This window comes from Suncus etruscus, chromosome 15 (genome assembly GCF_024139225.1).
Source record: "Suncus etruscus isolate mSunEtr1 chromosome 15, mSunEtr1.pri.cur, whole genome shotgun sequence".
Classification (NCBI taxonomy): domain Eukaryota; kingdom Metazoa; phylum Chordata; class Mammalia; order Eulipotyphla; family Soricidae; genus Suncus; species Suncus etruscus.
Window position 1 is genome coordinate 32,496,316 of NC_064862.1, and position 70,686 is coordinate 32,567,001.

Sequence of the window (70,686 nt, forward strand, 5' to 3'; positions counted from 1 at the left end):
GGGTTACTCCTGGCTCTGTGCTCAGAAATCACTCCTGGGAGGCTCAGGGGACCATCTGAGCTGCCAGGGATCAAACCTGGATTGACCATGTGTAAGGCAAATGCTCATTGTGCTATTGCTCTGGCCCCTTTAAAGTTTGATTAATAAAGCAGGAAAGCTTTAGCCATAGAGCATAAATACACCCACAGAGCATCATTTCAGTTCTTGACAACCTTGAAAGAAACCTCCAGGTCCCCTATTTGCTCCTACCCAGAACTAATTGGTCAAAAACCCAGAACTATAGCACTTAAGAAATAGCTAATGTCTGTTTTACTTTTTCATTCTGATCTATTCTAACAAAACAACTCCAATAAAATAGAAGAAGGTACTACTGAAATTCAAGGAAATGGCAAAAGCTATATACATGTAAGCAAGAAAAAGCCAATGAAGATAGAGAAGGAAAAAAAAAAAAACCCTGGCAAATTCACCAGTTGCGGGGAATGTCCGGAAACAAGTTTAAATAGAATTATAGTTATAATCTTCACTGGATAATAGAAATTGGATAATTGAAAATCTAGACATTTGAAGTGCTCACAACCATTAGCTGAACCCAAAGACCCAACTACAGATGCTTGGAACAACAAGCCTTGGTATGCACGCACAATTGAATACTCTGCAGCTGGAAGAAAAGACAAATGCATGCAATTTGCTACTACATAGAAGAAATGAGAGGGGATCACGGTGAGTGAAGTGACAGAAGGAGAGCCAAACACAGAATGATGTCCCTTGTACATGGGATTTAAAGATACACAGTAAGGGGACAACAAGTGGTCAAAGACAATAGAACTGAGGCTGGAGCGAAGGCACAGAGGTAGGGTGTTTGCCTTGCATGAGGCTGACCCAGGATGGACCTTGGTTGGATCCTTGGCATCCCTGAGTGTCCCCAGGTGTGGCCCAACAATCAAAACATAAAGAAAGAAAGAAAGAAAGAAAGAAAGAAAGAAAGAAAGAAAGAAAGAAAGAAAGAAAGAAAGAAAGAAAGAAAGAAAGAAAGAAAGAAAGAAAGAAAGAAAGAAAGAAAGAAAGAAAGAAAGAAAGAAAGAAAGAAAGAAAAGAAAGAAAGAAAGAAAGAAAAGAAAGAAAGAAAGAAAGAAAGAAAGAAAGAAAGAAAGAAAGAAAGAAAGAAAGAAAGAAAGAAAGAAGGAAGGACAGAAAGAAAGAAAGAAAGAAAGAAAGAAAGAAAGAAAAAGAAGAAAAGGAAGAGGAGGAAGAAGAAAAAGAAGAAGAAGAAGAAGAAAAAGAAGAAGAAGAAGAAGAAGAAGAAGAAGAAGAAGAAGAAGAAGAAGAAGAAGAAGAAGAAGAAGAAGAAGAAGAAGAAGAAGAAGAAGAAGGTGTTAGAGCCACTAAAAGTGGAGGAGGAGGAGGAGGAGGAGGCGGGGGTGGGAAAGAAAACAATTTTAATCTTAGCCCATATTTTGTACTACTTCCTGCCGGACATTGTCAACCTTCTAAACACCTGCAGACCAGCTTCTTAAAGCCTTGAGACAGGTACCAGTTCATTAGCTGGAGAGATAAATCAACTGTCTCCCACAAATTAAAAAAATGAGGGGGCCAGAGAGATAGCACAGCGGTAGGGTGTTTGCCTTGCAGTAGGGTGTTTGCCTTGCAGGCGGCTGCCCAGGCTGACCTTGGTTCGATCCCCGGCATCTCATATGGTCCCCCAAAGCTAGGAGCAATTTCTGAGTGCATAGCCAAGAGCCAAGAGCATAGCCAAGATGCTCAGAGGTTTCTGAGCATCACTGGGTGTGACCCCAAAACAAAACAAAACAAAACAAAACAAAACAAAACAAAGACAACAGAACCAAAGAGCTGATCTACAGAACTGAGCTTGGGGTGGAGACAGTAGGGATGGTGGAATGAGAGGGACCTTTTAGGATCTTGATGGAGGGAAGTGGGTCCCCTTGGGGGGTTGTGTGGTGTTGAAATGATAAATGCATGAAACTATCATTGACTGTGTTGCAATCACAGTACTTCAGGAGAGACCGAAACAAAACAGCTATAAGCTGTAATTCTTTTGTTTGCTTTGGGCCACACCTGACATACTTAGAGGTCACTCTGGGCTCTCTGCTAGTGGTTGACCCTGCGGCTGCCCCATCCAAAGATGGCTGAGCCATCTCACATGCCTACTCACTGGCACTGTAATGGATCTGTAATTTATAGGTCTAACTCCAAGCATCAGTCGGAGCTATTCCCCACACATGTTTGCCCTGATTTGGGGCAGAGGTGAGGCTCTGACTTGTTCTTGTCCCTAGTTGTTTCTCCATTGTTTTTTCCCATGGTCTCGGGAATTTAAGCAAAATCATTCTGACCCATTTCTCATCTCTGAACTTCCATCTCCAAACCCCAGGTGGAGGTTTAGCTCCTAGTTCCTTCGCAACCTGAGCCCAGTCTTTCTGCATCTCATCCCTCTTCCCTCTCACAGCTGTGAGTTTCTTCAGATGATCATTTCTACCTCAGACTGCCACCTCAACCCTCCTCCTTCTATGCCCACTCAAACACCATCTCATCTGGGAACATGCCAGAACCTCCAAGAGCTACTAGAACATTCTCTTCTGGAAGTCTGACTTGGTTCAGGATCTAGACCCTCGATACACACAGCTAAGGTTCAAACCCTGGCTCTAGCTCTTACCAGTCAGTGGAGACAGGAGGACTAGGGGGAGCACAGCACAAATGGGGCTGACAGTTAAGTGGGGGGTGAGTGAGCCCAACCCAGTAATGGTTAAAGAAAAAGATTCTCTGGAAGAGAGCATTGAACTAGAGGTTCAGGGAGGTGAGATACTCCAGCATTGGTGGAAGAAGGTGAAGGGAGCATATTTATGTCAGGGGAAATAGTATGAGCGAAGGTCCTGAGGTCTAAAGGTCCTCAGTAGCAAGTGGCGTTAAATGGCTCCATACACAGCTGATGGTCTATGGCTGGAGAAGGACCACATATCCTTGATTTTATAGGATAAAAGAGATAGAAATCAATTTTTTATTTTATTTTTTATTTTTGGAGCCACATCTGGCTGTGCTCAAGGATTATTCATGACATTTCTCAGGGGATCAGATATGGTACCAGGGATCAAAATTACCATGACTGCTTGCAAAACAAGCACCTCATCTATTGTACTATCTCTTCATCTGGCCCAATTCTTTAAAAAAATAAATTGGGGAGCGGAGCAATAACACAGCATGTAGGATGTTTGCTTTGCACATTGTTGACCCAGGTTTGATCCCCAGCATCCCATATGGTTCCCTGAACAGGCCAGGAGCATTTTCTGAGCTTAGAACCAGAGTAACCCCTGAGCACCACCAGGTGTGCCCCCCCAAAAAAAAGAAAATAAAACTTTACTTATTGAGGGGGCAGAGCAATAGTATAGTAGGGAAAGCTTGCCTTGCATGGGGCTGACCCAGGTTTAATCCCTAGTATCTTAGATGGAGCCATCCCTGAGTGGAGAGTCAGGAGTAAGATCTGAGCACAGCCAGGTATGTCCCTAAACAAAAACAAACAACTAATCAAATAACCACCCCCAATCTCATTAAAGTCATATTGACTTCTAACATTATACGTGCATTTCTGTTTGTTTGGTTCTGTTTGTTTGGTTGAGTTTGTTTGTTTAGTTAATGAGACCAGGCAAACACCCATTGTGCTATCTCTCCTACGCTCTCATTATATAAGTTTTCAGATATACAGCTTTGAAGTTTATGTAATAGTTTACAGTAGTGTTCAAGATTCACATTGGAAACATTGCTTAGTTGGCAATAGAGATCACCACCAGCTTGCAAAGAATTGGTACCAACACACGTAAAAAGCAAGATGTGTCATGTCTAAATTTGGAAATAATTTCTCAATCATTAAGCATATTAGTACATGTTGAAATAATAGTATTTTGGTAACACTACATTAAAGAAAATTTATTAGTAGCTTTCTTGGGCTTGGGGACAATACCTGGTTCTGTATCATTGTATCTGGGATCATCAGGTGGTGCTCAGGGGACTAAACATAAGTGTTGAGAATCTAGCACAGACAGGGTACATGCAATACAAGTGCCCTACCCACTGTACTATCTCTCTGGCCCTACGAGGATCACCTGACACAGTCAAGAAAGTTGCCCCCAAATACCGTGAAGTGGCTGGGTAACCCTGTCACCACAGGGCTTGAGCAGCCCCATATCCACCTTTACTCACATTGAACCGCTGGCTAGGTTGACCTAGAATTCCCAGGAGGGGTGTTCCAGGCCTCCTGAGTATGACTTGAGGGACCCAAAAGACATTATTATTTAAGTTTTTTATGTCACTACTAGCGAATTCAGTTATTTGTGTGACTCCCATTATTTGTGTATTTGACAGTGGTGAGCTAATATTTACGTAGCCCTTAAAACAGGGCCTGGCTGTAAGTGTTGTTCAAATAAAGGATTCTCTTTGCAAGTGACTTTTACCTGTGGCATTTTAAAAGTACGACTTTGCTAAGCCTCAAAGATGGGGAAAAGTGAGGAACTGATTCTTCTTTCTGACCCTTCTTTTACTGGATAGATTTTGCTTACATTCTAGAAGCCTATGTTGTACCTTTCCCAAATTGTGTGTATGTGTGTGGTGGGTTTTTTTTTTTTGTTTTGTTTTTGTTTTTTGTTTTGGTTTTGGTTTTAGGGTCACACCCAGCAGTGCTCAGGGGTTACTCCTGGCTGTCTGCTCAGAAATAGCTCCTGGCAGGCACGGGGGACCATATGGGACACCGGGATTCAAACCAACCACCTTAGGTCCTGGATTGGCTGTTTGCAAGGCAAACACCTCTGTGCTATCTCTCCCGGCCCGGTTTTTTTTTTTTTTTTTAAAGAGGGTTGGTTATAAATATTTCATGAAGCACATTAAATACCACGGATGTTTCCTAAGAAATAAAAAAGTTTCTAAATTATCTTCTACTAGTTCACAAACAACTTAAAGCTGAAAGCACTTTCAGTTCAATCAGATTGGGGACTTGAGGGGAGATGGCAGGGTTGGGGGAAGTGATTGAGTCAAACATAAATTATACAGAACCATCTGGGCTCCTGAGAATTAAACTTGGGTCTGCTGCATCAAATTACCTACTATCTCTCCAACCTGGGCATATATTCTTTTTTGGGGGGAGGCACATCTGGCAGTACTCAGGGGTTACTCTTGTCTCTGCACTCAGAAATTACTACTGGCAGGCTCAGGGCACCACATGGGATGCCAAGGATTGAAACCAGGTCAGCCATATGCAAAGCAAATGCCCTATCTGCTATGCTATCACTCAGACTCCAATGGCATATATTCTATTTTTTTGGCATATATTCTTTTAAAAGATAGCATTTCACCCTCAAGAAGCTAAAGAGAGAGAGAGAGAGAGAGAGAGAGAGAGAGAGAGAGTAGAGACAGAGACAGAGAGAGTCAGAGACTTAGCAATTCTTCCTGAAAGGTTTATCCAAAGAATAAAAAATGTTAACACAGAATGTTATGCCCACCCTAATGTATTTTACAGCATTGTATACAATGGCTAAATTATGAAAACAAGTGAACAGATATATATAATTATACAAGTATACAGAAGATGGAGTGCATTTATGTAACTATTTAAAAAAAATCTGAGGACCCAGAAAGATAGTATAGCAGTGAAGGTGCTTGTCTTGTATAAGACTAACTCCAGTTGGATTCTTAGTTGGATCCTTAGTACTGCAACTGGTCCATTGTGCACCACCACGAGTGATCCCTGAGCACAGGACAAAAAGTCCCTTTTTGGATTATTTTATTCATATAAATATATATCACTTATATATATTTATTTATTTATTTATTTATTTATTTTGGTTTTTAGGCCACACCTGGCGTTGCTCAGGGGTTACTCCTGGCTATCTGCTCAGAAATAGCTCCTGGCAGGCACGGGGGACCATATGGGACACCGGGATTCGAACCAACCACCTTTGGTCCTGGATCGGCTGCTTGCAAGGCAAATGCCACTGTGCTATCTCTCTGGGCCCCACTTATATATTTATAAGTATATATTTATATATACCTTATTTATATATATTTCACTCATGTATATATATGAAGAGCATTCAAAATTCTTAAAAGACAAATTGTTAAACACTAATAATAAAACATAAGTTATGGAGCCGGAGCAGTGGCATAAGCGGTAGGACGTTTGCCTTGCACACGTTAACCTAGGACAGACCGTAGTTCGATCCCCTGGCATCCCATATGGTCCCCCAAGCCAGGAGAGGTTTCTGAGCGCCTAGCCAGGAGTAACCCCTGGGCGTCACTGGGTATGGCCCAAAAACTAAAAATAAATAAATAAAAAACATAACAGAACAAAACATAACTTAATTGAGAAGGAGATGGGGGACTCCAGAGAGATAACTCAAATGTCTGAGCACAGGGGCTGGAGAGATGATAGCATGGAGGTAAGGCATTTGCCTTGCGTGCAGAAGGATGATGGTTCGAATCCTGGCATCCCATATGGTTCCCCAAGCCTGCCAGGGGCGATTTCTGAGTGTGGAGCCAGGAGTGGCCCCTGAGAGCTGCCGGCTGTGACCCAAAAACAAACAAACAAACAAAAGTCTGAGCACACACTTTACACACTTTACATGAACCCAAAGTTCAGTCCCTGGCACTGCATTGTCCCCTGAATACTAACAGAATCCCTGAGTACCACTGAGTATGCCCAAACACCCTCCAATGACTTTTTTGTTTGTTTTTTGGGCTACACTCAGTGGTGCTCAGGGTCACTCCCGGTCATGCTTGGGGACCATAGGGATGAGGGGAATCAAACCCAGGTCTGCTGCGTGCAAGGCAAGGCATTACATGCTGTACTACTACTCTGTCCCTCCATATACTGTTTCCAGGAGGTACTACCCCAAAAAATGCACTGAGAATAGTACCTGAGCACTACCAGTTTGGCCCCATAACCAAATAGAATTAATTTAAAAATAAATTAAAATATAAACATGAAAGGATGTTTTAAATTTTTTTAATTATAAAAAGGTCCAAAGAGGGCCCGGAGAGATAGCACAGCGGCGTTTGCCTTGCAAGCAGCCGATCCAGGACCAAAGGTGGTTGGTTCGAATCCCGGTGTCCCACATGGTCCCCCGTGCCTGCCAGGAGCTATTTCTGAGCAGACAGCCAGGAGTAACCCCTGAGCACCGCCGGGTGTGCCCCCCCCAAAAAAAAAAAACTAAAAAAAAAAAAAACATATGTTGGGACCAGAGCGATAGCACAGAGGTAGGTCATTTGCCTTGCACAAAGCATATCTAGGACAGACTGCGGTTCGATCCCCCGGCATCCCATATGGTTCCCCAAGCCAGAAGTGACTTCTGGGCCCGGAGATATAGCACAGGGGTGTTTGCCTTGCAAGCAGCCGATCCAGGACCAAAGGTGGTTGGTTCAAATCCCCGTGTCCCACATGGTCCCCCGTGCCTGCCAGGAGCTATTTCTGAGCAGACAGCCAGGAGTAACCCCTGAGCAACGCCGGGTGTGGCCCAAAAACAAAAACAAACAAACAAAAAGTCCAAAGAAACAGGTGGGATGTATTTAATCAAACATTCTACATTTTTGCAATACGAATCAAAAATATGATGGCAACATATTCAGTAGAAGAAATGAACCAATAACTGTTTCTATTGTTGAATCTTTGGAATTGGCATTTTATACTCACAGCTCTTCTGCATTTTTTCTTAATTTCTTTCTTTTTTTATTTTTTCTGCTCAGGTAGTGCTCAGGGCTTATTATTGGATCTGAGTTCAGAGAGCACTTCTGGCTGGTTCAGGGAACCATGGTGGTGCTGGGAATAGAACCCATGTTGGCTGCATGCTAGGCAAGTGCCCTACCTGCTGTATTCTCTCCAGCTCCTCATCTGCCTTTGTGACAGTGACAGGCCACATGCTCAGTGCTCAACAGCCACCCCCTGGGTCAGTGCCCCTAGACTGGTCAGTGCAAGACTTCAGTTTATTTCCATGGAAAGGCAGAGGGAAAGGCTCCAGTGGCCATATGCATTCTCTTCTCCCACTGGTGTCTCTCTAGAAGTCCAAGCCTGGCCCATTTGCTTTTGACCACTTACTCTGGGGCCTTCTGCCTGCCCTGGACGTAGTCCTAGAAGCCTGTGTAGCCCCTACCATCTCCCCAACCCTAGGTCACCCCACCTACAGCTCCTCTCACACCTGGCCTGGAAACTGTGACTCTTTCTCAGAACCTCACCTACCTGGCCTCTGCACCACTTGTTGTTCAGTTGCCAGCTTCAACCATTATGAAGTAACATGTCTAACAGCCGACACTGACAGTGTGTATGTATGAGATCAGGTCCACCCAGAACAGTAGTCTTATCTAATCCTCCCCACCATCTTGAAGGCTGGCAGCATCTTGCTCAGAAAGTCTGGCCTATCAGCTAGGGAGCACTGGTGGGGTACAGCCTAGGTTCAGCATGCTGCAAGGCTTGGGGACCACCCAGGACAAGGCCGGGCTTCTAACAGGCACCTGGATTCTCCTCCGTGTAGTTGCTGAAGCTTTCACGTCATTTGCAATCCCCCCCTGCCCTCACCCCTTCAGGTACCAGGGGACAGTCTCTGCTTTGCCTCCAAGTTAGATTGCATGCTTGGGGAACCCACTTGATGGCGTCAATCTCCCTGCCCTGGATAGGGTGCGTCTTGAAAACCTGGGACAAATCCCCTGAGGGAAGGAGAGAAGAGGGCTGGCCGGGCAGGGGTGAGGCGGGGCGGGGCGGGGCCTAGCACTTCGGGCGGGCTCCCAGGACTAACCTGTCCCGCAAAAGCAGCCGCAGGGAACCGGGCAGTGGACCGGCAGACGAGCGTCCTGTACTCCTGTGCCCACTGAGCCAGCGGCCACTATGAGCGGCCGAGTGGGGGATCTGAGCCCCCAGCAAGAGGAGGCACTGGCCAGGGTGAGCGGTTTGGCGGTTGGGGAGATTTGGGAAGGGGCCAGGCATTCACTGTCCTGGTACAGCAGGGAAAAGTCCTCTCTGTAAGACCCAGGTGCTAGCGCCCCTCTTCAGAGCCGGCTGAGGACAGGGCACGGACTGATGGGTTCCTCTGGCCACACTTGGGCCCCCAGTTAGCAGTGCAGGTGTGGTGTTTCCAGCTCTATGCTTGCTTGGTAGCTCAGCATGGCAGTGCAGCTTGGTTCCTGGTCAGGCTGGAGGTAGGCTCTGGTTAACCCTGGCAGACCGGCTCCCAACCCTGTGCTGGGATTGCAACATGAGTTTGTTTGGCTTCTCTTTTTTGGCTTGGAACACTCCCCAGGGCCTGGACCTTTCCCCAATGTGTGCTGGTTAAAGGGAAAGAGAGGCTTTGGGTGATGCGAGATGATCCTTCAACTCTACCCAAGATGGCACAAGGTCGAGGAAGGATGCCTGTCTCCAGGTTTAGGTGCCACTGAGTTCAGATGGTTTGCAGGTGGCCTGGGGCCAAGAAAACAGTGACGGGGATTGGGTTGAACTGCAGTGGAGCGAGTAGAGTCCTGGGTTGCACATAACACTGCTGCTGTGAAGGCAGTTTGGGACTCACATAAGGACTTTGAGTCTTTTTTTTTTTTTTTTTTTTTTGGGTCACATCCAGCAGCGCTCAGGGGTTACTCCTGGCTCTACGCTCAGAAATCGCCCCTGGCAGGCACGGGGGACCATATGGGATGCCGAGATTCGAACCACCGTCCTTCTGCATGCACTTTGAGTCTTTCGAGGGAGAAATAAAGACACGGGGAGGTGGAGAAGAGCCCTTGAAGGAGGAGAAGGAGAGTACCACAGTGAAAGAGACAGCAAGACCTATGGATCCCAGACGCTAGGATCCCACCTATTAGGAGGAACTGGATGCTGGTTCTAGGGTGAATTGTATGAAGTTTGCAGCCAAAGCCCTACAGACAATGCATAAGAGGTTTTTTGTTTTTGTTTTTGCTTTTTTTTTTTTTTTTCTTCCACTGGAGCCATTGTACAGCAGGTAGAACACTTGCCTGACACTTGACCAGCCTGTCTTCTGTTCCTGGCACCTCATAAGGTCCCCTGAGCACTGCCAGGAATGATTTCTGGCTGCAGACCCAAGAATATGTCCTGAGCATTGCCAGGTGTGGTTCCAAAACAAAAGTAGTTTATTCTCATTCCGCCTACCCAGATGATTTAAGAGAAACTAAGCCTGGGGGCATGGAGTAAGAGGGGGCTTCTGGACATCACAGTGCCCAGGGTTCTGGGATCTGTTCCCACCAGAGACCACCAGGCCACCCTTTGGTGCCTGAGCCCTTTGAGATGCCCTGAGCCATGTGACTCTGGGGTTTGAACCTGGCTTGGGTACAAGCACCCTAACTGCTGTGTTGCCCCTACAACCTGTGGCTTGCTCTTTTTACTTGCCTAAGTTTGACTCCTATGTCCCAAACTGGGGGTGACCTTGAGAATGAAAGGTGCCTGACTACTCCTGGCCTTACTGCTTCCTCCCTCTACTCCATGCCCCCCTCACATCAGTTTCCTCTTCTAAGAAGCAAGGAGATGAGGCCAGAGAGGTAGCATGGAGGCAGGGCATTTGCCTTGCATGCAGAAGGATGATGATTTGAATCCTGGCATCCCATATGGTCCCCGAGCCTGCCAGGAGCGATTTCTGAGCTTAGAGCCAGGAGTAACCCCTGCGCGCTGCCAGGTGTGACCCAAATAAACCAAACCAAACAAACAAAAACAAAACAGGTAAGAAGCAAGATTACCTTAGTCCACCTGGCTTTGGAGCCCACCTTGTGGTCCAAAGGAAAGACCCCAGTATTCTTTTTTGGGGGGTGCACACCCAGCGGTACTCAGAAGATACTCGTGGCTCTGTGCTCAGAAATCACTCCTGGCAGGCTCAGGGGACCAAATGGGATGCTAGGGATCGAACCTGGGTCCGTCTTGGGTCAGCAACATGCAAGGCAAATGCCTTACCAATGTGCTAATGCTCCAGCCCCAGACCTCAGGATTCTTGCAGGACTGAGGGATGGGGGTGGGATGCTGTCCTTTGCTCTCCCAGAAACTGCCTCAGGAGCCCAGAGGCTGCATGGGACTGGAGATTATTGACCAGGCCGCTGTGCTATGTGACTTGTTCAGACTGGGGGTGTGTCATTTTCATCGCATGAGCAATACACAAAGGCATTTTCTTTTAATAGTAGCCACAGAGCTAATAGGAACTTGGGGCATGGATGGCCCAGTCTCCTGCAGCTCTGTTGGCGTCTGTTTTTAATCCCAAATTTGGACTCATAGGAGACCAGAGCCATCGTACAGGGGGCAGAGCACTTGCTTTGTACATGGCCAATCTGGATTCGATCTCTGGCATCCCATATGGTTCCCTGAGCACTGCCAGAAATGATCCGAGTGCAAGGCCAGTAGTAAGCCCAGAGCACTGCCAGGTGTGGTTCCAAAACAAATAAACAAAACCCCTAAATTTGGATTCACAGTCTGCTTTGCACACCCAGCCTTGCTTTTAGCCCCACCAGTCTTGGTGGAGTCCTCTCTTGACCTCCCAAGCCACCTTCTTCAACCTGAGTCCCTATGGCTTATCAGTCCTTCCTCCAGCCTCTTGTGTGCTCAGGCAAGTAGCCCTTTCCTTCCACACTGGTCCCTCCTTGCATACCTTGACATTGATGGTTTCTATGAAGACCCCACTGGCTAAGGCTCCAAGCAGCCATGGTAGCTTGCCATACCAGCTACCCCATTTATCTGGGACCTGCTACAGATTAGGCCTGATGCTCTTTCTTACCTGTACAAACTATTTTGGCTCAGAAATAACATTATTCCCACTTCACAGATGAGGAAACTGAGACCCAGAAAGGTCTTATCATTTGCTTCCAAATCAAGACCCTCAAGATACAGTATCAGCTCCACCCTCCAAATCTCCATCATCACCAGGCTATCCTGTTGGTCCCCAGCACTCTGGGCTCAAGAATTTACCAAGACCAAGTGTTGCTCAGACTTGAGCACTGTTGGGAGGCTCCTTCCCCTACTACTCCCTATTAAGGATGCAGTACAGGGGCAATATTCCTAAATGTCCTGTTTTTCAAAGCCATCTTTGTTAAAAGAGGAATGGCAGAGCCCCACTTCAGACATATAGAATATGGATTTTAGAGTCAGAAGACCCAGAAATTTGGTGGGATTTTGTTTGTTTGGAGGACATACTTGGTGATACTCAGGGCTTATTCCTGACTCTATGCTCAGGGATCATTTCTGGAAGAGCTGGGGGATATGTGATACCCAGGAAGGAACCCAGATTGTCCATGTTACAAGGGCCATGTTGGATCTACCCACTGTACTTCAGTATGGTCCCCAAGTGGCACCAGCAGCACTGAGATGGGAATGGTTGGGAATGGGTTCTGGGTGCCTGGGGTCCTGGGACCCCTCTAATGATCACATTCCTTCTCTAGTTCCGGGAGAACCTTCAGGATGTGCTACCCAAGCTGCCCAACACCGATGACTACTTCCTGTTGCGCTGGCTTCGAGGTGAGGCCCCCCTGAGTTGAGTTGAGGACAGGGAAAGGGCTGGGAGGTTGTCTCCAAAAACAGGGGGGAGACATAGAGTGTCAGTATAGCAAAGGGTCAATAACACGAGCTCTGGAATCAGCTTGGAGCTACTACCTTTGCTCTCCCAAATAACACAATTGAGTTGGTTGTCACTAATAAATATCTGCTGCAGGGTCTCTCTCTCTCTCTGTGTCTCTCTCTGTCTCTGTCTCTCTGTCTCTCTGTCTCTCTGTCTGTCTGTCTGTCTGTCTGTCTGTCTGTCTGTCTCTCTCTCTCTCTCTCCCTCCCTCCCTCCCTGGAAGACAGGGCTGTGTCCTGTCTGGAGGTGTCCCTAGGGGACACTGGGCTGGAGGAGACTGGCATGAAGCAAGTGACTAGTAAAAGTGGATTTTTGTTTGTTTGTTTCAGGGGTCCTCAAACTTTTTAAACAGGGGGCCAGTTCACTGTCCCTCAGACCATTGGAGGGTCTGACTATAGTAAAAACAAAACTTATGAACGAATTCTTATGCACACTGCATATATCTTATTTTGCAATGAAGAAACAAAACAGATACAAATACAATATGTGGCCCGAGGGCCATAGTTTGAGGACCACTGGTTTGTTTGTTTGTTTTTGGCCACACTTGGCAGGGCTCAGGTGTTACTCCTGGCTCTGTGCTCAGAAATCGCTCTTGGCAGGCTTAGGAGACCATCTGGGATGCCGGGGACTGAACTCGGGTCTGTTTTGGGTCGTCTGTGTGCAAGGCAAACGCCCTATTGCTGAGCTATATCACTCTGGCCCCATATGAATGGATTTAATCAAAAGTAGAGAATGAGAGTCCTCCAGGAATTGCTGCTGCAGAATAAAAGACTAATGGAAACCACCCCAGAGCTTAGGGGAAAATCCAATTTCAATTCAGCATACCCCACGAAAGGAAGTTTGAACTTTGGGCCGGGAAAAATGTCAGAAACGAGGGTGGAGGGGGCAGGACACAAATGCTGACATAGGAGGCCCAGGAGAGAGCTCAAAGGGCTGGAGCACACACCTGGCAAGCACGGGGCTACAAATTCAATCCCTGGCACCATGTGACCTCCCAAATAACCCTGTCTACAGTCTCTCCAGCACTGATGGGAAATTCCCCCACAGCTGAAAAATGTGCTGCCTGGGTCTGGAGAGATAGTGCAGCAGATAGGGCATTTGTCTGCATGTAGCCAACCTGGGTTCCATCCCTGGCACATATATGATCCCCTGAGCACAACCAGGAATGGTCCCTGAGCAGAGCCAGGAATATGTCCTCAATACCACTGGGTGTGGCCCCCAAACAAAACATTGAATTCTGGTCTCAGAACCACGTGATTGGATCTCAGCTCTCTAGAGTGAGAGCAGAGGGTCATTGATGGTCAATGGCAGTCTCCCAGCCTCACTCTGCTCTTCTGTATAATGGATCAATATTGACCCCTACCTTCCAGATGCTGTGAGTGAGATGTGAGGTATGAGGGTGTACAGTACCTGCACAGAAGAGGCTTTCCTTTCTCTTCTCTTTTGGTTGGTCATTCATTTGATGCTCATGTCTTATTTTTACAACAATTCACATTTATAAAAAAAAATAGTATGAAGATAATGCAGAAAGTTTCTGGGGTCTTCTCACCAGATTTCACCTAACATTAATGTTAATTGATGTTCGTTTAATTAATTAAAATATTTTTGAACCACTGTGAGGTACAGAGTTGCAAAGTTGTTCATGAGTGAGTTTGAGTCAACAGTGTCTGAGCACCCATCTCTTCATCAGTGCCCACTTCCTTCCACCAGTGGGCCCATTTTCCTTCCCACCTCCTAGCCTACCCCTATGACAGACACTTTTCCTTTTCCTTTTTCTCTTTTTCCTTTTTCTCTTTTAGGCAAGTGGTTTGCAATTATGTTACTGAAAGGGTATCATGCATGTCACTACTTCCTTCCAGCACTCAGTTTTGTTTTTTTTTTTTTGGGGGGGGGGAGTCACACCCGGCAGTGCTCAGGGGCTACTCCTGGCTCTATGCTCAGAAATCTCTCCTGGCAGGAGGGACCATATGGGATGCTGGGATTCGAACCACCACCGTCCTTCTGCATGCAGGCAAACGCTCTACCTCCATGCGATCTCTCTGGCCCCAGCACTCAGTTCTTGTCCAGAGTGATCACTCAGCCCTATTATTGTCATAGTGGTCCCTTTTTTGACCTAACCACCATCCCAACCATTGTGGCAAGTTTTCTACAAAGGAAACTCTCTTTGACTATTATTCTTCTAAAATGTTTCTTTAAATGCTGCAAATGAGTGTAACCATTTTTTTAAATTTTTGTTTTGTTTTGAGTTTGTTTTGAGACCACACCTAGTGGTGCTCAGGGGTTACTCCTGGCTCTGCTCTCGGGAATTATTTTTGGTAGGCTCAGGAGAACTATATAGAATTCTAGGATCAAATACAGGTTAGCCACTTGCAAAGCAAACACTCTCCCTGCTGTACTATTGCTCTGGCCCCAGAGTGTGATCATTCTGGTATGGTATGGTTTGTTATAAATAACAATCAGATCTGATACATATCTATTCAGTAAAATCCTTGTCTTTTTTTCACTGTTGTGCGGACCACTCCTGGAGTGCTTGGAGGACCACGCTAGACTTAGAGTCAAACCCAGGACACTGTACATGCAAAACTCAGACCCTTCTGACAGTTTTTGTAAAAGAAATAAGCATTTTCACAGACAAAAATTAAATCTTTAAGAAAAAATAAATCGGGGCCCGGAGAGATAGCACAGCGGCATTTGCCTTGCAAGCAGCCGATCCAGGACCAAAGGTGGTTGGTTCGAATCCCGGTGTCCCATATGGTCCCCCGTGCCTGCCAGGAGCTATTTCTGAGCAGAAAGCCAGGAGTAACCCCTGAGCACCGCCAGGTGTGACCCAAAAACAAAAAAAACAAAAAATAAGAAAAAATAAATCTTCAGGGGCAGGAGTGATGGCACTAGAGGTAAGGCGCCTACTTTGCAAGTGCTAGCCTAGGACGGACCTTGGTTTGATCCCCTGGTGTCCCATATGATCCCCCCAGCCAGGAGCGATTTCTGAGCTCATAGCCAGGAGTAACTTCTGAGCGTCAACAGGTGTGTCCCAAAAAACAAACAAATGAACAAAAACAAAACAAAACGAAAGGAAAATATAAATCTTCAAATCAAGCAGTTTAAACTTTGTAAATTTGTAAACCTTCAAATCAAACAGTTTCAATACAGTGATTTTTTTCAGATTAAGTTTTTAATCTAATCACCATGAGATATAGTTACAAAATTGTTCATGAACAAGTTTCATCATACAGTGTCCAGCTTCCTTCATCAGTGCACATTTCCCACCACCCATGTTCCCAGCAGCATTTATAGCTTTTCTTTACCCTTTTGCTCTTAGACACTGTGGTTTGTGTTCTTGTTATTGAAGGGGTATCATGCTTATCACTTTATCTCCTTTCAACACCCAGTTCTTGTCCAGAGGGATCATTTCCAAGTTTCATTGTCATAGTGGTCCTTTCTCTGCCCTAACTGCACTTCCGCTCTTTGTGGCAAGCTTCCTACCATGGTCCCCTCCGCCTGGCCTTCGTCTCTATTGTTTCTGGATATTACTACTATACTATCTTTTTTTATATCCCACAAATGAGTATGATCATTCTATGTCTATTCTTTTTCTCTGACTCATTTCACGCAGCATAATATTCTCCATATACATCCATGTATAGCAAATTTCATGACTTAATTTTTTCATTCATTCTTTTCCTTCTTTCCTTCTTTCCTTCCTTCCTTCCTTCCTTCCCTCCCTCCCTCCCTCCCTCCCTTCCTTCCTTCCCTCCCTCCCTCCTTTCTCTCTCTCTTTCTTTCTTTCTTTCTTTCTTTCTTTCTTTCTTTCTTTCTTTCTTTCTTTCTTTCTTTCTTTCTTTCTTTCTTTCTTTCTTTCTTTCTTTCTTTCTTTCTTTCTTTCTTGGGATTTTGGGTCACACCTAGCAGTGCTCAGGGGTCACTCTTAGCTCTGCACTCAGAAATCACTTTTGGCAGACTTGAGGGACCATATGGGATGTTGAAAATTGAACCACCATTTGTCCTAAGTTGGCTTCATGCAAGGCAAACACCTTACTGCTGCGTTATCTCTCCGGCCCTCACTTAATTTTTTTTTCTAACAACTTTGTAGCATTCCACTATGTACATGTATCATAGTTTCTTTATTCACTCATCTTTTCTCTGGCCCTTGGGTCACTTCCAGATTCTGGCTACTGTGAATTGTAGTGCAAAGAACATAGGCGTGCAGGAGGCTTTTCTGAATTACGTTTTTGGGTCCTTAGGGTATATTCTCAGGAGTGGTATTGCTGGGTCATATAGGAGCTTAATTTCTAGTATTTTGAGGGATGTCCATATTGTTTTTAAAAATTGTTGTACCTCAAAACTAAGACCCTTCTGATTACAGGTGTATTTTTTTGAAGTTTTAATGCCAAATCTTGCTTATAAAGACTGTTTAAGTTATTTTAGAGTACATGAAAGAGTAGCAATTGTCTTATGAGGCTTAGATAAGTTAGATTCCAATGCAAGAGAGGACATTAAAAGGAATAAAATCTAGACTGGTTTCATTTGTGAAGGTGGATATAAATAAAATATTAACGGGACTGGAGAGATAGCACAGCAGTTTGCCTTGCAAGCAGCCGATGCAGGACCTAAGGTGGTTGGTTCGAATCCCGGTGTCCCATCTGGTCCCCCATGCCTGCCAGGAGCTATTTCTGAGCAGATAGCCAGGAGTAACCCCTGAGCATGGGGTGTGGCCCCAAAAATAAATAAAATATTAAAATATTAATTATAATATTTAAACACTATAATTTAATTAGTTATATTTTAAAATAAAATATAAACTAACAGAATTCAACAGAGTATTACAATTATTGCAATTGTATGTGAGTACTTTGATATTAGGGAATCTATCCATGTTGGTGATTTGTTTGTTTTGTTTTTTTAAAATTAATATCTTTATTTAAACACCTTGATTACAAATATGATTGTGGTTGGGTTTCAGTCATGTAAAGAATACCTCCATACCTACCAGTGCTCTATGCTTAGTCCTGGCTCTGTGCTAAGGAATAATTCCTGGATGCCTCAGGTGCTTCCTGTGGTGCCAGGGATCAAAGCTGAATCAGCTGTGTACAAGAAAAGTGCCTGATCTGCTATACTCTCTCTGGACCCTTTCCATGTCACTAAATGTATTAATAGAGCTTAAAGTGAAAAAAAAATAGGGGTTGAGTTTGAGGTTCAGTAGTAAAGCACATGAATTAAATGCATGAGATCTTGACTTGAAGAAGGAGAAGAAGAAAGTTTTTGGCCTGGAAATGGGTATGTAAAACAAACAAACAAAATTTTGACCAATGTTAGAAATTGAAGAGAATTTTTTTAGTTAGGTAATAGTATACAGAAAATTTTTTTTACGATAAATGTTACGCCTAAGGAAAAATTTTAGATGCACTTGAAAATATAATTAAATCGGGCCCGGAGAGATAGCACAGAGGTGTTTGCCTTGCAAGCAGCCAATCCAGGACCAAAGGTGGTCAGTTCGAATCCCGGTGTCCCATATGGTCTCCCGTGCCTGCCAGGAGCTATTTCTGAGCAGACAGCCAGGAGTAACCCCTAAGCACAGCCAGGTGTGACCCCTCCCCCCAAAAAAATATATATATAATTAAATCAAAGAAGGATGGCATCAATTGAGAATTGCTTCAATGTAGAACAAGAGACTTCTGCCAATGATATATGTAAAGAAAATATAATCCAAAACAGGGTTGGTAAAATAGGTTTGGAGTACATACCTTGCATTTGAAGGTTTCAACTTGGAGGACTGTTCCCTCTCCAGCACTGCTGGGTATGGCTCTGGCTCTAGTGTCAAACTCCGAGGCCAGTGCAGCTGGGCTGTCACTAGGGATGACCCTTCCCCCCTAAGCCCTTAAACTTTTCTTGGAAGTGTCCCCAAATAATCAAGCAGTGACAGATTAGAAGAAAGCCACAAATAAAGTACAATAGGGAGGGTACTTGTCTTGTAACAGCCAACCTGGGTTCTCTCCCCAGTACCCCATATGGTTCCCCAACCCCCACCAGGAGTGCTTCCTGAGTACAGAACAAGGAGTAAGCCTTGACCACAGTTGGGTGTGGTAAAAAAACAAACAGATATTCTGGAAGAAAGAAAACTAACAGAATCAATAGGGAAAACTCTAGAATTAGTGAGAAAATTTAACCTTTATTCCAGATACAAAAAAAATCAATAGTACTTTCCTATGTAGTGACTTCCAGCTGAATTTTGCAATGAAAAATCAGATGTCATGGAAAACAGCAACAAAATTCATAACATACAAAGAAAGTTAATTTAGAACATGCAATATCTATGCAACACAAAAGTCCACGGTCACCAGTCAAATATGATAAATTAAATTAAAGCTTTTAATCTTCAGGCCAGAGATTGTACAGCAGGCTTGCATGCAGCTGATCCAGGCTCAGTCCCCAGCACCACATATAACCAGAGCATGCCAGGTATTAAACTCTGACCATTGCTGGGTAGGGCCCCAAAACAAACAGGAAGACTTGTTTATTTGTTTACTTGTTTGAAGGACCACAATTGGCAATGCTGAGGGATTACTCCTGGTTCAACACTCAGGAATCACTCCAGGTGGGTTAGGGGGGGCAATATAGGATGCCCAGAAAGTGTCCTACCTACTGTACTATTGCTCCTTCCCTAAACAAACAAACAAAAATGTTCTCTAGTTGCATATTAAGTTCTCAGTGACCCCAAACACTCTGGCAGCTCATACTTGGGACAAATATGTCACCCTAGAAAATCCTATGAATAACAATAATATTTAGGATGCTTTTACTAAGTATAGAATATGGAGAAAATTTGGGAGGGTGAACCTGATGGCCTCCCTTCAACGATTCACAAATGACAAAAGTTCACTGCCAAAACACTTAACATGTTGCTGGAGAGACAGCATAGCAGGTAGGAAGTTTTCCATGCACAAAGCTGACCTGGATGCAGTCCTTGGCACTACATATAGTCCCTCCACTCCGAGCAATGTCAGGAATGATTGCCAAACACAGAGTCAGGAAATATCCCTGACCACAGCTAGGCGTGCCCTCCCCCTACCCCAAATATCAAACCCTCCGTCATTTACCAGTGCTGGTCTTTGTGGTTATTTTCTGGAAGTGGTTTATAATTCTAGTGCAATATCAGTCCCTTCCATGTGTAATTACATCTCTGAACCTGGACCAAAGGTTCTTTATTGGATGTTTCCTCGGTGAACTTAGCTAGAGAATAATGGCCAGGGCATTTCTGAACCAGAGCATCAGGTTTTCAATTAAACTGAGTGTTTTGGTTTGGTTTGGGGGGCAGTACTCAGGGTGTGTTCTACTGGATCTGTGCTCAGGGATCACTCCTGGTGGGCTCAGAGACCATATGGAATGGTGAGGATTGACTCCTGGTCAGCTGTGAGCAAGGCAAGTATCTTACTGTCTTATCACTCAGGTCCCTAGAGTGATTTTTTCTTTAACATAAATAATTACCACAATAGATATTTTTGGGGGGAGAGAAGAGTTACAGGCAGCTGTGTTCAGAGCTTAGTCCTGGTTTTGCACTCTCAGGAATCACTCCTGGCAGGCTTTGGGGATCATATAGGATGCTGGGGATCAAACCTGAGTCAGCTTCGTGCAAGGCAAGAACTCTACCAGCTGTATTCTTGCTCCAGCCCCCAATAATTATCATTTTAAAAGAACTTTCTATGATCCAGGCAGTGTGCCAAGCACTTTATAAATATGATTTAATGCCAACCGTTTTTACATTGGGGAAAATATTGTTTTCACTTAACAAATAACTAAAAAGAAACAAACAAATAAACAACCAGTAGAAGTAAAAAAATTATCTAAGGGAGGGCCAGGGATGTGACTCAGAAGTAGAGCAACTGTGTTACGCAAATATGTGAGCCTTGGGCTCAATCCTTGGCACCAAATAATAAAAAAGAAACAAAAAAATTTGGGGCTGGAGAGGAAACTCCTTGGTGAAGCACTTGCCTTGCATGTTTGAGACTCTGTATTCAGTCCCCAATACCCCCACACACTCGGAAAAAAAAATTCTACAAAAACTAAATTTAGAGAAGAAAAGTGATTTGTTTGAGGTTGCTCAGAAAACAGAACTAGAATTAAAGTTTAAATTTGTCTAATGAGCTGAAGCTGTCAGTCTGTCTGTTAGAAAAGACCTGGAAGGGGCCGGAGCAATGGTGAAGTGGTAGGGCATTTGCCTTGCACACGGCTGACCTAGGACAGACAGCATTCGACCCCCCTGCATCCCATATGGTCCCCCAAGCCAGGATCAATTTCTGAGAGCATAGCCAGGAGTAACCCTGAGCGCCCCTAGGTGTGGTCCAAAAAAACAAAACAAAACAAAACAAAAAGGCCTGGAAAAAGAAGGACATTTGTAACCAGTAGTCACAGGACACACTATTATTGTTTTTGTTGTTGTTTTTGGTTTGAGGACACACCCAGCAGTGCTCAGGGCTTATTCCTGGCTCTGTGCTCAGGGAAAACTCCTGGCAGACTCAGAAGACCATATTGGGATGCCAGGGATCAAATCCAGGTTGGCCAAATACAAGGTAAACACCCTACCTGCTGCACTATTGCTCTGGGACATAAAAAATATTTTAATAAAATTTTAATTGAATCACCATGAGATACACAATTCAAAGTTGTTCATGACGCTTCACTGGTGCACATTTCTTACTATCTATATCTCTAGTTTTCTTTCCCCTGCCCTGCCTTTTTATTTTTCTTCTCTCTCTCTTTCTTTCTCTCTCCTCTCTCCTCTCTCTTCTCTCTCTCTCTTTCTCTCTCTCCCTTCTCCTCTCCCTCTCTTTCTCTCTCTCCCTTCCCCTCTCCCTCTCTCCTTCTCTCCCTCTTTCCTTCTCTCCCTCTTTCCTTCTCTCCTCTCCTGCTCTCCTTTTTTACCTTTTAGACACCAGTTTGCAGTATTGTTACTGATGGGGTACTATGCAAATCACTTTACCTCCTTTCAGCACCTGGTTCTTGTCCAGAGTGATCGTTTCTAACTTTCATTATCATAGTGGTCCCTTCTCTGCCCTAACTGCACTCATGGCAACCTTCATACCTCCTGGCCCTCATCTCTATTGTCTTTGGATATTATTACCATACTATTTTCTTTTTTTAAATCTATATCCCACAAATGAGTACAATCATTCTATGTCTGTCCTTCTCTCTCTGACTTACTTCACTCAGTTATTCATGAATGTTTTTCTCTCTATTCCTCCTCTCCTTCCTTGCCACACCCAGCTGTGCTCATGTTTACTCTGGCTCTGTGCTCAGGGCTCACTCCTACTGGGGCTCAGGGGACCATATGGAATACTTTGGATTGAACCTAAACTGGTTGCATGTAAGGCAAGAGCCCTATCCATTGTACTGTCTTTCTGGCCTCCAGGGATGTATTTTCTTTCTTTTAAAAAACAAACAAACAAACAAACAAACATTATTTATTTATTTAGGTTTTTGGGACACACACACAATTGCACTCAGGGGTTACCCCTGGCTCTGTGCTCATGAAACGCTCCTGGCTGGCTCTAGGGACCATGTAGAATGCTAGGAATCAAACCCAGGCCCATTCTGGGTTGGCCTTGTACAAGGCAAATGTCCTACGACTATGCTATGGCTCTGGCCCCTCAGGAATGTATTTCTTTTTTTTTGTGTTTGTTTGTTTTTTTGGGCCACACCCAGTGACGCTCAGGGTTTACTCCTGGCTATGAGCTCAGAAATCATATTACTCCTGGCTTGGGAGACCATATGGGATGCCAGGGGAACGAACCTTGGTCTGTCCTAGGCTAGCACGGGCAAAGCAGACAACTTACCCCTTGCGGCACCGCTCTGACCCTAGGAATATATTACTTAATTTACAAGCATAGAGGGAATTCTTCAATGCAAATTTGATTTTATTTTTAATTTGGTTTCTTTTTGGGGGGTCACACCATATGTGGTGGAACCTAGGTTAGATGTTTCAAAGCAAACAGCCTGCTACTGTACTATCACTCCTGCCCTCTGTGCATTGCATTACAGACTATTATAGCTATACCAAGGAAAAGAGACCCCTGCCCACACTTCAAACAGGTTGACTTCAAGCATGTTAACATGAGAGCAGGGCTCACCAAAGGAGACATGTTTGGGAGACACAGTATAACCATGGAGTGCATTCAGGGTGTCTTTGAGATGGTCAGAGTCTTGTTCTGTAACTTTGGTAACCTGGAAACAGATGCCAGATGTGTTTGTGCTCTTTTTGTTTGGTTTTGGTTTGGTTTTGGGCCATACCCGGTGATGCTCAGAGGTTACTCCTGGCTAGGCCCTCAGAAATCACTCCTGGCTTGGGGGACCATATGGGATGCTGGGAGATTGAACCATAGTCCGTCCTAGGCTAGTGTGTGTAAGGTAGATGCCTTACCACCTCTCTGGCCCCATATTCTTGTTCTTGAGGTGGTCCAGACTCTGCTTTTCAAAATAAATATTTTGAAATTTCTGTGTCTGTACTTTCTGCCTGCTGCCTGAGATGCCCCAACAGATAATCTCTGAAACATATTTTGCCTTTGTTCTGGACCCAGTACTGGAACATGAGCTCACTGGGTCCACTAACATAAAATATCAGTTTTGGGCTGGAGCAACAGAATGTAGGGCATTACTTTGACATAGCATAACTTGACCAGCCTGGGTTTGATCCCTAGCATCCCATATGGTCCCCAGAGCCTCACCAGGAGTAATTTCTGAGCACAGAGCCAGGATGATTTCCTGAGTTTATATTTATATAAAACATATATGGGTTTTATACACACATATATCAGTATTTCTCAAGGCATGTTGATTGTATTTTCATTAGCTCCTGGTGGGAATTTTCACAATAACTATATTGCATAAAGTATAATTTTTGGCATTCTGGCCCAATGTAACAGAACTTGTGAATCTTTAGAACTCAGCCTACCATGGTGGGTTAGGGGTGGAGTCTCAAGGGAGAATTCTGAGACAATGGTGGAGGGAAATGGACACTTATGGGGGTAGTGTTGAAATGTTGTATGTATGAAACAACAGCATTGTCAATCATGGTGACTACAACTTTTAAAGAAAAGGCTGGGGACTGAAGTCAGAGGTCAGCCCTCCATCTCCTAGGTTCTAGAACCTAAAACAACGCTTTCAACCCTACTTATCTACAAGTCAGTAGAAAGGAATACATTCTAAATTTGTGTTAAAATTTAAAACTAGGGGCCAGAGAGATAGCATGGAGGTAGGGTGTTTGCTTTGCATGCAGAAGGAATGTGGTTCGAATCCCGGCATCCCATATGGTCCCCCGAGCCTGCCAGGAGTGATTTCTGAGCCCACATAGAGCCAGGAGTAACCTCTGAACACTGCCGGGTGTGACCCAAAAACCAAAAAATAAATGTTTTTTAAAACTAAACAGGGACTGGAGAACTAGTACAGTGTTTAAGGCAATTGACTTAGCATGACTAACCCCTGTTTGATCCTTGGTACTATATATAGTTCCCTGAATCCCACCAGGAGTGATCTCTAAGTACAGAGCCGGAGTAAACCCTATAGACTGCCAGGAGTGGCCCAAATCATACCCTAAATATTACTATAGATAATTTTTTCTGCCCTAGTGGTTTCTGAACTATTTATTTTCACTAGAGTTTGCAGGTGTAAAAAGGTTAAAGACATTGCTCTAGAGTTGAAAATTCTTCCATTTTGTTTGTTCTCTCTCTCTCTCTCTCTCTCTCTCTCTCTCTCTCTCTCTCTCTTCTCCTCTCCTCTCCTCTCCCTCTCTCTTCCTCCCTCCCTCAACCCAGAGCCTCATCCTACACTGAACAGGGCCCTAAGCCTTTCACCTTTCTTAAAAATGACCCCAAATAGATCATCAGTGATAGACTAGGAGGAAGAACTAAAATCTCTTGATTCCATTGAATCAATAGTATAACTAGAAACAGAGTTCCACTGAGCAAAAATAAATAGAGCTTGAGGGCCAGGGGACTCAAAGGACTGAGCATGGGCTTTGCATGCTGAGCTCTGGGTCCCCCAGAGCAATGCTGGGAACAGCCATTTGGGCACTGCTAATTCTGGCCTTCCCTAGTCTTGGGGTATCAGGGGGAAATTCCAGCTTGCTCCAAAACCAATCTCTTCTCCCATGGGTTCTTTTCACTCTGCTTGCAGCTCGGAGGTTTGACCTGCAGAAATCTGAGGAAATGATCCGGAAGGTGAGCAAGTCTGAAGAGGGTCCTGCCTTCCCCCCAGGGGACCCGCAAACACCAGCTAAAGTGGGGCACTTTGTCCCATGTTGTGTTCATACTTCTCCTATCCTCCTCAGCTCCCCTTTGGCCTCAGACCTGGGTGTCCCAGGCCTCCATCCCAAGCTCCCCCTTCCTGATCTCCTCTATGAGCTGGAGGTTCTCTGACAGTATCCATGACCTTGGGGCAGCCCTTGAGGCTTGGGGGTGGCTGCCTTCAGTTCCTGCCATGTCTCTCCAGTACATGGAGTTCCGGAAGCAACAGGATCTGGACAACATCTTCTCGTGGCAGCCCCCTGAGGTGAGCCTCGGCAGCCCCCACCCTAGGACCCCACTCCACCCACCCCAGTGGCAGCAGGGGTGCAGCCTGCTGGGTGGGTTGAGCAACCCCTTCCCCTTATAGGTGATCCAGCGGTACGACACCGGGGGTCTGAGTGGCTATGACTTTGAAGGCTGTCCTGTGTGGTTTGACATCATCGGAACTATGGACCCCAGGGGGCTCCTCCAGTCAGCCCCTAAGCAGGAGTTGATCCGAAAGCGCATCAAGGTCTTGGAGATGCTTTTGCATGAATGTGAACTGCAGAGTCAGAAGGTGAGCTCCAGGAATGTGGGGCATGCCGGAAGGGGGGGTCTGGTCTGTCTAAAGGGGGGAGCTCCCAGACTAACTAGAGAGGGAAGAGCCCCAGTGGTACCTACTTCCTATCCCTCAGCACGAGGCCCTGGTGGCATGTAGGATTTCTGTCCTGCACCCCCATTGTTAGCTGCATTACTCCAAGCACAGGTGGCGGGTCCTTTTTCTGGACATTCCTGAGAGATATCTTCGGCACTGACCACACCATTCATGGGTCTCTAGAAGCCACTATAGAGTTATAACAAATAAAGATTGAGTCCTGAGGGCAGTGAGACTTCTAAGACAAGAAGAAGCCACACACCCCTAGGTCTTGTCCACACCCTTCTCTGGAAGTGGGGGGGGGGCAATGGGAGAATGACACCTATGGTACTCAGGGCTTACTTCTGGCTCTATGCTCAAGGATCACTCCTGGCAAGGCTTGGGGGACCATATGGATGTCAGAAAAGAAAGCCAGGCAGGCCTAATGGAAGGCAGATGCCCTACCACTGTGCTGTGGCTCTGGTCCCTCCCTTCCCCTGGATTCTAATAACAAGCTCTTAGCTGGGTGGATTTGCCTGAGCTGAAGAGAACGACCCCAAGGGGGTACTGCTCTGCCACTGTGGAACAATTTGGCTAGTGGGAGTCCCTGTGACATGTCTGGGGCCTGCTAAAGGTGATCTGTGATGAGCGCCAAAGAATGGCAGGAGCGCCTGATTTTAACAGATGTGCCTTGTCAACAAGATGGTTGATACCACAGGATCAAACAACAGCTTCCATCCCATAGATGTACTGATTTGAGATAATGCTGAGGGTGATCGCGATACTCCTACTAGTAATATCAGCTACTATTTCCCAAGGATTAAAAGCTTAAAATGAACCCAGGGCCACACAGCCTGTCAGCCAAGCAGCTGGGGCCCAGACATAAAACCATGCATGTGCTGGCCGAGTGTGAACAAAGCATGAGCCACAAGCGATATTTCCTTCGACTCATGTTCTCTCTCTCTCTCTCTCTCTCTCTCTCTCTCTCTCTCTCTCTCTCTCTCTCTCACACACACACACACACACACACACACACACACACACACACACATAAATGCATATACAAACACAGAACATGTTAAGAAGGTCCCAGGGTTGAGGCCCTGAAGCAAAGTCTCCTCAGGCCCCAAATGGCGCCATCTGTTTGAGAAAGGCTGTGAGCCACTAGAAGTGGCAGCAATAGGAAGGAATGAGGGAGCCTCTTTCTCTCTCTCTGGCTGGAGGTGTGGACTGACCCAAATCTCTGCTCTGCCTGTGCAGCTGGGCAAGAAGATTGAGACGATAATCATGGTGTTTGATATGGAGGGGTTGAGCCTGAGGCACCTGTGGAAGCCGGCAGTGGAAGTCTACCAGCAGGTAGGGTAGGAAGCTAGTTCGAGACTATAGGGAGTCACTGCCTACCCCACTACCCCATCTTCCAGTCCAGGGAGGAGGGGGACAACCCCGTAGGCCCCCACACCACAGAAGCAAAGTTGACCTGGGCCCCACTCCCCAAGGAGAAAGAAGAGCATGGTACTGTGGGCGGGGGTAAACTGTGTGTGTGAACTGTGCAGTGAGAAGATGGAAGGGGCTGGGGCCAAGGGGGCTCTTGGGTTTGTCACAGCAGAGATCACAGCATTCAAGTGTAGTTAGACTGGGAGCTTGGCCTCAACCAGACTTGTCTTGACTACACAGTTTTTTGCCATACTGGAAGCAAATTATCCTGAGACGGTGAAGAACTTAATTGTTATTCGAGGTGAGCCCAAGAGAGAGATCTGGGGAAGGAGGTATGGAATGGGGATGGAGGACCTGGTGGACATACTACTAAATTCAGGACTTCTTGAATATCCTTTGTGAGAATCTGGGTTTTCTTTTGGTTTGCTTTGGGTGATTTATTTTTCTGTTCTTCACAGAGCTAAAAGTTTATTCCTATGCTTTAGGAATATGCTGGCATGTGGCAGCAACGTCAAATAAGTAATGTTTCTAAATATGCACTGTTATTTTTTTTACTTATTTGCGTGTAGAAGGGTAACAGATGGTCCATGGACCATATTGGGGGGGCTCATTTTGAGCCAGAATGGTGCCTGTCTTCCATGGCTGAGGTGGAGGTGGGAATTTAGGAGCCATAGGGCTACAATGCCTGGCCCTGGGATTCAGCCATCTTGTTTCAAATTTCATTGACGCTGTGACATTAGGCAAGCTTAGTTTTTTGGAAACTTTCTTTGGTTCTGGGTCCATACCTAGCAATGTCCAGGGGTTACTACTGGTTCTGCACTTAGGGGTCACTCCTGGCACTGCTCTGGAAACCATATGGGGTGCCAGGGATGGAACCTGGATTGGCAGTGTGTAAGGCAAGCTTCTGACCATTGTACTTGCTCCAGCCTCTGTAACCTTTATGCACAGTTTTAAGCTCCCTGCATCTGTTTCCCTGTTTTGTAAGATGGAAGCCCAGTGGCACCTTCCTATTAAGAAGCGGTGGGGTTAAACAAAACTGTCTATTGCAATGCTATCGCACAGAGCCTGCTCACTGAAGATGCCTGGCAAATGTCAGGTGTTATGTATGTATTGTTTAGCAGGATCTCCATTTTATATTTAATATCACTGAGACTCTGGGCAAGTGACAAGTCAGAGATCATACAATAGGAAGTCACAGAATCTGGATCTGTCCAGCTCCTGAGGAGCCCAGCCCTTGGCTATGACTCCATATCCAGATCTTATCTAGTCCAGCTTTCTGAGGGAGTGCCGTATGTTTCAGCCCCCACGCTGTTCCCTGTGGCCTTCAACTTGGTCAAGTCATTCATGAGTGAGGATACACGAAAGAAAATTCTGATTCTGGGAGGTGAGTGCTTTAGCCTGAGACTATCTCCATGCCTGCCGGGGACGCAGAGACCAAAAGTCAAGGTCCATTTCTCTCCAGCTCATCCTCTCCTCAAAGACACCTTGATCTCATTCTTAGGAGTCTTTGCCCCCTAAAAAGAGGTGTCAGTTCCAGATTATGGTCTGGGTGGCCATTAAAGCTCTTGGGTGCCCTCAGGAATAAGCCTCGGGGACACATCAGGTCTCGTCACTGAGCTGGGCTCTATCTCTGCTCTGTTAAGCCTCACTGAGCCCCTCAGAAAACCCCTCAAATCCCCCCAGGCAACTGGAAGCAGGATTTGACCAAGATCATCAGCCCAGACCAGCTGCCTATGGAGTTTGGGGGGACCATGACAGACCCCGACGGCAACCCCAAGTGTGTGAACAAGGTACAGCATATCCAGAGGTGGGTTGGCGGACTGGCCATCACATGTGTCCGCTCACCTGTCCTCTCCCACAGATCAACTACGGAGGCTTCGTGCCCAAGAGTTACTACCAGCAAAACCAGGTGAAGGTGCAATATGAACACACGGCCACCGTGGGCCGCGGCTCCACCCTGCAGGTGGAGAACGAGATCCTTTTCCCGGGCTGTGTGCTCAGGTAGGCGGCAGCCCTGCCCTGCAACCTGGGGCATAGCTGGGCGGTGCCCAAGCGCTTCCCAGAGACTCTTTGCCCTGTAGGTGGCAGTTTGCGTCTGAGGGGGCGGACATCGGCTTCGGGATTTTCCTGAAGACCAGGTTGAGGGAGCGGCAGCGGGCCGGAGAGATGACGGAGGTGCTGCCCAACCAGCGCTACAATGCCCACCTGGTGCCCGAGGACGGGAGCCTGACCTGCACGGAGCCCGGCGTGTGTAAGTCCATCAGTCTTGTAGAATTTTGTAGAAATTTGTGAAATCCCTGGCCAGAGATGGTGGTGGTGGTGATGGTGGTGAGGCTTGGGTTTAATAGAGAAACAAAGGGGGAAAGATACAAAGCAGGTAGCATCTTATTGATGCTTTATCTCTGCCCTCCCCCCGAAAATTGGCAGGTGCTGCTCTGGTCACTATCCTGCCCCCCCCCCCAGATCCAAGTTTTTCCTTTTATACCTGGCATGACACGGGGCATGCCTAGGGGATGTGCCCAGTGGGGGTATTCATTACAGTGGGGGTATTCAAGGGGCATGTCCAAGTACAAGTGCCATACAGTAACAGAACCCCTATCCGTGGATGTGCACCCCTCCTCAAGTCCATGCCATTGTTGAAACCTACAGAGGGGCCAGGAGACAGTGTGAAGGGGTGGGAAGCAGATATCCTGATGCTGGAGTCCCAGGTTTTATCCTCAGCACCGCGTGGAACTCTGAGCATTGCCAGGAAAAATCTCTTGAACCCTGTGCACTGTCAGGAGGATCCCTTGAGCCTTGAGCTGGGATTAACACACACGGAAGGAAGGAAGGAAGGAAGGAAGGAAGGAAGGAAGGAAGGAAGGAAGGAAGGAAGGAAGGAAGGAAGGAAGGAAGGAAGGAAGGAAGGAAAGAAGGAAGGAAGGAAGGAAGGAAGGAAGGAAGGAAGGAAGGAAGGAAGGAAGGAAGGAAGGAAGGAAGGAAGGGAGGGAGGGAGGGAGGGAGGGAGGGAGAGGGAGGGAGGGAAGAAGGAAGGAAGGAAGGAAGGAAGGAAGGAAGGAAGGAAGGAAGGAAGGAAGGAAAGAAGGAAGAAAGGTAGGAAGGGAGGGAGAGGGAGGGAGGGAAGAAGGAAGGAAGGAAGGAAGGAAGGAGGGAAGGAAGGAAGGAAGGAAGGTAGGAAGGAAGGAAGGAAGGAAGGTAGGAAGGAAGGAAGGTAGGAAGGAAGGAAGGAAGGTAGGAAGGAAGGAAGGAAGGAGGGAAGGAGGGAGGGAGGGAGGAAGGGAGAGAAGGAGGGAGGAAGGGAGGGAGGGAGGGAAGGAGGGAGGGATGAGGGGAGGGAGGGAGATAGTGATAGCAAGGCAGGTAGGGCATTTGACTTGCACGTGGCAGACCAAGGAAGGAAGGAAGGAAGGAAGGAAGGAAGGAAGGAAGGAAGGAAGGAAGGAAGGAAGGAAGGAAGGAAGGAAGGAAGGAAGGAAGGAAGGAAGGAAGAAGGTGATGAAGTAACAGCACAGCAGGCAGTACTCTTGTCTTGCATCTGGCTGACTCAGGTTCAATCCCTGGCATCCCATATGGTCTTCCTAATCCTGCCAGGATAGATTGGCAGATAGCCAGGAGTAATCCCTAAGCACATCTAGGTGTAGCCCCAAAACAAAACAACACAAAACTAGCATGAAAGGGAAAGAGCAAGTCACTGCACCTGTTTCCTCATCTTTGAGATGGAGAGAAAGACACTTTTATATGGGGCTGCTCTGTGCAGTCAGGGTCATGAGAAAGGTCCATGTGTCAGCCTGGCTGAGAGCCCATGTGTGGCTGTTTTTATTCATTTCCTTATTGCGCCATTAAGGAGCTGGCAGCCAGGCAGTGACTGGGGGTAGGGCCGTTTCTGAGGGTCCCTGAAGGGCAAGCATGTGGCCTCACAGACCTCCTCTCGATCCTCGCAGACGTCCTACGCTTTGACAACACCTATAGCCTGATGTTTGCCAAGAAGATCAGCTACACGGTGGAGGTGCTGCTTCCTGACAAGGCCTCTGAGGAGAAGATTCAGAGTTTTGAGGCGAAAACTACAGCCTTGTGAGCACCCCAACCTAATGAGAACCCTGGCTCAGAAGAACCCCAGCCTGTAAGGACTCTGGCCCAGAAGGACTCCGGCACATTGAGGACCCCAGACCAGTGAAGACCACAGCTTTCTATGCCCTCTGCCCTCCCACCAGTCACTGTATCCTTTTGTTGAGGTGGATTGGAACCTCCTGAGTGCTGGTTCAGGCCCCTGGCACCTGAGGAGGAAGGTCCTGCCTATGAAATCATCCCTGACCTTGTTCCTGATAAATACCCCAGCCTGCCCTGGGATTCCCTCACTCCTGGCATTGGGCCACATGCAGGAAGCCTCACTTCAGGCCTGACCCTCCTTCTCAGCTTGTGGGGAGTCAGGGTGGCCCAGAGGCATTTGGGTGGCAGAGGGTAGCCCAGGGTCTCAGTTCTGCCTGGGCCACCTCATGGGCCCAGGGTGGCTCTGCCTCTGCGAAGGCAGGAGAACAGCCATAGCAAATACAAGCATCAGGGCACCAAGACCAAGTCTCAGGGAGCTCCTTCCAGCCCTCCTGCCAGCTGTGAGCCAGCCATACCCACACTGAGCCCTTGCAACATCAGATGGAATGTTCCAGAAGGCAGAATAAGCCCCCTCTCTGGGTGCTCTCTCTATACCCAGACTTGTTTCTTGGAAGCATCAGCTGCTCCTCCAGCCTATCTCTAAAAGAGAGGTCAGCTGACTGGCAGCTTCTGCCTCAGCACTAGGCGACTCAGAAGCCAGCTTCAGGCAACACCCCTGCCTGCCACACTACAGGGGGTTACCAGTACAGCCTTTATCAGACAAGCTGCAGAGTCTGGGGGTGCCGGGCTGCCTCCTCACTTTGCCCCCTCTTGTATGGAGTCACCCAGGGTATCTCCAAACTCCTGGGCTCACTCTGACCCCCTCTCTTTCCTGAGGACTTTTCTGAACCACCAACTTGCACCCAAAGGAGTGTAGAGTCAGACACCCTGACCCGGGGTCCTTCTGCAAAGCAGCAGCCAGACGCTTGCTGCTTGGGCCTTTCCCAAATACAAGTCTCACAAGCACACACACACACACACACACACACACACACACACACACACACACACACACACACACTTTCCCAGATAATGGGAAGTCTTGCACCACCCCTACCCAACCCTGCCCAGTCCTCAGACTCTGTGCTTTATTTTCTCCAGGTTTCTGGATTCCCCCATTGAGATATGGGGCAAGAAAATGACTAGGTGTGGAAAAGTGGGGTGTTCTTGGAGTCTCTGTATCACTTATGCTGCTCTTAAATGCAAATAAATGACATTAAAAGAAAGGAAATGCCAAAAGCTGGTGCCATAGGCACTCCTGCTCCACCATTATTATTATTATTATTATTATTATTATTATTATTATTATTATTATTATTTTGTTCTGGGGCCACACCTAGACCTGCTCGTGCCCAGGGATCACTTCTGGTGGTGTCTGGGGCATCATATATGGTGCCAGGGACCAAACCTGGGCTGACCATATGCAAAGCACATGATTTACTTCTCCTCCCACTCCCTCTTTCCCTCTCCTTCCACAGACTTGAGACAAAACCCACTGAACTGAGGCCAGAGAGATGGCTCAAAGGGTTGGAACCTATGTTTTGCATGCAAGACCCCCAAGTTCAATTCCTACCACTTCACTGTCCTCCAAGTATCAATAGTAGAGAATTCTGAACAATGAACCAAGAGTCTCCCCAGATATGGGGAATGGCCCAAAACCCTAAAAAAGGAGACAGAAAAGATCCCCATCAGCATCACTGTGCTGCTCTGCCTCAGAGTGTGAGGCTTCACTGTACCCCACTCCAGCTGCCCCCACAAACAGCTCTCCAGAAACAATTATATCTGAATTTCTAGGGCACTCAGGGGTCCCCAGGGCCATCTTCCCACTGCCCTTGGCAAGCCTTGGGGTGCAGCCAAGTAGAATGGAGAAGCCATTATACTGTGCTCCCCATTGTCCTGGCATATGCCTCTCTTGCAGATGCCCACTGATCTCAGAATCCAAAGAGTTTGCCCAGAATCTAAAGAGTATGCTGACATGTAGATGGAGCCTGAGTCTCTAATCACAGTTTCTTTTCACTCATTTACACAGTGGGTGGGGGGGAGGGCAGCAAATATGGAAGGGCCAGATGAAAGAACAGGCCCCTGGATGCCAGTGTACTATGCCAGGAGGCCAGCACTTTCTGCAGACACGGTGCCCTACCTGGTTAAGCAAGCACTGTGGGAAGTAGGAGGGGGATGTCCTTTCTCCGGGACTCTTCACACTATCATGAGGAGGGGTGCATACCTGGCACAGGTCAGGGGTTACTCCTGACTCTACACTCAGGAATCACTCCTGGCTCAGGGATGCCAGAGGTCGAACTCGGGTAGGTTGTGCATAATACAAGCGCCCTACCTGTTGGTCTATCACTCTGGACCCTTTCCTCTTTATTTGAGAGGGACACATCAGAGGTGGCCAGGCCTTACTCCTGACTCTGCTCAAGGATCATTTTTTTTTGTTTCATTTTGTTTTGTTTTGGGGCTACACCCGGTGAAGCTCAGGGGTTATTCTTGGCTATGCGCTCAGAAATCACTCCCGGCTTGGGGGATCGTATGGGACACTGGAGGATCGAACCACAGTCTGTCCTAGGCTAACGCAGGCAAGGCAGACACCTTATCCCTTAAGCCACCGCTCCGGCCCCTCAAAGATTATTCTTGATAATAATCAGGGCACCCTATGTGGTGCTGAGAATCAAACCAGGGTTGGCTGCATGCAATGCAAGTGCTTTAACCCCTGTGCTGTGTCTCTAGCCCCATGATAAAAGCAAGCAGATGCAAGGAAGGAGCCCAGGGAGGGGCTACCAGGCTGACATTTGTTTCTTTGTTTATTCATGGTTTGTGAGGGCGGCTCAGTGTCAATCTCTGCTGGCCCTGCCTGGGAATGAACCCCTCTGTGCCAGCAGGAAGGTGGCCTGGTACACAGGAGGCAAATGACCTGTGAGCAAGTGGGCCTATCCTCAAAATGTGTGTGGAGGGGCAGGAACAGAAATCAGGGGTGGAAGAACATCCAGAAAGATCAGATATGCTCTGCCCAAACCCAAGTTCTGAAGGGTGAGCTGAAGGGTACAGAGGGTGTGGGCAAGCAGGCAAGCAGGCAGCCTGGTGCAGGCAAGCCCTCAGCACTCATCAGGCTTCACTGAATGAGGGATCTGGGGCATCTGAGGTCACAGCAAGGCTTCGCAAGGTCTCTTGGGAGATGCTGCTAATGGCTCCCTGATGTTTGCCACTTCTTTGTGAACAACTATGTACACATTCATTGTTTATAAAGATGTTTTATAACGCAGGTTACAAAACCTAGCCTTGTTGTTGGTCAGGAAAGAATGCCAAAACCTTGGCAACAGCCCACAGGTCAAAAACTCTTGCTTAAAAAACAAGGTGGTTGGAAATATCTAGGCCTCATCTGGCCTGAGGCATGGTGGCATGACTTGTTTCCCCCCCACTAGAACCTTTTCTTTATGGAAAGTCCCCAACCCTCCAGGAGTGTTGGGGGGATAAAGATCAGAAAGACTTACTTTTACCCTTGAACCCAGGACCTTGCAAAACTTCAATCCAGTTTCATCCATGTCAACGCTCCCAGGCCAGAGTGAACTTAGCTGTGGAACAGTCTCCACATACCACAGTTTGCATAGCTCATTTACATGTATCCCAAAGCAGGCATCAGCTGTAACCCCATTTTATAGGTCAAGTAATGTGGACAAAGTCCAGCTGTCCAGTGAGCTGAGCTGGCACCTTGGGGAGAGTGGGCCCTGACTCACAGGGGCACGTAGGCAGGTGGGCCTGCCAGAGTGGGGGACACACACAGGACAAGGTGTACTGGGCTTCTTTTGGTGGTGGTGTTAGAAAGGATCCTGGAGGGAATAGTCTGGAGGCTGGTGATAGTTGCTTAGACATTTGTGTCTTTCCTGTGCCAGTGACACTACACCTGGAAGCCAGGCCCTGGTAGAAGCTGAAAGCTTCACCTCCAGTTTTCCTAGGAGAGGAAGACTCAGGGCAGGAAGTGACTTGTGGTAAAGAGAAGAGAAGATGTGAGTCCAGGCAGATCCACCCAGGCCAGGCCAGCCGGAGTGACTGCAGCCCACTCACCCACTGGGTGGCACTTACTGGGCAGCCGGAGTCCAGCGGGCACAGTTCCACATTTAGCCACCAGGAGGCAGGGTCTAGCCATACTTCGGTCCTCAACATCCCCTCACTGGACAGGATGGTGCCAGTCCCCTGCACTGACAGTGGGTGCAGAATGAATATGCCATGTTTTCCAGGCGCTGGCTGTTGGTGGGGTGTTCTGGAGTGGCAGGAGGGCTTGGCCTAATTGGGTCCAGGCTCTGGCTCTACTATTTGCATCTGAACACCTCTGTGCTTCTGTCCCCTCTTACCTGGGTCACTACGGAGTGCAGGACTCACCTTGTCCCTGCCCGCTCTGGTACACACTTCACCTGGACTCACCAATTCACCCACCTCCTTCCTGCCTCCCAGTGTGAGCTTATGCCTTCCCTACACCCAGACCCACACTGAAGACTGGTTCTGGGAGCCCTCAGGCCTCTGAAGCCTCCCCCAGACAGTTCATGGGCAAGTTAAAGTCCATGTCCCAGCCAGAGACACCATTCACTGTATGGCTGTTCCCTCTACCCTCCTTGTCACTCTTCTGCTCCCCAGACAATGGAGAAAACCCCATATAAAAACCTCAGTCCTGGGGCCGGCGAGGTGGCACTAGAGGTAAGGTGTCTGCCTTGCAAGCACTAGCCAAGGAAGGACTGCAGTTCGATCCCCGGTGTCCCATATGGTCCTGCCAAGCCAGGGGCAATTTCTGAGCGCTTAGCCAGGAGTAACCCCTGAGCATCAAACTGGTGTGGCCCGAAAAACCAAACCAAAACAAAACAAAACAAAAAAAACACCTCAGTCCACTTCCTTCAGCCCTGCTGCTATCTTGCGTATCTGCAGGGCAGCATCCGCCATAGCAATCCCCATTTCCCAGGGAGGAAAGTCAGAGGGAGACATGGGCCATTGTTCCCTGGGGCTGCTGACAAGCCTGGAATTCAGAAATTCAAAGCAATGTGCCTCCTCCATCCACCCATGCCAGAGGTCGGGTCAGACCAGGAGCACAGCCAAAGGGTAGCATCTAAACAATAACAGCCACTCAGACGGCTCAGGAGAGTGCAGGATGGGACGGCCCCAGAGCAAGGGATGGGGAATGGGGCAGGATGGCTCACTTAGCTGAGTGCTTATCCCAATAGGAACCATGAAAGCCTTGCACTGTTGACCACTTGCCATATACAAGGGGGTGAGGGAAAAGCACCTCACTGCTCTCTTAGCCTTTCAGTATCCCTATAAGAACTTATTAGGCCTAAATGATAGAAAAAGGAGATTCCTAGGCTGGAGAGATTATAGAGGGGCTCGGGCACTTACTTTCAAAAACTCTCATACCACATCTGGTCCCCCAAGGACTGCCAAGGGTCATTCCTGGGACAAAGCTAGGACTAGCCCTTAAGCACCTTCAGGGAAATTAACCCCCATGTTCCCCCAAAAGGAACCCCCCAAAAAACAGAATCCAAATGATATAGAGCATTTCTGGAGAAACAGGGTTCAAATATGGGGTTCAGACCAGTGTTTCCCAACAATCGAGGTATGATTTTCTCAGGTGAGGAGAATTACTGCTTGGCACCCCCAGACTTGGTGTCTCCCCACAATAGCCTTGGGCACTCCGGGTTCCCCAAGGTTGGCTGTTAAAGCAGAGGCTCGTTTGGCATGAAGCACTTGGAGCCCTCTATGCCCTTCGGGGGCCCCAAGTGTTGTGAGAAGGGCGGTACTACCTTCAGTGAAGGGGGGGCAAAAGCTCTGCTATTGATGTAGTTCTCTGGGGGTTTCCTCTAAGAATTGGGCTCCTCAGTGGCTCCTAGGAGTCCTGGCACAAACACCAGCAGCAGTGCCATCAATGTCACTGCCCTTGTTAGCATACTTTTTATGTTCTTTTTTTTTTTTTTTTGGTTTGAGGACCACACCCAACTGGCTCAGGGTTTATGCCTAGCTCTAATCCTGGCTCTACAATCAAGGATTACTCCTGGTAGAATTCAAGGATCCATATGGGTTGCTGGGGTTTGAACCCAGGTTTGCTGCTTGCAAGGCAAGTGCTGTACAATCTCTCCAACATTTGTTATCAGATTTAAATTTTTATTTTCTCTTCATAAAAGAAAATGAGAGTAAGCAATAAAGAATCCACACCAGTGGAAGGAAGGAAGGAAGGAAGGAAGGAAGGAAGGAAGGAAGGAAGGAAGGAAGGAAGGAAGGAAGGAAGGAAGGAAGGAAGGAAGGAAGGAAGGAAGGAAGGAAGGAATGGAGGGAGGGAGGGAGGGAGGGAGGGAGGGAGGGAGGAAAGAAGGAAGAGAAGAAGGAAGGAAAGAAAAAAGGGATGAAGGGAAGGAGGAAGGAAGGAAGGAAGGAAGGAAGGAAGGAAGGAAGGAAGGAAGGAAGGAAGGAAGGGAGGGAGGGAGGGAGGGAGGGAGGGAGGGAGGGAGGGAGGGAGGGAGGGAGGGAGGAAGGAAGGAAGGAAGGAAGGAAGGAAGGAAGGAAGGAAGGAAGGAAGGAAGGAAGGAAGGAAGGAAGGAAGGAAGGAAGGAAGGAAGGAAGGAAGGAAGGAAGGAAGGAAGGAAGAAAAACGATCAGTGCTGGGGCCGGGCAGTGGCGCTGGAGGTAAGGTTCCTGCCTTGCCTGCGCTAGCCTAGGACGGACCGTGGTTCGATCCCCCGGCGTCCCATATGGTCCCCCAAGAAGCCAGGAGCAACTTCTGAGCGCATAGCCAGGAGTAACCCCTGAGCGTCACAGGGTGTGGCCCAAAAACCGAAAAAAAAAAAAAGAAAAACGATCAGTGCAAACAAATTCAACAAGAGGGTAGAATTCAAGAGTAATACAGAAAATTATGCAGCATTCCACTCCACTAAGAATGAAGGCTCTGAAAGGCGATTTGAAAAACAGTTTTGTTTGCAATAGCTTCAAGAATGAGGAATTCCAGCTTCCAGCCCTGGCACCACAACAAACACAAAGAAGAACAAATGAATGAAATACTTTGGAATAACTTTAGTCACAGAAATATGAGATTGTTACATTGGAAATATTTTTTAGAGAAATTAGAAGAGAACTTAAATAAAAAGACATTTATGTTCATGGAATGAAAACTTAATCTATTTACATGGAAATGCTCCTCAAACTGATCTGTGGATCTCAAGTCATCTACTCAAATTTCAACTCACTCTCCCCATCTTTTTTTTCTGAAATGAATACATTGATTACAAAGTTCATATGTAAGCATGAGGGACTTAAAATAGCTAAAAAACAACAACAACCTTGAATCAAGTTGAGGACTACTATACTTACCTGGCAGGGGAGATACCATAATCATGAAGGTGGTTTTCCCAGGGCGAGGCTTATCCATTGTACTCCAGATGTGCTGACCCCTGCGATTTCCCCAAATGTGGGAAACTCGACTGCATAATTTGTGGTAGTGGGGGACTGCATTCAAGCTCTCACCTGCCCCCCAAAAAAAGTTAAGGACTGGTACTTCCCACTTAAAATTTGTTTTGGGGGGCCATAGGGGCAGTGCTCAGGGCCACCCTCAACTCTGTGCTTGGGGTTGCCCTAGCAGAGCTCATGAGACCAGGTAGTACTGGGGATCAACTTGGGACTCCCACATGCCAAGCATTTGCTTTAGTCTGTTGAGCTACCTTCCCCACCCTGTTTCAATCTTGTTTTTTGTTGTTGTTGGGTATTTTCATTTTTGTTATACTTATACTCCGAGGCTAGTCCTGGCTCTGTGCTCAAGAATTATGCCTGTTGGTGTTCAAGTATTTTTTCCCAAGACCATGTGATGTCAGGGGTCAAATCCAGGCCTTCTGCATGCAAAGTACATGAACTAACTCTGCTCTCTTTCTCTCCACTTTCTGATTACTACAAAAGTGTATCAATCAAAGCAGTGTGATACTGTCATGAAGATAACAAAATAATAAAATTGAGTAGAGCCAGGGGCTGTAGTAATAGTAAAGCAGGTAGGGAGGGCACTTGTCTTGGCATGCAGCTGACCCAGAATCAATTCCTACTACCAGGAATCCATCCCTCGAGCCCTGCCAACCCTGCCAGGAGTGATCTCTGAATGCAGAGCCATGAACAAACCCAGAGTACTGCCAAGTGTGCCCCACCCCAAAAAACTGAGTAGAGAGCCCAGAAATAAACCCTTATATATCTGGTTAAATGATTTTTGACAAAAGCATCGAGACCATTCTATAAGGCACTGGGAAATGAATAAACAGTGCTAGGATAACCACATACAAAAACAATGAACTTGTACATGTACTTAACACTATTTATAAATATTTCACACAGATGAAAGAGCTAAAACTATGAGCCTCTAAGAAGAAAACGTAGATGGAAAGCTTCATGACGTGTATTTGTCAATGATTTCTTGAGCAGGACAACAGAAACCCAGGCAACAAAAGAAACAACAGATAAATAAATTCAATTTATTTGAGAATGTTTGTGAGCTAGGGCCAGGCATGCAGGTTGACAGCAGAGTGCTTGTCCTACAAACAAGAAACTGGGGTTTTGTGCTCCAGCACTGCAAAAACAAACACAGAGACAAACTTTTATACCTCACAAGACAGACACTAGAGAAAATGAAAAGATAACTCACAGGATGGAAGATAATAGTTACAAATTATAGACCTGATGAGTAATGTCCAAAACATATAAATAATTGATAGTTCAATGGTACAAAAGACAAACTATCTGATTTTAAAATGTGCAGTAAGGGAGCCAGAGTGATAGCACAGCAGTAGGGAATTCGCCTTACACATCATCCACCCAGGACAGGCCCGGGTTCAATCCCCGGCATCTCATATGGTCACCCCGAGCTTGCCAGCAGGGATTTCTTTTTTTTTTTTTATTAAATATATTTTTTATTTAAGTAACATGATCACATTTGGGTTACAGTCATAACCAGAACACCCCCCTTCACCAGTGCAACATTAGCCAGCAGGGATTTCTGAGTGCAGAGTCAGGAGTAACCCCTGAGCACCGCTGGGTGTGGCCCAAAAAACAAAAATAAATAAATAAATAAAATGTACAGTAGGAACTGGAGAGATAGTTTAAGATGGCAGGGCAATTGCCTTTCATGCAGTAGATCTAGGTTTTACCCCCAACATTCTATATGATCCCCTGTAAACTACCAGGAGTGATTCCTGAGCACAGAGTCAATAATAAGCACTGAGCACAGTTAAGAGTGGCTTAAAAATAAGCAAACAGGGGCCGGTGAGGTGGCACTAGAGGTAAAGTGCCTGCCTTGCAAGCGCTAGCATAGGACGGACGGCGGTTCGATCCCCTGGCGTCCCATATGGTCCCCCCAATCCAGGGGCAATTTCTGAGCACTTAGCCAGGAGTAACCCCTGAGCATCAAATGGGTGTGGCCTGAAAAAACAAAACAAAAAAAAAAAGCAAATAACTAAGTGTGGCTTAAAAATAAGCAAACAAACTAGGCAGACTAGAAAGAGATCACCAAAGGCTGGAGGATATGCTTTGCATGCAGAAGACCCATGTTTGATTCCAACATTTTTAGTGAGCAACTCCTAGCTCCAAGAGTCCAAGGCAAGAGTTTCCCCCTCAAAATGGGTAGACATTTTTTTTGTTTGTTTTTGGGCCACACTCGGCATTGCTCAGGGGTTACTCCTGTCCGTCTGCTCAGAAATAGCTCCTGGCAGGCATGGGGGACCATATGGGACACCGGGATTCAAACCAACCACCTTTGGTCCTGGATCGGCTGCTTGCAAGGCAAACGCCGCTGTGTTATCTCTCCGGGCCCATGGGTAGACATTTTTTTAAAAAATGTGAACATAAATTTCTCCATGGAAGAAATACAAATGACCAAGCACCTAGAAAATTATCCAACATCTTTCATTATTAAAGAAATGTAATTCCCCTTCTGTTTGTTTTTGTTTGTGGGGGAGGCACATCCAGCATGCTCAGGACTTATTCCTGGCACAGTCCTCCTGGTGACTCCTGGTGAAGCTCAGGGGACCATATGGAGTCCTAGAGACTGAAAACGGGTAGGTTTTGTGCAAGGTAAGCACCCTATCCGCTACACTATCAGTATGGCCGCAAATGTAATTTATTGAAATGTTTTTGTTTGAATCTTGGAGTTCTACCTTTCAGTGCTCAGCCTGTCTCTAGTTCTGTGCTCAGTGGTGACCCCTGGCCAGTGCTTTGGGGGACCATATGCATGTTGAAGATTCAAACCAGGATTAGCTGCATGCAAGTCAAGTACCTTTTCTCTTGCTGGATGTTGTCTCCATCCCAGTACAGATTATACTATAATCCCACAATGAAAACTGGGGGTGTGGCCTAGTGAGAGAGAAAGCTCCTTCCTTGCTTTGTGAAGCTACAGTTTCCATCCACAGCAAAGCCTCCACACCTCTTCGTGTGACCCCAGATCTTCAGCATACCACAACCAAGTGTACAATCTCAGGACACCACAACAAGTGCTCCCCAACACAACTACAAAATCACAATGTATGGCCACTTGACACCCACTAGTCTGGCTGAAATAACAATTAAAAACTGAAAAAGAAAAAAGTAAGTTCTGGAAAAGAAAGCAAGCAGGAGCTTTGTCAACAGTAGAGATGTAAGATGATCACTTTAGCAAACAGCAGCTCCTTGAAATGATTTTCTTATGGGGGCCAGAGAAATAGTACAGTGGGCAGGGTACTTGCTTGCAATGCAACTGACCTGGTTTTGATCTTAGTACCCCAAAATGGGCTCCTAAGCCTGAGCACAGAGCCAGGAGTACCATCAGGTGTGGTTCAAAACCAAAATATTTTTATGGTCCGGCAATTCTGCTTCAAAGATAAACCCCAGAGAATTCAAACTGTGCTGTACAAAAGTTTGGCTACAAAAAAAAATATTAGCCAAGAGGCTAGGAGAGTGGCTAGAGTGACAATATAGTGGGAAGGGCAAAAATTTGCCTTCAATGCCGCCAATCTGGGCTCAATCCCTGGCATCCCGTAGAGTACCCTGAGACAGCCAAAAGTAGTCCCTTAATGTAGGGCCAGGAATGATCTCTGAGCACCACTGGATGTGGCCCAAATCCCTCCCTAACCCCCCAAATAAAAAGAGGCTAGAACAGAGTATAACATCCTATAACTAGGCATACAACTTCAATACCCACCACCTCATAGTCTCCCAAGCATTGCCAGGTACAGCCATGAGCTCCCCCAAATCCCTCCCAGAGCATCCCCAGCACCACAAGGTCTGAGTAAAACCACATCTTCAGGTCCTTGCTCTTAATCATCAGCCCAATTGGCTAAGAATCATAGGGAAGGACTCCCAGGCTTCCTAAGCACTGCTCAGATACCACCCTCCCCCAAATACAGTACCTAAAAAAGTGGAAACGGGCCAAATATTCATTAAGTGATAAACAGGAAAAGAAAATATAGTTGACCCATGCAATGGAATGTGTCTATCAGGATGAATGACTGGGTCTCAAGAGATAGTACGGAGGGCAAGGCTCTTGTCTTCCACACAGCAAAGCAACCCTGGCTTGGTTTCCTGCTTTGTATATGGGTCCCTGACCATGGCCAGGGGTGATTCCTTAGCACAGAACCAGGGAGGGCCCTGAGCACAGTGGCTGCGTCACCCAAACTAAAAGAATAAACCAGCAAACAATGAATGGAGTGATGCCTACTGAAATGGGGTAACCCTGAAGACTTGAGGTACTGAGAGGGAGATGTCAGACCCAAAAAACCACCTGCTCTATGCTGGGCTTTCTGCAGACTCTCCAGAGCAGAGAGTCTAGGAGAAAGATGAGGGATGAGAGTTGCCAGAGGCAGGAAGGAGAATGACATTTGTGGGTATGCAGGGGACAGGTGACAACAGTGTTCTCTAATCAGAGGTGTTGGTTGTCCAAGTTTGCAAATATTCTCAGGCATTTTGTCATCATACCAAGGATTTGGTGGGTTTATGGTACACAAACATGAAGCCTTTCGAATGTTTTTCATTCAAAACACTGCCCAGGGTAAAAGATGGGATGTAAGCTATCTCAGGATGCTTCCCAAACCACCCCTGGAACTCCAGTGACGTGTCCCTAAATTCCTTTCCCAGCTCCTTTTTTCAGGCCACCCCTACTTCACCTTGCTGTGGTTTGAACTCCCTAGCCCCACCCCAACACTAGCTTCTTCCCCCAGACTTCCTGTCACCTGTCAAGGCTCCCCCAACCCAGGGGGGGGGCCCTCTGTACTCATCAAACAGGTTTCTTTAGAACAGCCCATTCGTATTTCCTAGTAACCAAATGTCCAGGAGAGGCTCCAAAGTGTGTCGTTGGGAGCCCAGTCTCCACCCTATGACATTGTTTGCTTGTGTCCTGGTTGTCACCACGGTCCCTGGAAGCTTGGCAACCTGGGAACGAAACACGATCTGATCCAGGGCCTCAGAGCAGGTGTACAGGGAGATGAGGGCTGGGGGGTTCTCCTTTACCAGTCCTTTGTTTGGGGGAGGAAAATGCTTCTGTTGGCCTCAAGACACTGCAGCCCAAGGGGGTGGATCACTGCTTCTAACACAATATGTGAGTCAAGCCATTACTAAGCCATTTATTTCAGTCTCTCATCAGTTGTCCAAGGCATAGCAGAGCTGGGCTGTGGTTTGGGGCCAGGTTCTAAGTACACAGACTTGGTCAAATCTTGATTCACCAAGGACTGGCTAACCTAGAAAGTCTCCTCTCCCTATCTGGCCTTCCCTTTTCATTGGCTGTAAAATGGGCTGACCCTAGGGCCAGGGAGATCCCCCAGGGGTCACAGCAGGCCTAACTGTGGTGTTTGGTCACCAGCACTGCAGACCCAATGAGCCTCATCAGGTGTGGTCCTGGTGGCTCAGAACACCACTGATCTCATGATTCAAAGTCTATCTGGAGTGATCCCAATAAAAATGTAGGGGATATCCCTACTTGCTTGTAAACAGTTGGATAATGATGTAACACTCAGCCCAGAGAAATAATCAATACATAGAAGACTGTGGAACCAGGCAGCACAGTAGGGCTTAATCCAGCTTCATTATCACTGGACTCTCCCCTGATCCCCTGTTTGTGGGGTTTTTTTTCTCCTTATTTTTGTTTTTTGCTTTAATTTTTGAGCTATATCTGGTGGTATTCAGAGCTTACTCCCAACTCTGAGCTCAGGGATCACTCCTGGCAGGGATCAGGGAACTTTGGCCAAGTGCAAAGCAAGTGCCTTTCTCACTGAACTATTTTTCTAGCTCGTCTCTGTGTGGTTTCCACTTCCCCACACTTCTCCTTGGGCCAAGCCACCCTCCATTTAGGATGTTTTCCCCAAGTGCAAAGAAGATAGTTCTACCACCAGGGGTGCACAATTTTCATGTGGAAGGCTCAGAATTTATCCCCAATACAGCAAGATATCTCAAGAGCTACCACTAAATGGCCCCTAAGCATGGAGCTGGAAGTAGACCCTAAGCACCACCAGGTATAGCCAGAAAGTCAAAACCAAAAGTAAACAAGCAAAAAGAAAGTTTGTCCTTCTAGTCCAATCTCACTATACTACATCTTCCCTCAAGGAAAATGCCCCATGTTTCCGTAGGTGGTGAATTCTAGACTGGGTCCTCTCTCAGATTCCAGTGGAGGCTGCTGGAGCAGAGCTTGGGTGCTAGTCTAACTGCACCATAGCTGAGTGATTAACACTGTTTCTTTTATTTTGGGGCATTGGACCACACCTGGTGGCATTTAGGTGTTACTTCTGGCTCTGTGCTCAGGAATTACCCATTTCAGGCTCAGGAGACGACATGGGATACCCCCAGTTGGCCACTTACAAGGCAAAAGCCCTATCTTCTGTGCTACGGCCTTAACCTCCTGATTAACTGTTTGCTGATCTGTATAATGATCAGTCATGATGTGGCCTAGCATGTAGCCCACCACCAACCGGTGCCATTCACACTATAGTAGTCACAATTTATGGGACTCTATTTTATTTTTTGAGTCACACCTGGTGATGCTCAGGGGTTACTCCTGCCTTTGCTCTCAGGAATTATTCCTCGTGATGATTGGGAGACCATATGAGATGATGGGGATCAAACCTGGGTCTATTATGTACAAGGCAAACACCCTACCTACTGTACTATCTCTGTACTATCTCTCCGGCTCCAATATGAGGCTCGCTCTCCTTCTCTCCCTCCTTCCTTCCTTCCTTCCTTCCTTCCTTCCTTCCTTCCTTCCTTCCTTCCTTCCTTCCTTCCTTCCTTCCTTCCTTCCTTCCTTCCTTCCTTCCTTTTTTTTGGGTCATACTCAATGGTGCTCAGGAATTACTCCGGGAACCATATGGAATGTCAGGATTAGAAACACTAGCCATCCTGGATCGGCTTCATGCAAGGCAAATGCCCTACTGCTGTGTTATCTCTCTAGCCCTCAATGCGGGACTCTTTAAAATAAGAATAATCAAATTCAACTCAGTGGAAACCAATTTATCAATATCACCATTTGTTTCAGGTAACCAAATATGCCCAACATGACAGCCCCAGTTCAGAACCTCTCCTTCAGACCTCTTCCTCTCTCCTGGGCAAGTATGTTAGTGCATGTAGGCATGCTTGTACACTCACATCTGTGGAACTAGACACTCTATATCTCTTTGTGGTTTGGTGTTCTGAAAGGCTTCAGCCCTTCTGGAAGGACCCCCAGCCCCTCCTTCTGGCACTTCCTGCCAAACTCTGATGTCCCCAGAAGTGGGGCTTCCCACAGTCAAGGGATTAGGGCGAGAAAGGAGACTGGTGAGAAAGGGATAGGATTAGGAGCTAATGAGAGGGAGTGGAGGAACCTAATCTCCACCTGAGGAGAAGTGGGTGGAGGCAGTAGCCCTAGTTTTGCAGGAGGCAGGAATGTGAAGTGAGGCAGGCTGGGTGTGGAGTGTTACCTAACTGCTCCCAGCCTGCACTGCCCAGTCTTCTGATTCCAACTCTTTCAGGGCCCTGAGTGTGGAAGAGACCCCAAAAGAGCTCCCGAGATCCTTCAGGTGGTAGGGACATAGAGTAGAGGAGTCGTGAGGACCCTGGACAGAGGGGCTTGAGGCAGCTGAGATATTGCAACAAGGTTGGCCCAGACTCCCTCAAGCCTAGAAGAGGTGACCACATGGCCATACTGCGTGCCAGCTGATGTGCTCCTGGCTTCTTTATGGTCCCTGGCAGCTACCTTCTTGGGGCCTCTGAGAGATCAGCTCCTCAAACACGTGCAACCCTCAATCTCTGTGTCGGATCTTTCCCCCAATTGCAGAAGGACTATGCATGTGCCGATAGTTCCACTATAAAAAGAGGCGAGGAACAGTAGTGATAGTACAGTGGGTAGGGCTCTTGCCTTGCACGTGGCCTACTCTGATGCCATCATTGATACCTGTATGGTTCCTCAAGTCCTACCAAGAGCTTACACACTTAGAGAGTGTCAATTATGGCCCAACCCTTTCTTCCAAATAATAAAATAAAATTAAATAAAATATAACAAAGCAAGTGACAGAGGTGCCTTCTTGAAAGGAGAGTCGGGGTACCTGGCAGCATGACAGCTTTGAAGTTTCAGACTCCCTACTTCTCTCACACAGCTGGTGGGCACCCCTCACTGATCAGGTATTGAAATGCCAGCAAACACCCTCAGAACCTGCCTCATTTCTCCTTCCAGGAGCAAGGGATGAGGAATTCAGACAAGACCTCCTTGTATCCTCAGGATCTTAGTGATAGGAAAAGGGTTGTCTAGCCTTTCCCTGTGTTAAAGAATCTTCAGGGCCTGTGTCTCCTAATAAAATCTGAAAGGCATTTATAAAAAATAGTGTGGACTCTGTGGGAGCAGCAGAACTTTGAAAGGGACACTTCTGATTACTGCTTTTCTGGCCCAAATGTTTTCCTTAAACTGTTAGGGCTAAAGATATAGCACAGCACATAAGGCACTCTCATTGCATGCATATGACCTGGGTTTGATCACCAACAACCTACGTAATCCCCCCAAGTCTGCCAGGAATAATTTCTGAGCACTGAACTAGAAATAGTCTAAGAGCATCAGAAGGTGTGGCTCCAAATGTCCCCCCACCTCAAATAAATATTTGTGGAGAGAGGCACATCTGGTTGTGATCAGGACTTAGTGGCCCTGCACTCCTGCACCCATAAGAGGTGACAGGGAATTGAATCTAGGTTGAAGTATGCAAGGCAAGTGCCTTATCTACTGTGCAATCTAGCCTTCCAGTGCCAAACAAGTCTTCTTCTTCTTCTTCCTTTTTTTTTTTTTTTGGGTCATGCCCAATGGCACTCAGGAGTTACCTCTGGCTCTACGCTCAAAATCGCTCCTGGACAGGGCCGGAAAGAGCATGGAGGAGAGTGTTTGCTTTTCATGCAGAAGGATGGTGGTTAGAATCCCAGCATCCCATATGGTCCCCTGAGCCTGCCAGGAGTAACCCCTGAGTGCTGCCTGCCGGGTGTGACCCCCCAAAAAAAAAGATATTGCTCTTGACAGGCCGGGGGATCATATGGGATGCCAGGATTCGAACCACCATCCTTCTGTATGCAAGGCAAACGCCCTACCTCCTTGCTATCTCTCTGGCCCCAAAGCAAGTATTATTAATGCTTGCTGCAGAAGAAGAACATGAGCTACCTCCCTTGGCAAAGTGAATGGATGATTCCTGGATCCAGCCAGGCTCAGACCCCTCTCCTGGCAGAACAGCAGAAAGAGTGACCTTTGGGGATCCCTATGTGAGGGGTTGCTTCAGCAGTGAGATGCAGAGTTGGGACCAGTGGAGAGTGGTTCATACTCTCCTGAAATTGTCTCTTTTGGGGACCCTGGGGGAGTAGAATCCAGAGATGGCTCTGCACTCTGCCTGGACTCCCCCTTGGCCAGTCTCATTCCTCCAGCCTCCTCTGCCTCGAGGCACGGCCTCTTGGGCCTGCCCCCCACCCAGCCCTGTCCTGCAGCCAAACACGAGAGCTCACTTAATCCCAATTATGTAATATGCAATCCAACCGTTGGCCAAGGAGGTGGGGCCTGGACCACTCCCAGGAGCAGGGGCAAAAGACCTGAGCTGGTCAGCACCACAGGCTCGGTTTCGCCTCTGTCCACAGTCCCTGTGCCAGCCTCCTTCCTTCAGCATCATGAGCGGCCGAGTTGGAGACCTGAGTCCTAAGCAAGCAGAGGCTCTGGCCAAGGTGAGAGCTTTTTTTTCCTGGAGGATGCGTAGAGGGTTGACTCCTTAGAACCCCACCTCACTCTGCTGGCTCAACTTGTCCTGGACATGGTCTCTGTTGTCACCTCTCCCAGAGTTTGGCCCTACAGGGCCCAGGACATCAGTGATTTCAGGGCAGGAGCTGAGAAACAATCCCACTTCCAGGCAGTCATGGCACTGCAAGATGGAGCCAGGCTCCTCATTCAGCACCCACATAGGGAACTCTCTCTGGCAGCAGCTCCCGCTTTCTTCCTTCCACATTCCCAGAGGTTACTTCAGTGGTAGTGTCCATGGACTCACTTTGATTCTGTCCCCTTGCTTAAGCCAGCAAGCAGGCCATGTTATCATCCTGGTGGTGAATGGGAAAGAGGAGGCAGAAGTATCAGCTATGTTTGGGGCTGGAGTGATAGTATGCGGGTAAGGTGTTTTCCTTGCATGTGGCCAATCTAGCATCTATCTCCAGCATCCCATAGGTCCCGAGTCTGGCAGGGTGATTCCTGAGTACAAAGTTAGGGGCATTGCTGAATGTGGCTCAAATCATTAATAATAATAACAACAATAATAAGACCCGAGTGATAGTCATAGCGGTTAGGGTTCTTGTCTTGCATATGGCTGACATGTGTTCAATTGTCAGCTTTCCAAATGGTCCCCCAAGTCACCAAGAGTGATGCCTGAATGCAGAGCCAGGAGTAAACCCTGAATACTGCTAGGTGTGGCACAAAGACAAAATACATAAATAAAATTGATTTTTAAATAATAATAATAATAATGTATTAGCCATATTTTTGCAGGAAAATAGGATCCTGAAGTAGGAACTTAGGCAGTCTAAGCTGAAAAGAAGTAAGATTCCATTTGCATTCCAAGCCACTTAGCCCCCACACCCACCTGTAGCCATCATTCCTTCCATCCACTCACCCCATCTTTCTTCTCTTTCTCCCCCTCTTGCCTCTGTCCAGTCCTCCATGTTGAATTTCCTTTATACTTCCACCCAGAGTCATCTTTCCTTCTTCCCATCAGCCCACCCCTCCAGCCAATGGGGGGGGCAGGTCTGGAGAAGGAGGGCGAGAGTGGGCTAGCAGACAATGAACAAGGCTGCCAGGGTTCGAGCAAATGCCCCTTCAGTTGGTGTCTCTCTTCCCAGTTCCGGGAAAATGTCAAGGATGTGCTGCCAGCCCTGCCCAACCCTGATGATTACTTCCTTCTGCGCTGGCTTCGAGGTGAGGACTAAGATGGGGGAGTCCAGAAGAGGGGTGGGGGCAAGGAAGAAGGGTACCACTCAGGTCCCTGGGGCCTTTGTGAGCACCTGTGGCTCAGGAACAAAATCAGCTGCCTTGGCTTCATCCTCCACTTTCCACCTGCCTACAGCTCGCAGTTTTGACCTGCAGAAATCAGAGGCGATGCTTCGAAAGGTGAAGTCCACCCCCTCCCTGCTTCTTCCCTGCCCAGCTCTGGGATGCTGGGAGTCGGGTGGGGTCTGACCTCTCTTCTCCCTTTCAGTACATGGAGTTCAGGAAGACTATGGATATTGACCACATCCTTGACTGGCAGCCACCAGAGGTGAGCCGCAAATCCCATCCCAGCAGGCACAGACATGGTCCCCAAGTTGCCAGGAGGAGCTGCAGGGACCTCGCACAAATGACACAAACCTGAGAGGCCTGTGGCAGCCTTTGGGCCCATGGACATCTCATGTGTAATAATTCTGAATGTTTCCTCCATGCTGAGATCCAGAACTGGATTTAACCACCTTCACAAGCTGGGAGGTAGCTCAGGATGGGAGCATATGCTAAGCCCGTGCAAGGCTCCAAGTTTGATCCCCAGCACACAGGGCACCCAAGCCCAATCTGGGTGTGGTTCTAAAGGTCCTTGGTAACCCAGTCCTGAGCTGCACCATACAGGTCCCAGCACAAAACTATAGGAGCTAGCCTTTTTGGGCCAATGGTCCCTGCAGAGATCACTGCCACCATCCCCTACCCAAGTAAAGACCTTTACCTGCATGCAATCATTAAATTCTGCATCCTCTAAGGTTGGTGCTATTGGCCCAGGTCTCAAATGAGGACATTGAGGTCCTAGTATGGGTGCAGTCGGTTCCTTAAAGTCCCTCAGTGCATAAGAGCAGCTGGGATTTGAACTCAGGGACCTCTAGTCTCAGCTCATTGCTCCTACCATTAGCCTTTGCCTCTGTACCCACACTATTCCTGAAACTTGATCACAGTCTCTGATCCAGTGAGAAAGAAATAGTCCTCCAGGAGCTGGGGAGACCTCCCAACTGTTGATGTCTTAGTCAAATTATGGCCGCCATCTTAATTGTTTAGTACGAGCTCTGGGCTTATCTGGGCACTGCATAGTCCCCTGAGTCCTGTTAGGAGTGATCCCCAAACACTAAGCCCCAACACTGCAGAAGTGGCTCCCAAATAAAAACAATTAATGAATTATATTCATTAAAACAAAAAAATGAAGCAAACAAAAACAAAACAAACAAAAATCAACAACAATCCCATGTAAGGTACCTCTGAGCACTGCCAGGAGTAATCCCTATGCAAAGAACCAGAAGTAAGCCCTGAGCATAACCAGGTGTGATCCACTTTCCATCTAAAAATAAAAAAAGAAAGAAATAGGAAGGCTGCTAGATCGGGCCGGGCGGTGGCGCTGGAGGTAAGGTGCCTGCCTTACCTGCGCTAGCCTTGGACGGACCGTGGTTCGATCCCCCGGTGTCCCATATGGTCCCCCAAGCCAGGAGCGACTTCTGAGTGCATAGCCAGGAGTAACCCCTGAGCGGCACAGGGTGTGGCCCAAAAACCAAAAAAAAAAAAAAAAAAAAGGAAGGCTGCTAGAGAGATTTGCTGAGCAGGTAGCTGTGGCTGTCATACTAGTTTGAATCCCAGGACTGCATATGTCTCCTGGGTTCTACAAGGCATGACCCCTGAGCACCACATGTGACATCCCCTAAAAATAAATTAATTAGGGGCCGGGCGGTGGCGCTAGAGGTAAGGTGCCTGCCTTGCCTGCGCTAGCCTTGGACGGACCGCGGTTCGATCCCCCGGTTTCCCATATGGTCCCCCAAGCCAGGAGCGACTTCTGAGCGCATAGCCAGGAGTAACCCCTGAGCATCACCGGGTGTGGCCCAAAAACCAAAAAAAAAATAAAATAAAATAAATTAATTAGTTAAAAAAAAAACAAAAAGAATTAATGTCTTTGATCCAGACCCAGCTAAGATATGACACTGAAGGTCCCTGCTATGAGAAAGACTCCTCTGCAGGGACCAGCATGATAGCACAGTGGGGAGGACACTTGCCTTGCACGCTGCCAACCTATGTTTGACCCCCGACGTCCCACATGGTTCCTTGAGTCCACCAGGAGTGATTCCTAAACACAGATGCAAGAGTAACCCCTGAGCACTGATGCATATGGCCCCCAAACAAAAAATTCTCCTCAGCGGGCCTCTCAAAACTCTCATCTGCACAATCATGTAGTCTTTCAGGGAAGGTACCGCACATATTCCTCATTCTGGTGGTCTCTGGGGAGGTGTCAAAGGCCAAGTGCCATATGATCTTCACACCCAGGTGATCCAGAAATATATGCCCGGTGGCCTGTGTGGCTATGACCGTGATGGCTGCCCCGTGTGGTACGACATCATTGGGCCACTGGACCCCAAAGGCCTGCTGTTCTCCGTCACCAAACAAGACCTGCTCAAGACCAAGATGCGGGACTGTGAGCGCATCCTGCATGAGTGTGACCTGCAGACTGAGCGGGTAAGACCCAGGGGGCAGGTGTGGGGAAGTGGCTGCCCTAATGGGGCCTGGAGCACACCTATCACCCTCCCCCACCACCACCCACAATCCTGCCCCTTCCTGACTGAGTGGCTTTTGAAAGTCCCCTCCCTCTCAGAATATTTTTCCTTGCCAAACAAACAGATTAATGATTAAATCAAGGTTGCAAAGATCAAAGAAGGCATCACAATAAATAAGACAGATTTCTCTATAATATTCTCTAAACATTGGTTCCTTCTCTCAGGATAACCCCACACCAGTATCCACACACCTATCTCTGCCTCTGACCCCTAATGTAGATGGCACCTTTCCTGAGCCACTCCACCAGGGCCAGGATCTTTTCTTGGGTTCTTATAACTCATGTGGAAATCTGTGATCACTTGGTTGCTTCTTGTTCTCCCTAGCCAGACTATTACTCCTTTTTTTTGGAGGGTTCACACCCGACAATGCTCAGGACTTGCTTCTGGTTCTGCACTCAATGATCACTACTGATGGGGCTCAGGATACTATATGGATCAAATATGGGATCAAATTTGCTGTGAGATCAAACATGGGTTGGTCGTGTACAAAGCAAGTACCCTACTTGCTGTATCCTACCTGCTCAGGACCCAGACTGTAACTTTGAGAACAAGTTGCATCATTGAGACAGAAATATGACATTCTCATGTTTGATAATGAGCTTTGAGGTTGAAACATGACATTCTCATGTTTGATTATGTCAGACACTGAGAAATAGGACATTCTCAGTGTCTGACTCAACATAGATCCTTAAAAGACTCCTCTGGGCAAATTGCACTATGAAAGGATAAATCAACTGGCAGTATGAATGGGTGGAGCAGTGAATTGATGTTTGGGAGGTCAATGGGTGGATTGGTGGATACACAAATGTATATATACACAGATATGTGTATGGACACTGGCTGAGTAGTTAATGAATAATAGATGAGTAAACACATTCACTGCCTTGTCTTTTCTCTCCTGCGGGTCATAGACTAGGTTACTGTCTCCTATGTTCTTAGTCAGCCCATTGATCCATGGAGCTGATCATTGCTCTCATCTATACAGCTAGGAAAGAAGATTGAGACCATTGTGATGATATTTGACTGTGAGGGTCTGGGACTGAAGCACTTCTGGAAGCCTCTGGTGGAAGTGTACCAGGAGGTGAGGCAAAGATTTCTGGGAGCCCCCTGCTTACTTTAATGATCAGTTCAAACATCTGAGACCTTGCTGCTCACTCAGAGTCAAGATTTGCTCAATGTGGGGGACCCCCTCACTGCAACTCAGGAAACCCCAAAGGTTTCCTGAAAGATACTGCATAACTGGTTTCAAGGTCACTCTGTGCAGAGATCAAAGGGGCCAGCTTCTTCCAAGCCTCTCTCAGTGCTGCCACCCCCAGTTCTGAGACAGATCACTTTGCCCTCTCCTTTTTGTGGTTTCCTCGCCTGCAGGATGGGGATGCTGAGTTTACATCCCAAAAAGATATAGGGAAACTTCAGTGCATTGATTACAGATCACTATGCAGATTTCTAGCAAACAATGAGCATTAACCAACAGTAGTCTTCATGACTACTATACTCCTGTTACCTTAGTATTTGTTCTAAAATAATTTATGACTTGTAATTATTAACAGGATGTGGTTGTAAAGACTGAGACTAGAAGAGCCCCTTCCAGGGGCCAGTGGAAGTGATGAAAATAAGGAAAATCCTCCCACTCCATCTAGAACCCTGCAAAGATGATGATGGTAGAATGGGAGATACAAACTCTAATGAGGTCTTTCTTGGTTCTACAGTTCTTTGGTCTCCTTGAGGAAAATTACCCAGAGACCCTGAAGTTTATGCTCATTGTAAAAGGTACGTGGCAAGTATTTCACTTTCTTCTGTCTATTTCTTCATTGCCCCTAAGTGCTAATAGCCCCTTCATCCCAAAGGCATAGGGAGGCAAGTTGGTTGATTGGTTGGTTGGTTGGTTGGTTGGTTGGTTGTCTTCATGCACATCATAGAGTGTATGTAACTCTGTGATGTGCTCTAACTGGAACAGAGAAAAGTTTTAAGTAAATGGTACCTCAGTGGTTGGCCTTACTGTGAGAGGAGGCACTTTCAATCACAGCTCTCCAGGTATACACCCTGGCTCTTCTCACCCACTCTTCTCTCCCCCTCCCCAAACCACCTTTGGCACTGGAAGATAGCCCAGCCCAACCTGGTCTTTCTTATCTACTGCCTTCTAGAGGCCACAGTTGTCTTGTGAGTGTTCATCCTGCTTTCCTTGCTGACTTTTCTCTTCCTTGAACAAAAGCCTCTATTTTTTTTTTTTACTTCTGTCATATCGATAGTCATCCCTGATATATCTGTTACAGAACTGGTACCATATGGGTGGGAATGAGTATTTGAGTGGCTGTTTGGGTGGTTGGATGGATAGAAAGATGAATGTATACTTGATGACTGTTTGGCTGCTTAACTCATTGCTTGGTACAGTTAGTTAACTGGTTGTACTAAGCTAAATGATCATTTGATTGGTTGTCTAGTTGGTTGGTTAGATTGTTAACTTAGTTGACAGAGTGACTGGCATTTGATTTGATTGGCTGAGTGAGTGGCGAGTGGCATATCAACAAATTGGTTACTAGTTTGCTGTTTTCTAGATCTTGATTCATTGGATAAGATAACTCAGATTGTTTGAATAATTGGTTGGTTGGTTATATAAATTTGTGTTGAGTAGAGAGGGGCATTAGTTGCGCAATGTGATAGGTATTACACTAGATCCGATCAGAAGGTTGACAACCTTCTGAAGGTCGACTTATGTGTTGATTGGTTGCTTGATTGTTAGGTAAACAAATTAAGGAATTCGTTTAAATGTGAATTGGTTGATTTATTGACTCTTGATTTGTTGACAGGTTGACAGATATTTATCAGCTAGATGACTAGTTGGTTGAATGGTTTGCCCAGTGCAGACCACTGGAATTTCCCAATGTTATTCATTGTTGAGTATAACTAGTATGAAATAAATAGAATTATAATAGAACATAAAAGAAAATAATGTTATATTTTCTATTTTTCTTGTTGTATATCTCCAGCCACCAAACTGTTTCCTGTGGGCTATAACCTTATGAAGCCCTTCCTGAGTGAGGACACTCGTAGAAAAATTGTAGTGCTGGGAAGTAAGTAGCTCTGATTTTGTCCTCTGATGTCTGTGCATAAATTTTGAAGTGAGGTTTTCCATCATCCCATCAATTTGTCACCCATACAAATGTCACCCAGAGTTAGAAACTACACTTCCCCCAAAATGAGATCCATCTTAGACAACAGGGGTGAGAGTTATCTTTGCCTGTTCTCTTCTTTGGTGACTAATGCCTCCATGCCTTTTTCTTTTAAGGTTAATTGGCTGGTTGGTTGATAATAAACATCTGGGTTTTGACCTCAGTTTCTTTTTTCTTTAATTGTGACTAAAGTGCATAACACAGAATTATTTACAGTACATAGTGACAATGAATGAAGGGCATTCCCACCACCAATGTTGTCCTCCCTCCCCTCCTGTTCCCAGCATGTCTCCCATATCTTCCTCTTTTACCCCCCAGAATACTAGTGTAACTGTTCTCCACTTTACAGCTTGTTGTAGATTGAGTATCTTTTCTGTCATTGACTTTGGGTTTGGTGTTCCAGTCTGATCATTTTTTTTATTTGCACTACATGTTCATATGACTGGTCCTGGTATCATCATTTTCCCCCTTCAATTTATGAGGCTGAATGATTCAAGTTATGCTATTCTGTTGGAGATAAAAAGGTTAAGGAAAAGAGAAGAAAAATTTGGTATCAACTACTAAAAAAAAAATCACCAAATAATATCCACGAGAATGAAAGGGAAGGAAAAAAGTGGAAGAAAAAGGAGATGGAAAATATCAAAAACAAAACAAAACAAACAAAACAAGAAAAAGGAATGTTGGAGTGGCAGGGTTTGGTGTTCTCCCCACTTTTTTTTTTTTTTGCATAGGCACAGTAAGTATTGGGAAAGGAAGGAAATTCCCGTGGCCTAAGAGATTCAGGGTTTCTCCACTCTTGAAGCATGTTGTCATGGGAACAACCACTGGCTCCATACATACTCATTGCCATATCCCAGGGTTTTTTGTGGTGTCAGGAAACTTTCCTCTTGGTCAAGGATGAGAAAATCAGGCAACTGTAGCTAGCAATCTTGGTATTTGCGCATTGACCTCAGTTTCTAATCACCTCTCAGTGCTTGTAAAAGCAAGCTGGAGTGAAAGTGATGAGGACAAGATATAAGAAGAATAGACACGGTTCTAAGGAGGATTACCAAGAAAGGACCAGTAAATTAACAAAATTAACAATGTATATACTTGATCAATTATTAGGCAGTCAAATGTATGACAGAATAAATTCATTAAGTAAAAAAGAGTAGGTTATAATATGATGTGAGTAGTATGATTTATTTTGGTAAAAACTAAGATAAAACAAAACTCCCCCCCCCAAAAAAAGTAAGGGGCCGGAGAGATAGCATGGAGGTAAGGCGTTTGTCTTGCATGCAGAAGGTTGGTGGTTCGAATCTCGGTGTCTTACATGGTCCCCGGAGCCTGCCAGGAGTAACCCCTGAGCACTGAGGGTGTGACCCAAAAACAAACAAACCAAAAAAAACTAAGATAAAACTCTAGAAGAAAATGTAACATAATTTTAATGTGTGACTAGCAAGAAATAAGTTGACTTTTCATTTTATTTTTTGTGTTTTATGGATTTTTTTCTAATTCCATAATATATATAATAGGCTATAATATATAGCCTCATGAGTACATATATTTGCTCATTGTGGACAAAACATTTCAATAGCATATGATGCCTGCAGGCATTTTGTGCCTCCAGAAACTGGGAGGTTGAGGCATTAGACCTGAATGCTTAGCTGCTATATGGCTCTTCTCCACTCTCATCCCTCAGGCTCATGGGTACCCACAGTCTTATAGCCTCCCCTCAACTTTTTTGTCCTTAGCCAACTGGAAGGAAGGTTTGCTGAAACTCATCAGTCCTGAGGAACTGCCTGCTCAGTTTGGAGGAACCATGACTGACCCTGATGGGAACCCCAAATGTTTAACTAAGGTATTAAGAACCCCAGGACAGGAGGATGAATGTGAGAAGAGCTTGGTTTCTTTCTCAGTCACTCCTTCATTCTTCATTGCGCAGATGTCTGTGCAGAGACCTTGAGAGATAAAGGGACCCTGAACTCCTGTACAGGACTGTCAGCAAATCTTAGGCAAAAAAAAAAAAAAATAAGAAAATGGGGATGGGGTGATATTTAGGACTCTTTCTAGCTCTTAGCACAGGGATCACTCCTGTGATGCTGGACAGGGGGGTCTGTGTGGCAGTACCAGAGATCAGACAGGGGTTGTCTACATTCAAACCAAGTGCTTTAACCTCTGTACAGTCTCTCAGCCCCCCCCCCCCCCGAAACAAGACGTTTTGATGCAGATGACTGAATTGGAAAGGGAAGTTCCCAGGGGGTATAAAAGATCAGGCTTCTCTAGGGGAGAAGAGAAACGAGTGAGGAGATGTGCAGGAGCTGGTCACAGGCAGGGGAAAGGGTGTGAAAATGTCTGGGAGAGAGGAGTGAGTTCCGTGTCTCATGCCCACAGATCAACTATGGTGGGGATATCCCCAAGTCTATGTATGTGCGGGACCAGGTGAAGACACAGTATGAACACTCGGTACAGATCAGCCGCGGCTCCTCACACCAGGTGGAGTACGAGATCCTATTTCCAGGCTGTGTTCTCAGGTAGGGACAGATGCCCACTCCCTTCTGGCTGGACCCTTGCCCTCTGGGAACCATCAGATGCAAAGTGGCTGCTGGTCTTCATCCTTTCCACCTCCCAAATCCAGGTGGCAGTTTGCATCCGATGGGGCCGACATTGGCTTTGGGGTTTTCCTAAAGACCAAGATGGGGGAGCGGCAGCGGGCTGGGGAGATGACAGAAGTGTTGACCAGCCAGCGCTACAACGCCCACATGGTGCCTGAGGATGGGAGCCTGACCTGTGCAGAGGCCGGCGTGTGTAAGTCTCTGCCCTGTCTGGGCCTCAGATTTAGAAGGAGTTCCCAACACACAGTTTAGAGGAGGAAAGGGAATAATGGCCATATGGGGGCCACCCCACCTCAGTTGGAACATTCATCTCCACAGTTGACCCTGGGCTCCACATTCACAGATGCCCACTGGGCTCTGAGAGCCAGAAAGGCACAAGCTGGTGGACCCTGGGGGAAACAGATGAAGGATGACTTTGTAGTTGCCATTTCCCCAGTAGCAAACCTAAGAGGTAAACATATATAGGGTCATACAGCTGAGGGCGTTTGGAAAGGGGCTAATCTCAGGGAAGCTACAGAGTCCTGGCCAAATCTTAGGGAGCTAGACCCGGAGTTTGTCTACCTGCAGAACAGAGATTCCAACCACTGTCTTGCTGGTTGGTTGTGAGGAGGCAGGAATCACACCCAGCTCTGGCCCAGTACCCACTTCATAGAAGGCAAGCATTGTCTCCAGGTTGGAGACAATAAATGGGATGCAGTGGTCATTGTTCCCATTACCAGTTGGTGCAACCAAAGCCAGAACTGGGCCTGAGCCAGGAGACCAGTTGGTTACTTGCAGGCTTTGCTCAGGGCTGACAGTTCCCAGGAGGAGTGGTGGGAACATGGCCCAGGTTGGCAGGTTAAGTGGAAACACGGCCTGATTTCCCTGTAGAATGGGAAAGCAAGCTCAGAGAATGTGAAGCCAGCCCCAATTGCCCTTCTGTTTCTCTGTGCCCCCAGATGTCCTGCGCTTCGACAACACCTATAGTTTTGTCCATGCCAAGAAGGTCAGTTTCACAGTGGAGGTGCTGCTCCCAGACGAGGGCATGCAGAAATACGACAAGGAATACACCCCTGTGTAGGCAAACTCTTCGCTTCTCAGAGACTCAGCCCTCTGCTTCTCTCTCTCTCCCCCTCCTCACTGATCATTATTTGTCCTATTGACTCTGTGACATGAGTGAGTAGAAGAGCTGCCTTGTGGGAGTCTATGCTGTGCTCAGATCAGGAAAGAAATGAGAGGCAGGGCCCTGAGGATGTCAAAGTTGTGGGATACAGGGAGGCAAACAGAGAAGCAAGAGGCAGATGGCAGTCTGAAACCCAAGAAATAGCAATATGAATATCAGACCTCTGCCCTCACTTCAAAAAGCATGTGTTTGTGTCTGAATCTCTTCCCCCAATGATCTATGAGCTACATGACTTGGAAATGCATCTAAATTCCTTTTATTTCTGCTCCTTAACTAGTTGATGTTCAATATTTGTGGTGTTGAGAGAGGTAGGAAGCAAGTGGTCCATGGATGGGTGGGCTAAGAGCAGGCCAGATAGGGTTGCAGGTTTCAGCACCGTGGACAGAGACAGTATCTTGGAGAGAATGGACTTGCCTGGGGGAGACCCAGTGGATCTGCGCCCATATTTCTGGCCAGGGCCATCCCCTTGAGTAGGTAGCCAATACCCCCATCAACCTTTGACTCGAAGCACATAGCTTCCCAAGTCAAGTGTTGTCACCTCTACCTCCTTCTTTTGCAACTCACAGCTTTAGATTTTGAGCAATTAAAAGAACTTTTCTGGGAAGCAAAAGGAAAGCAGAGTCACATCTGGCTCTAGCTGCCACATAGCGATAATAATAAAACAATCACAGCTCTCTTCGGGTGAGTGCTGTCTATGTCCCCCTCACCAGCCACTCTCAGTGTCACTTCACACTCACACCTCCCTCGAGGCCACTCATCATGAAGGGAAATGAGGGTTCAGAGAGGTGACATCACTCCCCCAGCGCATCCACTTCTCTTAAGTGACAGATCCAAGACCCAGGGCCTTTGGGGAGTATCTTCAAAGACACTGCTCTTAATTAACCTTCTATTATCATCTCTTAAGACAAATAAGAGAAGGGGCTGGAGAGATAGTACAGCGGTAGGGCATTTGCCTTGCTCGCAGCTGATCCAGGACAAATGGTTGTTCAAATTCGGCAGCCCATATGGTCTTCCCCTTCCCATGCCTGCCAGGAGTGACTTCTGAGCACAGAGCCAGGAGTAACCCCTGAGTGCTGCCAGGTGTGATTCCCCCCCCAAAAAAAAGACAAATAAGAGGGGCTATAGAGTGAGTACAGCCTTGCATACAGCTGACTCAAGTTCAATTCCTGGAATCTCATATTTTCCTTCCTAAGCACCGGCAGGAGTGATTTCTGAGCTCAGAGCCAGGAGTTACCTCTGAACACTCAAAACATAACAAAACAAAAGACAAATAAGAAGACACAACATGGGGCTGAAGCAATAGCACAGCAGTAGGGTGTTTGATTTGCACGCAGCTGATCCAGGATGGACCTCGGTTCGATTTCCGGCATCCCATATGATTCCCCCAAGCCAGGAGTGATTTCTGAGCACGTATCCAGGAGTCACCCCTGAGTATCACCGGGTGTGGCCCAAAAACAAAGAAAAAAAGAAAAGAAATGGGTGTTAGAGCTACTGAAAAGAGAGGAGGAGGGGGCAGAGGAGGAAGAGAAGAAATCAACTTGAATCTTAGCCCATATTTTGTACTACTTCATGTCTAACATTCTAAACACCTGCAGACCAGTTCTTAAAGCCTCGAAACAGGTGCCAATTCATTAGCTGGAGAGTGAAAACCACTGTCTCCCACAAATTAAAAAAAAAGAGGGGGGCCAGAGAGATAGCACAGTGGTAGGGCGTTTGCCTTGCATGTCGTGGCTGACTCAGGACAGACCTGGGTTCGATCCCTGGCGTCCCATATGGTTCCCCAAGATGGGAGCAATTTCTGAGTGCAGAGCCAGGAGTCACTCCTGAGCATCACCGTGTGTGCCCCAAAAACTTAAAAAGACGACGACACATGTTTTTCCTATGTCTACCAGTAGAAGTGTCCTGGTTATTCCTCTGCATTATCAGCAGCAGGGTGAAGGGGAGAGAAGTCTCTTGGGCAGCAGATACCCACTATGCTCACAATAGAGCAGACCAATTAGTCTGCTCCAAATCCCAGCACCCTGTCCTTAGTTCAAAAGCTTGAAAAGCACATTCACACATAAACATACAACACACATGCACCTGGAGGTTTAGGGGAGAGGTTAGATCACCATAGTTTGCTTTGGAGCCTCCTGCTCCAAGTCAGAGACCTGGATATGCTACTGGATACTGACAACACCTGGCTTCTCATGACTCTCAGCAGGAGGAATCAGCTTATCAAGAAGATGTGGCCAGGTGGGAGTCACAGGACTTGACTGGTGCCTGCAGAGGCTTGGGGAGCAGTCAAGATTTGGTAGGAGCCGACACAGAATATATAGCCTGACTCTGGGACTCTACAAATCCACTTCAGCAATATTTTCACTTTCTGCTGCATGTATGATGCAAGATCTTACTAGATCCTAACTAGAAAATTGGGAGCTGGAGTGATAGTACAGCAGGCTGTTTGCCTTGCCAAGGCCAACCTGAGTTTGGTCCCTGATACCCCATATGGGTCAATGAACCCTGCCAGGAGTGATCTCTGAGTACAGAGCCAAGAGTAATCTTTGAGTACCACCAGGTTTGCCCAAAATAAAACCAAAACACATTGGGGTGGGGAATGGAGTGTCTCAAAGAGGGCACAGGGAGCCTGAAGGGGACCAATCAGAACAATACTTGCCCCCAATAACTAGAGGCTTGGGCCCAGCTAAATGGTGCTGCTTAGGGCCACCGGAAACACAGCTGGTGTTGCTCTGGGAAACCGTGAGATATTGGAGATCGGACTCAACCTCCCACAGGCAAGGCAGGCACTTGGAGTATCTCATGGCTCCTTGTCTCCCTTGTACAGATGGGAAACAAGCTCCATAAAGGCACTAGCCTTGGTTCCCTCAGTCAGTGGGAGGCAGAAGCAGAACTGGGACTAACTCCACTCCCCACACACCTGCTCACTCCCATCACTTATTCCTGTTACTGTAGCAACTGGAGAGAACAGGACAGACTGCTGGTCTGGGGATGTGGGTGGAGGAAGAGCAGGGATGAGGAGGGAAGGGGAGTGCGGACTGACAGATTTAGCAAGGGGGGAGAAGCAGTATCTGGGACACACTTAAAATTAGTTTATCTGAAAAGAATAGGGTGCCCTGTGTTTTCTCTGGGTTCTCCTGCAAAGGAGGGATGAGGCAGAAGATGGTGGGGTGAAAGATGGTGAAAAGAAGAGGAACCCCGTACTCTGTATTGGGGGACACAACTCATGTACTCAGGCCTTACTACTGGCTCAACATTCAGGGGTGGTTCCTGGCAGTGCTTAAGAGACCGTATGGGGTGTTGGGGATCGAATCCAGGTTGGCCATGTGTAAGGCATCTTGCTCTCTCTCAATCCAGGATGACCCTCTTGGGCTAAGGAGATCACAAGATCCTGGAAAAAGAAATGATTTAATGGTATAGGTGTGGTGGCCTCATCTTTACTTCCCACCCCAATAGTGGGGACAGGGCCCCCCTTGGCTGCAGGGGGTCTGAGAATGAGTGAACAGAACAAGTTGAGTTGAATACGCTGTTGGGCAGCAGCTTATCTGAACTTCTCTACTGCCCCTCGAAGGCCCCACTTGGAGCAGAGGCGGACATGCACCAGGAGGCAGCACTGGCAACACTGGGAGTCCAGGCCAGGGCTGAAGCTGTCAACCAAGATGTTGGCATCTGCCTGTGCCAAAGCCAGCCAGCTTCCCCTCCATCTCCTGTTGGTGGAAACCCATGCTCTTGAGCTTAAGCTTCTGGTCTCTAAACATCAATGTCCTAGAGCAGGCCTTGGGGAAGGAAAGAGGCCCCACTTTATTATTTTAATTTAGTTTTTGGTCTGAGGGCTACTCCTACCATCGCCCAGGAGTTGTGTCTGGTGCTGATCAGGGGAACATATTGGGCTAAGGATGGAACCCAGGCCTCCTGCTTGCAAAACATGAGTTCTCTCTGGATCCCAAGACCCTGTAGTTAGCATAGTGATGGTAAGAAGAACAGAACCAAGGGTCAGAGAGATAGCACAGCAATAAGGCATTTGCCTTACATGCAGCCAACTCAAGACGAACCCAGTCATACCATATGGTCCCCAGAGCCTGCCAGGAGCGATTTCTGAGCACAGAGCCAGGAGCAACCCCTGAAGGCCAATGGGTGTGGCCCAAAACAAAAAAAGGAAGAACAGATCCTGTAAACTCCCCAGTGCTTGTGAGTGGAAGTGACATTCTAGTTCCAAAGGCTCAGAAACACTTGGGAAGACCTCCACTGTCCTCAGGAGGCAGGCAGACTTCCCAGGGAGGAGGAAGTCAAGTGCACAGCTAAGGCCAAAGTTAGGCCATTTATGTTGCAGACTTCAGGCCAAGCTACACACGCAGAAAACAAACTGTGTTTAGTGGTGCTGCAGTCCTACTCCTGTGCCATAGGCTTCCTTAAACATTCATATCCACATTGTGTAGTTAATTCAAGGGTCCTAGGACCACAATAAAAATGGCTTCTCAAAAAAAAGTCAGGGGACCAGGGTAATAATTCAAAAGGCTGAGTGTATGCTCTGCACTGGGAGGCTTGGGTTTGATCCCACATGAACCATTGAGCAATGCCAGGACTGACTGCCAAGGAGTGAGCTAGGAGTAGTCACTGATCACTGTCCACACCAGGTGTGAGCCCCAAAAGCATCAGGTTTGCAGACTGGGGAGAGAGCTCAAGTGGTTGAGCACATGCCTAGCATGTAGGATGCCTTGAATACAACCTCTCGCCCCACATAACTACAGGTGTGACCCTGGTGGTCCCTGAGCACTGCTGAGCCCACAAACTGCACTTCTCTGCCAAGCAGCACCAGGAAAGAACCCTATTTTAGAAAAGAATCAGAGGTCCAGGTGTGTTCAACGAGGGAGTACCTGTTTTCTATGTGTAAGACCGTCAATTCAATCCTTGACATAGAAAAGAGGCAGGGTTGGATGGGGCAGAGCTATAGCACAATGTAGGGCATTTGCCTTGCACGAGGCTGACCCAGGACAGCCCTAGGTTTGATCCCCTCTTGTCCCATATGGTTACCCAAGCCAGGAGTAATTTCTGAGTACATAGCCAGGGGTAACCCCTGAGTGTCACCAGTTGTGGCCCAAAAACAAAAACAAAAACAGAAACAACAAAAAGAAATGGGTGTTAGAGCAACTGAAAAAGGAGCGGGGGTGGAGAAGAAAACAACTGTAATCTTAGCCCATATTCTGTACTACTTCCTGCTGGACATTGTCAACCTCTAAACAACTGCAGACCAGCTTCTTAAAGCCTTGAGATAGGTGCCAGTTTATTAGCTGGAGAGTGAAAATCACTGTCTCCACAAATTTAAAAAAAATAGGGGGGCTGGAGAGATAGCACAGCGGTAGGGCATTTGACTTAGATGCAGAAGGACAGTTGTTCAAATCCCAGCATTCCATATGGTCCCCCAAGCCTGCCAGGAGCAATTTCTGAGCATAGAGCAAGGAGTGACCCTTGAGTGCTGTCAAGTGTGACCCCCCCCAAAAAAAAAATTAGGAGGCCAGAGAGATAGCCTTTTACGTGGCTAATCTAGGATGGACCTGGGTTCGATTCCTGGCGTCCCATAGGGTCCCTCAAGCCAGGAGCGATTTCTGAGCGCATAGCCAGGAGTAATTCCTGAACATCACTGGTTGTGGCCCCAAAACAGAACAAAACATAAAAAGCAGACAAAATAAAAGAGATTAATAAAGAGGGGAAAAGGAGGGAGGGGAAAATAGAGAGGTGAGAGGCAAAGAGGGGAGAAGGAAAGAATGGAGGGAGGGAGAAGAGTTAAAGAATAGGCTGAAAAGAGAGAAGGAAGGTTAACAAAAAGGGAGGGCGGAAGAGGGAAGGAGGAAGGGAGAGAAGGAAAGAAGGAAAATATGTATCTAGCAATTATCAGAGCAATCCCAGACAAGACCAGAGCACTAGAGAAATAGATTTTACTATACATGCATAAGAAGGGTTGTTCTTCAGAAGGTGTCTTCTAAAGAGGCTCCTCTGCCTCCTGGATTTCCTCAGAGACTCTTTGGGATGCCTCATCATTATCATCATCATGCTCTTGGGAAGAGAATCTCCTCATTACCACCAGGTCTGACTCCTCAGGGTCCAACCTGGCCGGAGTCCACCCCAATCTGTTTCCCAGGAAGCCAAAGGTACAGCTCTGCAGGTAGGGCAGGAGCCCCTTCTTCAGGATGAGCAGGGCAAAGACCACCAGGAAAAAGATGAGCAGCACTGTGACACCGCTGAAGGCCAGGCCCACGAACAGCAGCTCCTTCAGTGTCCGGCAGGGAGCTGGGAATATGTGTGTGGGGTGCTCAGGACTGACCACGGGTAGCTAGAACTGACTCAAGCACCCCTGGGTGCTCTGAGGTAGGAGGAAAGAGCCAGGAGCTCTTGAGGGAAGTGAGGTACGTGGGGTGTATGGGGACAAGACTCACATTTCCAGGGCCCCAGTTGCTTCACAGCCCCATACCTACCCTTAAACCATGGTTCTGGAGGCTTCTTGACCTTCAGGGGCCCCGCAACCACCATATTGGGGAATCCTTCCTCTGGGAACTCTGTGGAGAACAGGCTGTTGAAACCCCACCTTCCTCCCTGCTCAGTCCCTGGCAGAACCAACTTACTCCCTCCCCTTCCAAACAAGTTGGTATTCATTCGTCTGCTAAAGGGGAGTGGGAGTCCTCACTTCATATGGTCTAAGAGAAAATAGCCCTAGATCACAAATCTCTGATCACATAGTATCGCTTGAATCCTAGCATCTCCATACAAGGATCACAATGTCCCAAATGCAAAGAGGCATTGGACCTGCAGCGCCATTTGTAGATTGTTCTGGAAACATGTTCAGATCACAGACACATGGCCATTAGATTTAAGTGTGTGTATAAGAAAAACTGCATCAGGACCAGAGTGACAGTATAATGAGTGGGGCATTTGACTTGCATGGGGTCAATCTCTGGCATTCTATATGGTTCCCAAGTACCACCAGGAGTAACTCCTGAGTTCAGAGCCAGAAGTGGCCCTTGAACACCACCAGGTTTGGCCCTCACCCCAAGAAAAACAAAAGTTGCCTGAGTAGAACTTCAGCAAGATGTTCTTAGCAAGGATGAAAGGCTTTCTGAACTACCTGGATTTTTCTAGAATAGCTCTGCATTTGCAGGGAGGAGAGATTCCATACACCAGTCATAGGACCTGCCACAGAACACATATGACTCTTCCTCAGAGTACCCACAAGCCAGAGCAGGAGCAGGCCACAGCTAACCCTTCCCAAATCACAATCTCCTGCATCCCAACTCACCATCTTACACAAACCCGGCCCAGAACTGGTGCCTATGACTGACCGAGGGACTTCCGAAGGGCCCCAGGCCAGAGGTTCCTGATTGGCCCCTCAACTGATTGCACCCCACCTTACCATGGTGCTCAATCGTTGGGTAGTAACAGCCGAAGTCACAGCACTCACACACCTTGCTCTCGGATGCATCCTCTGAAAGCTGCCAGCTGTCCAAGGTCCAGACAGAAAGACAAGTCCAGTCAGGAAATAAGGAGATACCCCAAATTCCAGCCCCAACATGACCATAATAACTATGTCACCATAGCAGTCTTTCAGCCCTCTTCCCTCCCCTTGCCCTGGCTGGTTTCATGAGGGAGAGGCTACCTTTCCAGGATAAGTTTTTTTTTATAGGGCAGGGGAAGAAACACCTCCCTCTAGGGCAAGCTGAGATCCCATTAGCCACCATCTAGAACATTCTAGAACTTCCTAGAACCTTCTGAACCCTAAGCCTAGAACCAGCAGGGCCCAGATACACAGTGGCCAACAACTTCACCTCTGAAAGGGAGCTAAAGCTTCAAAGGGAAGGAGTTTGCCCAGCTTCCTGCCACTTGAACCAGAGAGCTTTTACCTACCTGTCTGAGGTGACGTTGAAAAAACAGGATTTTCGGCCTGGCTCAAAAGGTCTCGTTGAACTCCAGACTCTAACCCAGCAGGTGATATAGACCTGGAAGAACAGACTAAGGAAAAATCTGAGCACCATCACCCTGCTCTGCTGGAGATGAGGGCTTCTCCAGGCTCCCACAGCCCCTGGCCTAGCCACAGGTGTTGGTACTACAGACTCCATTTAACTTCATTTCTTCCCCATTAGGTACACATGTCAGGGAAGAAGCCCGGCCCCCTACTGTTCTTCTTGGCAGAGAAAATTCTTCTGGCTTTTTAATTTTTGGCCACACCCAGTGGAGCTCAAGAGCTACTCCTGGCTCAATGCTTGGGGAACCATGAGGTGTTAGGATTAAACCCAGAGCTCCAACATGCAAAGCATAAAATCCAGTCATCTCCCCAGCCCCATGTAATTTTTTAGGGCAATGCTCAGGGTCTTTCTAGATCAATGCTCAAGGGTCACGCCTGGCAGTGCTTCAGGGGCCCATCATGCTGTGTTGAGGATCTAAGTGCCAGGCAAACACTTTAACCCTGTACTCTCTCTCCAGCCCAACTCAGGTATTTTTGATCTGCAAATCTAGAAAACTCGTTACAGCCAGCATGCCTTTCCTGGGTCAACTCCCAACTCTGCCCAAACTGCCCCTGGGCGGGGAAATGGGGTGACAGGAAGGATGTCCAGACCTGCAGCTAGGGTGGGGGACACAGCACTCACCTCGTCCTCTTCCACGTGGTCCCTGAGCATGAAGGCCGCCACCCGGAACTGCAATCGCTCATTGGCCTGCCTGGACCAACCCCCAGATGTGGGGCCTATCGAGAGGCACCTGGAGAAGCCAGAGGGACAAGGGACCTTTGGCTCAGCTTGGCCAAGACAAGTTTCCTGGGAGGCCACGAGGACTGATACTGTGGGAGCTTCTTGCTCCTGACGGCCATGTGCCTGTCTCATTGTGAAAATTTGGGGATAGCTTTGCCTGAGCCAAGGAGAGAAGCCAGTCAGCCACGAGTGACACAACTCTAAAAACCACTGTCTGGGACCAGGAAGATAGCATAGCGGTGGGGAGTTTGCCTTTCATGCGGCTGACCGGAAACAGACCCAGGTTCCATTCCCAGCATCCCATATAGCATATAGTCCCCCAAACCTGCCAGGAATGATTTCTGGGCACAGAGCCAGTAGTAACCCCTGAGCATCGCCGGGTGTGGCCCAAAAAACAATAAATAAATTAATTAATTAATTAAAAATAAAATAAAAATAAAAATCACTGGGGCCAGCGAGGTGGAGCTAGAGGTAAGGTGTCTGCCTTGCAAGCGCTAGCCAAGGATCAGGACCACGGTTCGATCCCCCAGCGTCCCAAATGGTCCCCCCAAGCCAGGGGCAATTTCTGAGCGCTCAGCCAGGAGTAACCCCTGAGCATCAAACGGGTGTGGCCTGAAAAACCAAAAAATAAATAAATAAATAAAATAAAAATCACTGTCTGTGTCCACTTTATAGCCTGCATGACAGCCGAACAGGCCTTACTCTCCACACCAAACACATGCATAATTTCTTCCTACACGATCAGGGGACTTTCTCAGCATTTAGCTGACCCTCATTCTCTCTCTACTTTTTAATTTTGGTATAGTAAAATAACATAATAAAAATTATGTTTTAATTATTGCTGCCCACACCCAGTGATACTCAGCACTTTCTCCTGACCCCGCACTCAGGAATTACACCTGGTGGGCTCAAGGGGATCATATGGGATATCGGGGATTGAGCCTGGGTTGGAGCACACAAGGCTCTACCCACTGTACTATCTCTCCGGCCTCTGGTTCTATTTCTTGGAGTACCACATATGGGCCCCTAAATAATCAGAGGTGACCTCCAAGTACAGAACAGAGAGTAACCCCTGAGCTCTACCTGGGGTGGCACAAAACCTTCCAAAAATAGATTGGTCCCCAATAAACAAATTTAATAAGACAAGCCTCTCTCACCTGGTTATGCCAATGACTGACCAAGCAAGGCCCCGGGACAGGGATGAGCCCTGCCCTTGTCCCAGCCCCGACCCACTTCCGCCATCCAAGGCCCACTCACCCCTGGTTGAAGACGAGAGTGAACATCCTCTGCGAGTGGCTGAGAAATGGACTCAGGGAGCCCACACACATGTCCACGTAAAGCTTCATGGCCCAGTGTGGCTGTGGCTTGACGCTTGCCTCCAGGGTTAGCATGGAGCCTTCCTCATAGGGAGATGACAAGGCATCTGAGGAAGAAGAGGGGAGATGGGGTTTCCTGGTCAGCAGTCAGCATTCACCCTAACAAACATCAACTGGGAGTTTGCAAGGGCACAGCCATAATGCCGTCCCTGCCCGAGAAGTCTATTATGTCCATTCCACAGATGGGTGATTGAAGCTCTGAGACCTGGATGAACTTCCATTCTCTTACCTTGGTCTCAGATGCTCCCAGAGAGAGGGAGACTGAGGCTGAAGACAGGATGTTCCCTGGAAACCTGATTCTGCCTGGATGAGCTCTAGGGCGCAGCCCTCAGAGATTAGTGCTCCCTCCCCTCCCTAACTCCTCATGGTCAGCCACCCAATACTCACCGGGCAGTACTTTGAGGGTGACTGGGAGAGGGAGTGCAGTGGGAGATTCGGGTTCCCAGATGGCGGCGTCCTCAGGCGGACCAGACAGGAGCCACATTGGGACATTGGCAGCAGAGCTGTTTGCCTTCCGCCCCAAGAGCTGCTGGGGCTGGGGAGCTGCATAGGAAGAGGGGCTGCAGGTCAAGGGGGATCCAGCAGTCCTCCCTATCACCGGTTTCCTTGGGGCCAGAAAGGGAGTGAGAGAAGTGAAGGTCAGAGTCTAAAAATGGCTTGAGTGTGTCATCAAATCCCTTTGACAGATATGGAAGCTGAGGCTGAGAAGTTCTATGGTCTGCCCTGATTACATGCAGGGAAGAGTCACAAAACTCAGCGCCAAACTCCCAAACCAGTGCTCTTTTGGAAATACATTGTCACCTTCTGAGAGATGCAGGTGAAACCAAACGTGTTCGGATTGACTTTTCCTGTGCTCAGCCATTCCTTCTGACCTGTGTGAGCACCTGGTCTCAGCCCTGTGGGTGCCTTCCCATGTCCACTTCCTCTATGTTTGCTTCTGTGCCATACCCAGAGGGGCTCATAGCTCACTCCTGGTAGGGTTTGGGGATCAATGCAGTATCAGAGCTCAAACCCAGGTTCCCAGTGTGTAGGGCATGTGCATTTCCCCACTGAGCTATCTCACCAGCTCCCCCTCACCAATTGCTTCATTCTTTCCCTATTTCCAGATGTTTGCAATGCTGGGGACCCAACCCGGAGCCTCACCCATACAAAGCTGGCAGCTCTACCCTGAACCATAACACTTTGCCTTTCTTTCTCTTGGCCTTGCAGGCTCCTGAGAACTTTCCAAGTGCCTGTTTTTGTTTTTGTTTTTTGGATCACACCTACCTGGCATCGCTCAGGCTCTGCGCTCAGAAATCTATATGATTTATATAGATTCTATAGGCTCAGGGAACTATATGGGATGCCAGGATTCAAACCACCCTCTGTCCTAGGTTGACTGTGAGCAAAGCAAATGGCCTACTGCTGTACTATCTCTCTGGCCCCTTCCAGGTGCCTTTAAAGAGACTTATCTGCAGGGCAGACAGAGGAAGGAGAAGGAGTTTGAATTCAACAGGAAGAGATTTGCCAAGTAGCTACAGGAACCTTTGCCCTCATGTACAGGCACAAGGGAAGATGGGGCTCACCTCTAGTC

At 47.3% G+C, this 70,686-nt stretch overlaps 2 protein-coding genes and 1 non-coding gene across 3 annotated transcripts; all 3 read left to right on the forward strand.

The window, feature by feature from the left end:
- Window positions 1-8,774: 8,774 nt before the first annotated feature.
- LOC126030689 (SEC14-like protein 4) lies at window positions 8,775-31,843 on the forward strand. Its single transcript, XM_049788902.1, has 12 exons — window positions 8,775-8,923; window positions 12,403-12,478; window positions 24,741-24,784; window positions 25,056-25,115; window positions 25,218-25,406; window positions 26,724-26,819; window positions 27,138-27,198; window positions 28,198-28,281; window positions 28,581-28,687; window positions 28,759-28,898; window positions 28,979-29,148; window positions 30,839-31,843. Exons 1-12 carry the CDS (start codon window positions 8,870-8,872, stop codon window positions 30,970-30,972), a joined length of 1,215 nt encoding a protein of 404 aa, XP_049644859.1. The 5' UTR covers window positions 8,775-8,869; the 3' UTR covers window positions 30,973-31,843.
- Window positions 31,844-38,373: 6,530 nt separating this feature from the next.
- Window positions 38,374-38,537, forward strand: LOC126031750 (U1 spliceosomal RNA). The gene has a single exon (XR_007503580.1). It is a non-coding gene; the product is annotated as a U1 spliceosomal RNA (small nuclear RNA).
- A 9,583-nt stretch (window positions 38,538-48,120) lies between these two features.
- On the forward strand, window positions 48,121-59,127 carry LOC126030690 (SEC14-like protein 3). Its single transcript, XM_049788903.1, has 12 exons — window positions 48,121-48,218; window positions 49,377-49,452; window positions 49,601-49,644; window positions 49,733-49,792; window positions 51,796-51,984; window positions 53,068-53,163; window positions 53,792-53,852; window positions 55,070-55,153; window positions 56,986-57,092; window positions 57,626-57,765; window positions 57,870-58,039; window positions 58,785-59,127. Exons 1-12 carry the CDS (start codon window positions 48,165-48,167, stop codon window positions 58,904-58,906), a joined length of 1,203 nt encoding a protein of 400 aa, XP_049644860.1. The 5' UTR covers window positions 48,121-48,164; the 3' UTR covers window positions 58,907-59,127.
- Window positions 59,128-70,686: the final 11,559 nt, after the last annotated feature.

Coding starts and splice junctions, on each gene's coding strand:
- LOC126030689 (XM_049788902.1), top strand. CDS start 8,870: ATGAGCGGCCGAGTGGGGGATCTGAGCCCCCAGCAAGAGGAGGCACTG. Junction 28,282..28,580: donor GAAAATTCTGATTCTGGGAG/GTGAGTGCTTTA, acceptor AAATCCCCCCAG/GCAACTGGAAGCAGGATTTG. Junction 29,149..30,838: donor CTGCACGGAGCCCGGCGTGT/GTAAGTCCATCA, acceptor CGATCCTCGCAG/ACGTCCTACGCTTTGACAAC.
- LOC126030690 (XM_049788903.1), top strand. CDS start 48,165: ATGAGCGGCCGAGTTGGAGACCTGAGTCCTAAGCAAGCAGAGGCTCTG. Junction 49,645..49,732: donor CAGAGGCGATGCTTCGAAAG/GTGAAGTCCACC, acceptor TCTCCCTTTCAG/TACATGGAGTTCAGGAAGAC. Junction 57,093..57,625: donor ACCCCAAATGTTTAACTAAG/GTATTAAGAACC, acceptor TCATGCCCACAG/ATCAACTATGGTGGGGATAT.